This window comes from Dipodomys merriami, unplaced genomic scaffold, assembly GCF_024711535.1.
Source record: "Dipodomys merriami isolate MVZ:Mamm:240054 unplaced genomic scaffold, mDipMer1.0.p SCAF_22, whole genome shotgun sequence".
Lineage (NCBI taxonomy): Eukaryota > Metazoa > Chordata > Mammalia > Rodentia > Heteromyidae > Dipodomys > Dipodomys merriami.
The window spans coordinates 27,811,143-27,883,231 of record NW_027203604.1 but is presented as its reverse complement, the minus strand read 5'-3'; positions in this window follow the sequence as shown (position 1 = coordinate 27,883,231).

The window sequence follows — 72,089 nt, the reverse complement described above, 5'->3', positions numbered from 1 at the left end:
TTAACCCTCACCCTCAGCCTAAACCTAACCCGAACCCTAACACTAAACCTAACTCTAACCCTCAACCTCACCCTCAAAATTACCCTAAGGCTAACCCTAAGCCTCACACTCACACTGACACTAAACCTAACCCTCACCCAAGCCCTAAACTTCACCTGGAACCTAAGCCTAATCCTCACTCTCACACTAACCCTAACCCTCACCCTAACCCTAACCCTACCCCTTACCCTAACCCTCACCCTAACCCTAACACTAAACCTCAAACTAAAACTAACCCTTACCCTCACCCTAACCTTCACACCAATCCTAACCCTCACCCTAACCCTAACCTACACCTCAACCTAACCCTCACCCTAACGCAAAACCTAACACTAACCCTCACACTAACCATAACCCTCACCCTAACTCTAACACTACCCCTCACCCTCACGCTACCACTAGCCCTAACCTTCACCCTAACCCTAACCCTAACGCTAACCCTCACCCTAACCCTAAAAATACCACTCACCCTAACGCTCACCTTAACTCTAACGCTAACCGTAAACCTCACCCTCACCCTAACCCTCAACCTAACCCTATACCTCACCCTAACCCTATCCCTAACTCTGACAGTAAACCTAACCCTAACCCTACCCCTAAACCTAACTCTAACCCTAAACCTTACCCTAGCCCTAACCGTCACCCTCACCCTCACCCTAACCCTAACGCTATACCTAAACCTCACCCTCAGCCTAACCCTAACCCCAACCCTAACCCTAATCCTACCCCTCACCCTCATCCTGCCCCTAACCCTAAACATAAAACTATCCCTCAAACTAACCCTAACACTCACACTAACCCTAAAAATACTCCTCACCCTAACCCTCTCCCTAACCCTAACCCTAACCCTAACCCTCAGAAGAACCCTAATCCTCACCCTAACCCTAGCCCTACACCTCATGCAAACCCTCACCCTAACACTCACCCTAAACCTAACCCTCAACCTCACCTTATACCTCACCCTAACCCTAACCCTAACCCTCACCCTAACCATCACTCTCACCCTAAAAATCACCGTAACCCTAATCCTCACTCTAAACCTAACCCTCACCCTCACCCTCACCCTAACCCTAAACCTAACCCTAAACATCTCCCTCAGACTAACCCTAAACCTAATCCTACCCATAACCCTAACCCTAACCCTAACCCTCACACTCACATTCACCCTAACCCTAAACCTAACCCTCACCCAAGTCCTAACCCTCACCTGGAACCTAATCCTCACACTCACCCTCATCCTAACCCTACCACTCATCCTAACACTAAACCTCACACTAAACCTAACCCTCACCCTAATCCTAACCCTAGCCCTCATCCTAACCCTCACTCTAACACTCATCCTCACGCTAAACATCACCCTAACCCTAACTCTCACCCTAAGCCTAACCCTAACACTCACCCTTACCCTAACCCTCATCCTAACCTTAACCCTTACCCTAAACCTAACCCACACCCTAACCCTCACCCTATCCCTAAGCCTAACCCTAACACCCACACTTAACATAACCCTTACCCTTAACCTAACCCTAGCCCTAACCCTCACACCAACCCTAACCCTCACTCTAACCCTAACCCTACCCCTCACACTAAAACTCATCCTAACCCTAACACTAACCCTAACCCTCACATTAACCTTAACACTGACCCTAAACCTAACCTTACCCCTCAAGCTCACCCTAACACTAACCCTAACCCTAACACTCACCCTAAACCTAACCCTCACCAGATAACTCACCCTCACCCTAAACCTCACCCTACCCTACCCCTCCACCTAATCCTCACCCTAACGCTAACCGTAACCCTCACCCACACCCGAACCCTAACACTCATCCTCACCCTCACCCTCACCCTAAAGCGCCCCCTCACCCGAACTCTCACCCTCAGCCTAGTCAACCTAATTCTAACGCTAACCCTAACCCTCACCCTAACCCTACCCTAACCGTAACCCTCACATTAACCCTAAACCTTAACCCTCAGCCAAACCCTAACCCTAACCCTAACCAATGCCCTAACCCTAAACCTAACCCTCACCATCACCCTAACCCTTAAACTCACCCTACCCATAACAATACCCCTCACCCTACCCCTCACCCTCACCCTAACCCTAACCCTCACAATAATCCTAACCCTCATCCTAAATCTAACACTACCCCTCACCCTAACCTTCAACCTAACCCTCACCCTAACCCTAACGCTAACCCTAACCCTCACCCTCCCTCTCACCCTAACCCTCAACCGAACCCTTTACCTCACCCTAAGCCTAACCCTACCCCTAACCCTCACATTAACCCTAACCCTCACGCTAAACCTAAGCCTACCTCTCACCCTAACCTTCAACTTAACCGTCACCCTAACCCTAACTCTAACCCTAACCCTCACCCTAACCCTCACTCTCATCCTAACCTTCACTATAACCCTAATTCTCACCCTAGCCTAACCTTCAACCTCACCCTCACCCTAACCCTAACCCTAACACTCACCGTCCTCCTAAGCCTAACCCTAAACCTAACCCTAATCTTAAACCTAACCCTCACCCTCACACTAACTCTCACCCTCACCCTAACCCTCACGCTAACCCTAAACTTAACCCTCCCCCCTTAACCTCAGCCTAAACCTAACCCTAACTCTAATCCTAACCCTAACCCTCATCCTCACGCTAACACTTACCCTCACCCTAGCCCTCACACTAACCCTAAACCTAACCCTACCCCTCACCTTCACCCTCACCCTCAGCCTAACCCTAAACCTAGCATTGATCCTAAGCCTAACCCTCACCCTCATGCTAACCCTAACCTTATACCTCACCCTAACCCTAACCCTCACCCTCACCATAACCCTAAACTTAACCTTAACCCTAACCCTCAACCAAACTCTAACCCTAACACTAACCCTAATCCTCACACTAACCCTAACCCTAACCCTTGCCCAAACCCAAGCCTTCACCCTCTCCCGAACCCTCACCCTCACCCTAACCCTCACCCTCTCGCAAAACATCGCCCTAACCCTAACCCTCACTCTAACACTTACCTTGACCCTAACCTTTACAATAACCCTAACCCTAACCCTCACACAAACCCCAAACCTCAGAGTAACCCTAACCCTAAAGCTAACCCTCACCCTAAACCTCACCCTAACCCTAAACCTCACACTAAACCTAACAATTACACTAACCCTAACCTTCACACCAACCCTAACCCTCATCCTAACCCTAACCTACCACTCAACCTAACACTCACCCTAACGCAAAATCTAACCCTAACCCTCACACTAACCATAACCCTCACCCTAACCCTCACCCTACCCCACACCCTCTCACTACCACTAGCCCTAACCTTCACCCTATCCTTAACCCTAACCCTAAAAATACACCTCACCCTAACCCTCACCTTAACCCTAACGCTAACCCTAACCCTCACCCTCACCCTAACCCTCAAACTAACCCTATACCTCACCCTAACCCTAACCCTAACCCTGACAGTAAACCTAACACTGACCCTACCCCTAAACCTAACTCTAAGAATCAACCTTACCTTAGCCCTAAACCTCACCCTCACTCTCACCCTAACCCTAACGCTATACCTAAACCTCACCCTCAGCCTAACCCTAACCATTACCCTAACCCTAATCCTACCCCTCACCCTCATCCTACCCCTAACCCTAAACCTAACCCTATCCCTCACAATAACCCTAACCCTCACACTAACCCTAAAAAGACCCCTCACCCTAACCCTCTCCCTAACCCTCTCCCTAACCCTAACGCTCACAATACCTAATCCTCACCCTAACCCTAACCCTACACCTCATGCAAAACCTCACCCTAACCATCACCCTAACCCTAACACTAACCCTAACACTCACCCAATCCCTAACCCTCAACCTAACCTAATACCTCAACCTAACCCTAACCCTAACCCTCACTCTCACCCTAAACATCACCATAACCCTAATACTCACCCTAAACCTAACTCTCACCCTCACCCTCACCCTAACCCTAACCCTAACCCTAAACCTAACCCTAACCCTCACACTCACACTCACCCTAACCCGAAACCTAACCCTCACCCAAAACCTAACCCTCACCTGGAACCTAACCCTAACGATCACCCTCATCCGAACCCTAACCCTCATCCTAACCCTAACCCTAACACTCACCCTAACCCTCTCCCAAACCTAACACTAAACCTCACACTAAACCTAACCCTCACACTAACCCTAACCCTAGCACTCACCGTAACCCTCACCCTAACACTCATCCTCACGCTAAACATCACCCTAACCCTAAACCTCACCCTAAGCCTAACCCTAACACTCACACTTACCATAACCCTTACCCTTACCCTAAACCTAACACTAACCCTCACACCAAGCCTAACCCTCACCCTAACCCTAAACCTACCCCTCACACTAAACCTCACCCTAACCCTAACACTAACCCTAACACTCACATTAACCCTAACACTCACCCTAAACCTAACCTTAACCCTCACCCTCACCCTAACCCTAACCCTAACCCTAACGCTCACCCTAAACCTAACCCTCACCAGATATCTCACCCTCACCCTAAACCTCACCCTACCCTACCCCTCAACATAACCCTCACCCTAACGCTAACCGTAACCCTCACACACACCCGAACCCTAACACTCACCCGAACCTCACCCTCACCCTAAAGCTCACCCTCAACCGAACTCTCACCCTCAACCGAACTCTCACCCTCAGACTAGCCCTCAACCTAACCCTAACGCTGACCCTAAACCTAACGCTAACCCTAACCCTAACAGTAACCCCACACTAACCCTAAACCTAACCCTCAGCCAAACCTTAACCCTAACCCTAAAAATTACACTAACCCTTAAACCTAACCCTCACCATCACCCTAAACCTTACTCTCAGCCTAACCATAACAATACCCCTCACCCTCACCCTAACCCTAACCCTCACAATAACCCTAACCCTCACCCTAAACCTAACACTACCCCTCACCCTAACCTTCAACCTATCCCTCAACCTAACCCTAACGCTAACCCTCACCCTCACCCTCATCCTAACCCTCAACGTAACCCTTTACCTCACCCTAACCTTAACCCTACCCCTAGCCCTCACAGTAACCCTAACCCTCACCCTAAACCTAACCCTACCCCTCACCCTAACCTTCAAATTAACCCTCACCCTAACCCTAATTCTAACCCTTACCCTCACCCTAGCCCTCACTCTAACCCTATTCCTAACCCTAAACCTCACACTAACACTCACTCTGACCCTAAACATCACTGTAACCCTAATCCTCATCCTAACCCTAACCCTCACCCTCACCCTACTCCTAACCCTAACCCTCACCCTCCTCCTAAGCCTAACCCTAAACCTCACCCTAATCCTAAACCTAACCCTCACCCTCACACTAACTCTCACCCTCACCCTAGCCCTCACCATAACCCTAAACATAACCCTCTCCACTTCCCCCTCAGCCTAACCCTAATCCTAACCCTAATCCTAACCCTAACCCTCACCCTCACACTAACTCTTACCCTCACCCTAGCCCTCACCCTAACCTTAAACCTAACCCTAACCCTCACCCTCAGCCTAACCCTAAACCTAGCATTGATCCTAAGCCTAACCCTCACCCTCATACTAACCCTAACCTTATACCTCACCCTAACCCTAACCCTCACCCTCACCCTAACCCTAAACTTAACCTTAACCCTAACCCTAACCCTAACACTAACCCTAATCCTCACACTAACCCTCAGCCTAACCCTTACCCACACCCAAACCTTCACCCTCTCCCTAACACTCAGCCTCACCCTAACCCTCACCCTCAAGCGAAACATCACCCTAACCCTAACCCTCACCCTAACCCTTACCCTCACCCAAACCTTAACAATAACCCTAACCCTAACCCTCACAAAAACCCCAAACCTCAGAGTAACCCTAACCCTATACCGAACCCTCACCCTAACACTCAACCTAAACCTAAACCTCAACCTAACCCTAACGCTAAACCTAACCCTAACCCTCACACTAACCCTAACCCTAACCGTAACCCTAAAAATACCCGACACCCTAACCCTCATCCTAACCCTCAACCTAACCCTAACCCTCACAATAACCCTAACCCTCACCCTAACCCTAACCCTAACCCTCACCCTAACCCTAACACTAACCCTCACCCTAGCCCTCACCCTAATCCTTACCCTAACCCTCACCCTCATCCTCAACCTCAGCCTAACCATAACCCTAACACTAATCCTAACCCTACCCCTCACATTCACCCTACTCCTAACCCTCACCCTAGCACTCACCCTAAGCCTCACTGTAAAACTAACCCTCACCCTCATCCTCACCCTCAGCCTAACCCTCACCCTAACACTAATCCTTACCCTAACCCTCAACCTCACCCTCATCCTAACCCTAACCCTAACCCCAACCCTCACCCTCGCCCTCACCCTTACCCTCACCCTAACCCTAACCCTCACCATCGACCTAACCCTAACCCTCACCCTAAACATCACCCTAAACCTAACAATAACCCTAACCCTCACCCTCACCCTAAACCTAGCCCTCACCCTAACAGTCATCCTCACGCTAAACATCACCCTAACCCTAACTCTCACCCTAAGCCTAACCCTAACACTAACCCTTACCCTAACTTTCACCCTAAGCTTAAACCTAACCCTCACACTAACCCTCACCCTAGCCCTAACCCTAACCCTAAACCTCACTCACATCCTAACCCTTACTCTTACCCTAACCCTAACCCTCACACCAAACCTAAACCTCACCCTAACCCTAACTCTACCCCTTACACTAAACCTCACCCTAACCATGCACTAACCCTAACCCAAATGCTCACCCTAAACCTAACCCTCAACAGATCCCTCAACCTCACCCTAACCCTTACCCTACCCTACCCCTCAACCTAACCCTCACTCTAAAGCTAACTGTAACCCATACCCACACCCGAACCCTAACACTCACCCGAAACCTCACCCTCACCCTAAAGCTCAACCTCACCCGAACTCTCACCCTCAGCCTAGCCCTCAACCTAACCCTAATGCTAACCCTAACCCTAACGCTAACCCTAACCATAAATGTAACCCTTCACTAAACCTAAACCTAACCCTCAGCCAAACCCTAACCCTAAACCTAACCATTGCCCTAACCCTAACCCTAACCCTCACCATCACCCTAAACCTTACTCTCACCCTAACCATAACAATACCCCTCACCCTACCCCTCACCCTCACCCTAACCCTAACCCTCACAATAACCCTAACCCTCACCCTAAACCTAACACTAACCTTCACCCTAACCTTCAACCTAACCCTCACCCTAACCGTAACACTAACCCTAACCCTCACCCTTAACGTAACCCTACCCCTCACCCTAACCTTCAAATTAACCCTCACCCTAACCCTAACTCTAACCCTTACCCTCACCCTAGCCCTCACCCTAACCCTATTCCTAACCCTAACCCTCACCCTAACACTCACTCTCACCCGAAACATCACTGTAACTCTAATCCTCACCCTAACACTAACCCTCACCCTCACCCTACCCCAAACCCTAACACTCACCGTCCTCCTAAGCCTAACACTAAACCTAACCCTAATACTAAACCTAACCCTCACCCTCACACTAACTCTCACTCTCACCCTAGCCCTCACCCTAACCCTAAACATAACCCTCTCCCCTTCCCCCTCAGCCTAACCCTAACCCTAACCCTAATCCTAACCCTAACCCTCACACTCACATTAACTCTTATCCTCACCCTAGCCCTCACCCTAACCCTAAACCTAACCCTAACCCTCACCCTCCCCCTCACCCTCAGCCTAACCCTAAACTTAGGATTGATCCTAAGCCTAACCCTCACCCTCATGCTAACTCTAACCTTATACCTCACCCTAACCCTAACCCTCACCCTCACCCTAACCCTAAACTTAACCTTAACCCTAACACTCATCCTAACCGTAACCCTAACACTAACCCTAATCCTCACACTAACCCTCACCCTAACCCTTACCCACACCCAAACCTTCACTCTCTCCCGAACCCTCAACTTCACCCTAAACCTCATCCTCACGCGAAACATCACCCTAACTCTAACCTTCACCCTAACCCTTACCCTCACCCTAACCCTAACAGTAACCCTAACCCTAACCCAAACACAAACCCCAAACCTCACACTAACCCTAGCCCTAAACCTTACCCTCACCCTAACCCTAACCCTAAACCTAACCTTCACACCAACACTAACCTTCGCCCTAACCCTACCCTACCCCTCACCCTAACCCTCACCCTAACGCTAAACCTAACACTAACCCTCACGCTAACCCCAACCCTCACCCTAACCCGAACCCTACCCCTCAAACTAACCCTCACCCTAACCCTCACACTAAACCTCACACTAATCCTAACCCTCACCCTAACCCTAAAAATACCCCTCACCCTAATCCTCACCCTATCTCTAAACCTAACCCTAACCCTCACAATAAACCTAACCCTGAACCTAACCCTAACCTTACCCCTCACCCTAACCCTCACCTTAACCCTAACATTAACCCAAACCATCACGCTCACCCTAACCCTCAACCTAAACCTATACCTCACCCTAACCCTAAACATAACACTGACAGTAACCCTAATCCTAACCCTACCACTAAACCTAAATCTAATCCTCAACCTTACACTAGCCCTAAACTTAACTCTCACCCTAACCTTCACGCTCACCTTAACCCTAACCCGAACCTAACCATCAACCTAAACCTCACCCTAACACTCACCTTCACCCTCACCCTCACCCTAAACCTAACCCTCACCCTCAGCCTAACCCTAACCGTAACCCTACCCCTCACCCTCACCTTAACCGTAACCCTAAACCTAACCCTAACCCTCACAATAAGCCGAAACCATACCCTAACCCTAAAAATACCCCTCACACTCAACCTCACCCTAAACCTAAACCTAATCCTAACCTTCACAATAACCCTAATCCTCACCCTAAACCTACCCCTAAACCTAACCCTGACCCTAACCAGCACCCTAACCCTAACGCTATCCCTAACCCTCACCCTAACCCTAACCCACAACCTAAGCCTAGCCCTCACCCTAATCTTATCCCTAACCCTCACGCTAACCCTCATTCTCACCCTAAATATCACCGTCAACCTAATCCTCAACCTAACCCTAACCCTCAGCCTCACCCTCACCCTAACCATAACCCTCACCCTCAGCCTAACCCTAACCCTAACCATAACGCTAAACATAATCCTAACCCTCAACCTCACCCTCACACTAACCCTAATGCTAACCCTAAACCTCACACTTACCCTAAACCTAACCCTCACTCAAGCCCTAACCCTCACCTGGAACCTAACCCTAAACCTCACCCTCATTTGAACCCTAACACTCATCCTAACCCTAACCCTACCGCTCACGCTAAACCTCACCCTAACCCTAACACTAAACCTCACACTAATCCTAACCCTCACCCTAACCCTAACCCTGGCCCTCACACTAAACCTCACCCTAACAATCACACTCATCCTCAACTTCAGCCTAACCATAACCCTAAAACTAATCCTAAACCTACCCCTCACCCTCACCTTACCCCTCACACTCACCCTACAACTCACCCTAAGCCTCACCCTAAAACTAACACTTACCCTCATCCTCACCCTCAGCCTAACCCTTACCCTATCCCTAACCCTAACCCTCACCCTCATCCTAACCCTAACCCTAACCCTAACCCTCACCTTCACCCAAACCGTAACCCTAAACCTAACCTTAACCCTCACAATAAGCCTAAACCTCACCCTAACCCTAAAAATACACCTCACCCTAACCCTAAACCAAACCCTAACCTTCACCATAACCCTAATCCTCACCGTAAACTTAACCCTACCCCTAAACCTAACCATGACACTAACCTTCACCCTAACCCTAACGCTAACCCTAACACTCACCCTAACCGTAACCCTCAACCTAACCCTAGCCCTCACCCTAACCTTATCCTTAAACCTCACGCTAAACCTCACTCTCACCCTAAACATCACCGTAAACCTAATCCTCAACCTAACCCTAACCCTCACCCTCACCCTACCCCTACCCCTAACCCTAACCCTAACCCTCACCCTCAGCCTAACCCTAACCCTAACCCTAACCCTCAACCTCACCCTCACACTAACCGTAACGCTAACCCTAATCCTCACACTCACACTCACCTTAAACCTAACCCTCACCCAAGCCCTAACCCTCACCTGGAACCTAACCCTAACCCTCACCCTCTTCCTAACCCTAACCCTCATCCTATCCCTAACCCTACCCCTCTCCCTAACCCTCACCCTAACTCTAACACTAAAACTCACACTAAACCTAACCCTCACCCTAACCCTAACCCTGGCCCTCACCCTAACCTCACCCTAACACTTACCCTCACCCTCAACATCAGCCTAACCATAACCCTAAAACTAATCCTAACCCTACCCCTCACCCTCACCCTACCCCTCACCCTCACCCTACAACTCGCCCTAAGCCTCACCCTAAAACTAATCCTCAACATCATCCTCAACCTCAGCCTAACCCTCACCCTCACCCTAACCCTAACCCTAACCCTCAACCTAACCCTCATCCTATTACTAGCCCTAACCCCAACCCTCACCCTCGCCCTCACCTACACCATCACCCTAACCCTAAACCTCACCCTCGACCTAAACCTAAACCTCACCCAAAACATCACCATAACCCTAACCCTAATCCTAAACGTAACCCTCACCCTAACCCTAACCCTAAACCTCACACTAACCCTAACCTTCACCCTAAACCTCACCCTCACCCAAAACATCACCCTAACACTAACCCTCACCCTAACCCTAACATTCACCCTAACACTAACCCTCATGCGCACCCTCAACCTAACACCCTCACCCTAGCACTCACCCTAACTCTAAGCCTACCCCTCACCCTAACCCTCACCCTCACCCTAACCCTAACCCTCATCTCACCAACACCCTAATCCTCAGCCTAACCCTAACCCTAACATTAACCCTAACCCTAACACAAGACCTACACCTCTACCTATCCCTCAACCTCACCCTAACCCTAAACCTTTACCTCACCCTAACGTTAACCCTAACCATCACCCTCACCCTGACCCTCACCTCACCCTAAATTTCACCGTCACCCTAATCCTGACCAACACCCTATACCTCTGCTTCTCCCTCACCCTCATCCTCACCCTCAGCCTAACCCTAACCCTAACCCTAATCCTAACCCTAACCATCATCCCCACACTCACCCTAATCCTAAACCTAACCCTATGCCTCACCCCAAACTTCACCCTAACCCTAACCCTAACCCTAACCCTCACCCTTACCCTAAACCTAACCCTAACACTCAAACTCACCCTAAACCTCACCCTAAACCTAACACTCACCCTCACCCTAAGCATCACCTCAACCTTACACTCACCCTCACCCTAAGCATCACCCAAACACTAACCCTCACCCTAACCCTCACCCTAACACTAACCCTAACCCTCACAATAACACTAACCCTCACCCTAAACCTACCGCTACCCCTCATCCTAAACCTCACCCTCACCCTCAGCCTAACCCTCAACCTAACCATATACCTCAACCTAACCCTAACCCTAATCATGACAGTAAGCATAACCTTAACCTTACCCCTAAACCTAACTCTAACTCTCACACTTACCCTAGCCCTAACCTTCACCCTCACCCTTACACTCACCCTAACCCTAACCCTAACCCTAACACTAACCCTAACCCTCACCCTAAACCTAAAAATACCCCTCACCCTAACCCTAAACCTAACACTAACTCTAACAATAACCCTAACCCTCACCCTCATCCTAACCCTAACCCTCATCCTAACCCTACCCTACCCCTCAACCTAAACCTCAACCTAACGCTAACACTAATCCTCACACTAAACCTAACCCTCACCCTAACCCTAACCCTAACTCTAGCCCTCACCCTAACGCTCACCCTCACCCTCAACCTCAGCCTAACGATAACCCTAACACTAATCCTAACCCTATCCCTCACCCTAACCCTACCCCACACGCTCACCCTAGCCCTCACCCTAAGCCTCACCCTAAAACTAACACTCACCCTCATCCTGACCCTCAGCCTAACCCTCACAATAAACCTAATACTAACCCTAACCCTAACCCTGACAGTAACCCTACCCCTAACCCTACCCCTAAACCTAACTCTAACCCTCACCCTTACCCTAGCCCTAACCCTCACCCTCACCTTCACCCTCACCCTATCCCTAACCCTCACCCTCGACCTAACCCTAACTCTCACCCTAAACCTCACCCTAATCCTAACCCTAACCCTAATGCTAACCCTCACCCTAACCCTACCCCTAAACCTCACACTAACCCAACCCTCACCCTAACCCTGACCCTAGCCCTCACCCTAACCTGAAATATCACTCTAACACTAACCCTCACCCTAACTCTAACCCTAACCCTCACCCTAACCCTAACCCTAAACCTCACACTAACCCTAACCCTAGTCCTCACCCTAAACCTCACCATAACCTCACCCTCACCCTAAACATCACCCATACACTAACCCTCACCCTCATACTAACCCTAACCTCCACTAACACTCAGCCTAACCCTAACCCTAACCCTAACCATTGCCCTAAACCTAACCCTAACCCTCAACCTCACCTTCACCCTAACCCTAACCCTCACCCTAAACCTAACAATACTCCTCACCCTCAACCTAACCCTAACCCTCACAATAACCCTAACCCTCACCCTAATCATAACCCTATTCCTCACCCTAACCTTCAACCTAAGCCTCACCCTAACCCTAACGCTAACCCTAACTCTCAGCCTCACCCTCACCCTCAACCTAACCCTTTACATCACCCTAACCCTAACCCTAACCGTAACCCTCACAGTGACCCTAACCGTAACCCTACCCCTAACCCTAACTCTAACCCTTTCCCTCACCATAAACCTAACAATAACCGTAACCCAAACCCTAACACAAACCCCAAACCTCAAACTAACCCTAACCCTAAACCTCACCCTCACCCTAACCCTGACCCTAACCATAACCTTCACACCAACCCTAACCCTCACCCTAACCCTACCCTACCCCTCAACCTAATCCTCACCCTAATGCTAAACCTAACCCTACCCCTCACAGTTACCCTCACCCTCACCCTAACCCTAACCCTACCCCTCACCCTCACCCTACCACTAGCCCTAAACCTCACTCTAACCTAACCCTAACCCTAACACTCACCCTAATCTTAAAAATACCCCTCACCCTAACCCTCACCCTAACCCTAACCTAACCCTAACCGTCACAATAACCCTAAGCCTCACCATTACCCTAACCCTACCACTCACCCGACGCCTCACTCTAACCCTCACCCTAACCCTAACACTAACCCTAACCCGAACCCGAACCCGAACCCTCAACCTAACCCTATACCTCACCCTAACCCTAACCCTAAACCTGACAGTAACCCTAAACCTAACCCTACCCCTAAACCTAACTCTCACCCGTACCCTTATCCTAGACATAATCCTCAACCTCAACCTCATCCTAAGCCTAACCCTAACCCTAACCCTCACCCTCAGCCTAACCCTAACCCTAAACCTAACCCTAACCCTATGCCTTACCCTCACCGTACCCCTAACAGTAAACCTAACCCTAACCCTCACAATAACCCTATCCCTCACCCTAATGCTAAAAATACCCCTCACCATAAGCCTCACCCTAACACTAAACCTAACCCTAACACTAACACTCAACCTAACCCTCACACTAACCCTCAACCTAACCCTAAAACTCAAACTAACCCTAGTCCTCACCCTAATCCTAACCCTAACCCTAACCCTCACCCTAACCCTCACTCTCACCCGAAACATCACCATAAACCCAATCCTCACCCTAACCCTAACCCTCACCCTCACCCTTACCCTAACCCTAACCCTAACCCTAACTCTCAACCTCAGCCTAACCCTAACCCTAACACTAAGCTTAAACCTAACCCTAACCCTCAACCTCACCCTCACACTAACCCTAACGCTAACCCTAAACCTGACACTCACACTCACCCTAACCCTAAACCTAACCTTTACCCAAGCCCTAATCCTCACCTGGAACCTAACCCTAACACTCACCCTCACCCTAACCCTAACCCTCATCCTAATTCTAACCCTACCCCTCACCCTGATCCTCACCATAACCCGAACACTAAACCTCACACAAAAACTAACCCTCACCCTAACCCTAAACCTAACCCTAAAAATACCCGTCACCCTAACCCTCACCCTAATCCTCAACCTAACCCTTACCCTCACAATAACCCAAACCCTCACCCTAACCCTAACCCTACCCCTCACCCTAACCCTAACACTAACCCTCACCCTAGCCCTCACCCTAATCCTTACCCTAACCCTCACCCTCACCCTCAACCTCAGCCTAACCATAACACTAACACTAATCCTAACCCTACACCTCATATTCAGCTACTCCTCACCCTCACCCTAGCACTCACCCTAAGCCTCACCCTAAAACTAACCCTCACCCTCATCCTCAACCTCAGCCTAACCCCCACCCTAACTCTAATCCTAACCCTAACCCTCAACCTCACCCTCATCCTAACCCTAACCCTAACCCCAACACTCACCCTCGCCCTCACCCTTACCCTCACCCTAACCCTAACACTCACCATCGACATAACTCTAACCCTCACCCCAAATATCACCCTAAACCTAACACTAACCCTAATCCTCACCCTAACCCTAAACCTAGCCCTCACCCTAACCCTCAACCTAACACTCATCCTCACGCTAAACATAACCCTAACCCTAACTCTCACCCTAAGCCTAACCCTAACACTCACCCTTACCCTAACTCTCATCCTAAACTTAACCCTAACCCTAAACCTAACCTTCACACTAACCCTCACCCTAACCCTAACCCTAACCCTAAACCTCGCCCTCATCCTAACCCTTACCCTTACCCTAATCCTAACTCTAACCCTCAGACCACCCCTAACCCTCACCCTAACCCTAACCCTACCCCTCACACTAAACCTCACCCTAACCATACATTAACCCTAACCCTAACACTCAACCTAAACCTAACCTTACCGCTCACCCTCACCCTAACCCTAACCCTAATGCTCACCCTAAACCTAACCATCACCAGATCCCTCACCCTCACCCTAACCCTCAACCTACGCTACCCCTCAACCTAAGCCTCACCCTAACGCTAACTGTAACCTTAACCCACACCCGAACCCTAACACTAACCCGAACCCTCACCCTCACCCTAAAGCTCACCCTCACCCGAATTCTCACCCTCAGCCTAGCCCTCAACGTAACCATAACGCTAAACCTAACCCTCACCCTAACCCTAACTCTAACCGTAACCTTCACTCTAACCCTAAACCTAACCCTCAGCCAAACCTTAACCCTAACGCTAACCATTGCCCTAACCCTAACACTAACCCTCACCATCGCCCTAACCCTTACTCTCAACTTAACCATAACAATACCCCTCACCCTACCCCTCACCCTCACCCTAACCCTAACCCTCACAATAACCCTAACCCTCACCCTAAACCTAACACTACCCCTCACCCTAAGCTTCAACATATCCCTCACCCTAACCCTAAGGCTAAAACTAACCCTCACCCTCAACCTCACCCTAAACCTCAACCCAACCCTTTACCTCACCCTTGCCCTAACCCTACCCCTAACGCTCACAGTAACCCTAACCCTCACCCTAAACCTAACCCTACCCCTCACCCTAACCTTCAACCTAACCCTCACCCTAATCCTAACTCTAAACCTTACCCTCACCCTAGCCCTCACCCTAACCCTAATCCTAACCCTAACCCTCACCCTAACCCTCACTCTCAACCTAACCATCAATGTAACCCTAATCCTCACCCTAACCCTAACCCTCACCCTTACCCTCACCCTACCCCTAACCCTATTCCAAAACCTAACCCTCACCCTCACACTAACTCTCACCCTCACCCTAGCCCTCACCCTAACCCTAAACCTCATATTAACCCTCACCCTTACACTCACAATCAGCCTAACCCTAACCCTTACATTGATCCTAAGCCTAACCATCACCCTCACGCTAACCATAACCCTATCCCTCACTCAAACAATAACCCTCACCCTCACCCTAACCCTAACAATAACCCTAACCATAACCCTCACCCTAACCCTAACACTAACACTAACCCTAACCCTCACCCTAACCCTCACCCTCAACCTAACCCTAAACCTAACCTTCACACCAACACTAACCTTCACCCTAACCCTACCCTACCCCTCAAACTAATCCTCACCCTAATGCTAAACCTAACACTAACCCTCACACTAACCCTAACCCTCACCCTAACCCTAACACTACCCCTCACCCTAACCCTCACCCTAACGCTAACACTACCCCTCACCCTAACCTTCAGCCTAACGCTAACGCTAAACCTCACACTAATCCTAACCCTCACCCTAACCCTAAAAATACCCCTCAACCTAATCCTCACCCTATCCCTAAACCTAACCCTAACCCTCACAATAAACCAACCCTGAAACTAACCCTAACCCTACCCCTCACCCTAACCCTCACCTTAACCCTAAAACTAACACAAACCATCACCCTCACCCTAACCCTCAACCTAAACCTATACCTCACCCTAACCCTAACCCTAACCCTGACAGTAACCCTAATCCTAACCCTACCCCTAAAACTAAATCTAACCCTCAACCTTACACTAGCCCTAACCTTAACTCTCACCCTAACCTTCACGCTCACCTTAACCCTAACCCTGAACCTAACCATCAACCCAAACCTCACCCTAACACTCACCCTCACCCTCACCCTCACCCTCACCCTAACCCTCACCCTCAGCCTAACCCTAACCGTAACCCTACCCCTCACCCTCACCTTAACCGTAACCCTAAACTTAACCCTAACCCTCACAATAAGCCTAAACCTCACCCTAACCCTAAAATTACCCCTCACCCTAACCCTAAACCTAACCTAACCTTCACAATAACCCTAATCCTCACCCTAACGTTACCCCTAAAACTAACCCTGACCCTAACCCTCACCCTAACCCTAACAGTAACCCTCACCCTAACCCTAACCCTCAACCTAACCCTAGCCCTCACCCTAACCTTACCACTAACCCTCACGCTAACCCTCATTCTGACCCTAAACAACACTGTAACCCTAATCCTCAACCTAACCCTAACCCTCAGCCTCACCCTCACCCTAACCCTAACCCTCACCCTCAGCCTAACCCTAACCCTAACCCTAGCCCTAAACCTAATCCTAACCCTCAACCTCACCCTAACAATAACCCTAATGCTAACCCTAAGCCTCACACTCACACTCACCCTAAACCTAACCCTCACCCAAGCCCTAACCCTCACCTGGAACCCAACCCTAACCCTCACCCTCATTATAACCCTAAACCTCATCCTAACCCTTACCCTACCCCTCACCCTAACCCTCACCCTAACCCTAACACTAAATTTCACACTAATCCTAACCCTCACCTTAACCCTAACCCTGGCCCTCACACTAAACCTCACCCTAACAATCAGACTCACCCTCAACCTCAGCCTAACCATAACCCTAAAACTAATCCTAACCCTACCCCTCACCCTCACCCTACCCCTCACCCTCACCCTAAGCCTCACCCAAAAACTAACCCTCACCCTCATTCTCACCCTCAGCCTAACCCTTACCCTAACCCTAACCCTAACCCTCACCCTCAGCCTAACCCTAACCCTAACCCTACCCCTCACCCTCACCCTAATCGTAAACCTAAACCTAACCTTAACCCTCACAATAAGCCTAAACATAACCCTAACCCTAACCCTAAATTAACCCTAACCCTAAACTTCAACCTAACCCTAACCCTAACACTAACCTAAGGCTCACACTATCCCTAACCCTCACCCTCACCCTCCCCCACCACTCACCCTCAACCTACCATTAGCCCTAACCCTCAACCTAACCCTAACCCTAACCCTAACCCTCAACCTACCCTAAAAATAACCCTCACCCTAACCCTCACCCTAACCCTCACCCTAACCCTGATGGAAACCCTAATGCTCACCCTCACCCTTACCCGCAACCTAACCCTATACCTCACCCTAACCATAACCCTAATCCTGACAGTAACCCTAAATATAGCAGTACCCCTAAACCTAACTCTAACCCTCACCCTTACCCTACCCCTAACCCTCACCCTCAACCTCACCCTAACCCTAACCCTCACCCTCATCCTAACCCTAACCCTAAAGCTAACCCTACACCTCACCCTCACCCTACCCCTAACCCTAAACCTAACCCTAATCCTCACAATAACCCTAAACCTCACCCTAACTCTAAAAATACCCATCACCTTAAACCTCACCCTAACCCTAAACCTAAACCTAAAGCTCACAATAACCCTAATCCTCACCCTAACCATAACCCTACCCCTCCCCTCATCCTCACCCTAACCCTCACCCTAACCCTAACGCTAACCCAACCCACACGCTAACCCTAACCCTCAACCTAACCCTACCCCTCACCCTCAACTTACCACTAACCCTCACCCTAACACTCAATCTCACCCTAAACCTCACTGTAACCCTAATCCTCACACTCACCCTAATCCTTGCCCTCACCCTAACCCTAACCCTAACCCTAAATCTGCCCCTTACCCTCAACCTCACCCTCACACTAAACCTAACGCTAAACCTAACCTTCACACTCACACTCACCCTAACCCTAAACCTAACCCTCACCCAAGCCAAAACCCTCACCTGGAACCTAAACCGAACCCTCACCGTCATCCTAACCCTAACCCTCATCCTAACCTTAACCCTACCCCTCACCATAACCCTCACACTAACCCTAACACTAAACCTCAACCTCGACCTAACCCTAACCCTCACCCTAAACACCACCGTAAACCTAACCATAACCCTCACCATAACCCTAAACCTAAACCTCACAATAACCCTAACCCTCACCCTAACCCTAAAACCTAACCCTAGCCCTCACCCTAACCCTGACCCTAACCCTCACCCTCACCCGAAACATCACCCTAACACTAACCCTCACCCTAACCCTAAACCTAACCCACACCCTAACACTAAACATCACACGCACCCTCAACCTAACACTCACCCTCACCCTGGCACTCACCCTAACTCTAAGCCTAAACCTCAACCTAAACCTAGCCCTCACCCTAACTTTAACCATCATCTCTCCATCACCCCAATCCTCAGCCTAAACCTAACCCTAACACTAACCATAACCCTCACCCTAACCCTAACACAAGCCCTACTCCTGTCCCTAACCCTCACCCTCACCCTCACCCTAACCCTCATCTCAACCTAACCCTCACCCTCACCCAAACCCTTATACACACCCTAAACCTCCCCCTCACCCTAACCATCACCCACACCCTAAACCTCTCACTCACCCTCATCCTCACCCTAACCCTCATCCCCACCCTCACCCTAACCCTAAACCTAACCCTATGCCTCACCCTAACGCTCACCCTAACCCTATCCCTAAGCCTAATACTCAACCTCACCCTAAACCTTACCCTAACCCTAACCCTCACACACACACTAACCCTCACCCTTACCCGAAACCTCAACCTCACCCTAACACTCACCCTCACCCTAAACATCACAGAAACACTAACCCTCACCCTAAACCTCACCCTAACACTAACCTTCACGCTCACGCTCACCCTCAGCCTAACCCTAACCCTAACCGTAATCCTAACCTTAACCCTCAAACTCACCCTCACCCTAAACTTAAACCAAACCCTAACCCTAACCTTCAACCTCACCCTCACCCTCAACCTAACCCTAAACCTCACCATAAACCTTACCCTCACCCTAACCCTAACAATAACCCTAAACCTAACACTCACACAAACCCCAAACCTCACACTAACCCTAACCCTAAACCTAACACTCACTCTAACGCTAAAACTAACACTAACATTCACACCAACCCAAACCCTCATCCTAACCCTACCCTACCCCTCAAACTAACCCTCACCCTAACGCTAAACCTAACCCTAACCCTCACACTAACCCTAACGCTCACCCTAACCTTAAACCTACCCCTCACCCTCACCCTACCACTAGCCCTAACCCTCACCCTAAACCTAACCCTAACTCTAACCCTCACCCTAACCCTAAAAATACCACTCACCCTAACCCTCACCCTAACGTTAAACCTATCCCTATCCCTCACAATAACCCTAACCCTCACTCTAACCCTAACCCTACCCCTAACCCTAACCCTGACCCTCACCCTAACCCTCAACCTAACCCTATACCTCACCCTAAACCTAACACTTACTCTAACCCTTAGAGTAACCCTAACGCTAACCCTACCCCTAAACCTAACTCTAACCCTCACCCTTACACTAGCCCTAACCCTTACCCTCACCCTCACCCTAACCCTAAAACTAAACTTCACCCTCAGCCTAACCCTACCCCTAACCCTAACCCTACCCCTCACCCTCACCCTACCCCTAACCCTAAACCTAACCCTAACCACCACAACAACCCTAACCCTCACCCTAACCCTAACGCTAACCCTAACCCACACCCTAACCCTAACCCTCAACCTAACCCTAGCCTTCACCTTAACCCTAACCCTAACACTACGCCTCCCTAACCTTCACACTCACCCTAAACATCACCAGAACCCTAATCCTTACCCTAACCATAAACCTCACCCTCAGCCTAACCCGAACACTAACCCTAACCCTAAACCTAACACGAATCCTCAACCTAACCTTCACACTAACCCTAGAGCTAACTCTAACCCTCACACTCACCCTAACCCTAAACCTAACCCTGACCCAAGCACTAACACTCACTTGGAAGCTAACCCTAACACTCACACTAACGCTAACCCTACCCCTCACCCTAACCCTCACTGTAACCCTCACCCTCACCTCAAACTCAGCCTAACCATTACCCTAACATTAATCATAACCCTAACCCTCACATTTAGCCTAGCCCTCACCCTCACCCTAGCACTCACCCTAAGCCTCACCCTAAAACTAACCCTCACCCTCATCCTCACCCTCACCCTAACCCTCACCCTAACCCTAATCGTAACCCTAACCCTCAACCTCACTCTCATCCTAACCCTAACCCTAACCCCAACCCTCACCCTTACCCTCACCCTCACCCTAACCCTAACATTAACCCTCACACTCAACCTAACACCAACCCTCACCCTTACCCTAAACCTAATCCTAACCCTAGCCCTCACTCTAATCCTGACCCTAACCCTCAACCTCACCCGAAACATCACCCTAATACTAACCCTCACCCTAACCCTAAACCTAACCCTCACCCTAACACTAAACCTCACGCGCACCCTCAACCTAACCCTCACCCTCACCCTGGCACTTACCCTAACTCTAAGCCTAACCCTTACCCTAAGCCTAACCCTCACCCTAACTTTAACCCTCAACTCATCATCACCCCAATCCTCAGCCTAACCATAATGCTAACACTAACCGTAACCCTCACCCAAACCCTAAAACAAGCCTAACCCTCACCCTAACCCTAACCCTAACCCTCACCCTCACCCTAACATTCACCTCACTCTAACCCTCACACTCACCCTAACCCTCACCCACACCCTAAACCTCTCCCTCACCCTGCTCCTCACCCTCAGTCTAACCCTAACCCTAACCCTAATCCTAACCCTAACCCTAATCCCCACCCTCACCTTAACCCAACCCTCACCCTAACCCTCACCCTAACCCTATCCCTAAGCCTAATACTCAACCTCACCCTAATCCTTATCCTAACCCTAACCCTCACACGCACCCTAACCCTCACCCTCACACTAACCCTCAACCTCACCCTCACACTCACCCTCACCATAAACATCACGCAAACACTAACCCTCACCCTAAGCCTCACCCTAACAGTAACCCTCATCCTCACCCTCACCCTCAGCCTAACCCTACCCCTAAACGTAATCCAAACCTTAACCCTCAAACTCACCCTCACCCTAAAATTAAACCTAACCCTAACCCTAACCTTCAACCTCATCCTCACCCTCACCCTAACCCTAACCCTAACCCAAACTCTAACCCTAACCCTCACCCTAAACCTAACCCTCACCATCACACTAACCCTCACCCTAACCCTAACCCTAACCCTCACCCTCACCCTAACCCTAACCCTAACCCTCACCTTCACCTCACCCTAACCCTAAACCTAACACTAACCGTAAACCTCACCCTAACCCAAACCCTAATTCTCACCCTCACCCTCACCCTAACCCTAACCCTAACCCTTACCCTCACCCTAAACATAATTCTAAACCTAACCCTCACACTAATCCTAACCCTCACCCTAAACCTAACCCTCACCCTCACCTTAACCCTAACACTAACCCTACCACTCTCCCTAACCTTCTCCATAACCCTAACACTAACCCTCACCCTCACCCCTACTCTGACCGTCACCCTAACCCTTACTGTCACACTAACCCTCACCCACACCCTAACCCTCACCCTCTCCTGAACCCTCACCCTCACCCTAACCCTAAAAATACCCCTCATCCTAACACTCACCCGAAACCTAAACCTAACCCTAACCCTCACAATAACCCTAACCCTCACCCTAACCTTAACCCTACCCCTCACCCTAACGCTCACCCTAACCCTAGCCGTCACCCTAACCCTAACCCTAACCCTCACTCTCACCCTATCCCTTGCTCTCACCCTAAACATCACCGAAACCCTAATCCTCACACTAACCCTCACCCTCATCCTCACCCTAACCCAAACCCTAACCCTAAACCTAACCCTAACCCTCAACCTCATCCTAACACTAACCTTGATGCTAAAACTAACCCTCACACTCACACGCACCCTAACCCTATACCTAACCGTCACCCAAGCCCTAACCCTCACCTGGAACCTAAACCTAACCCTCACGCTCATCCTAACCCTAACCCTCATCCTAACCCTAACCCTACCCCTCACCCAAACCCTCACTCTAAACCTAATCCTAACCCTAACTCTCACAATAACCCTAACCCTCACCCTAAACCTAACCCTCACCCTCACCCTAACCCTAACACTAACCCTACCCCTCTCCCTAACAGTCTCTGTAACCCGAACCGCAACGATAACCCTCACACTAAACTTACCCCTAATCCTCACCATCACCCCTAGCCTCATCCACACATTAACACTTAAAGTCACACTAACCCTAACCCACACCCTAATCCTCACCCTCTCCTGAACCCTCACGCTCACCCTAAAACTCACCCTCACGCGAAACATCACCCTATCCCTAACTCTCACCCTAACCCTAAACCTAACACTCACCCTTACCCTAACCCTCATCCTAACCTTAACCCTAACCCTAAAAAACCCTCAACCTAACCCTAACTCTAACCCTAAACCTCACCCTAACCCTAATCTTTACCCTTACCCTAACCCTAAACCTAACCCTCACACCAACCCTAACCCTAACCCTAACCCTAACCCTACCCCTCACCCTAAACCTCACCCTAACCCTAACCCTAACCCTCACACTAACCCTAACACTCACCCTAAGCCTAAGCTTACAACTCACCCTCACCTAAACCCTAACCCTAAACCTAAACCTAACCCTCACCCTAATTCTCACCCTCACCTAACCCTTACCCTACCCTATCCCTCAAACTAATCCTCACCCTAAGCATAACCATTACCCTCACCCACAAACTAACCCTAACCATCACCCAAATCCTCACCCTCACCCTAAAGCTCACCCTCATCCTAACTCTCACCCTCACCCTAGCCCTCAAACTAAACCTAACGCTAACCCTAACCCTCACCCTAAACCTTACCCTAACCGTAACCCTCACACTAACCCTAACCCTAACCCTCAACCTAATCCTAACCCTTACCCTCACCCTAACCCTCACAATAACCCTACCCCTCACCCTAACCCTAACCTAACCCTCACCCTAACCTTCAACCTAACCCACTCCCTAACCCTAATGCTAACCCTAACACTTCCCCTCACCCTAACCCTCAACCTAACCCATTACCTCACCCTAACCCTAACCCTAACGGTAACCCTCACAGTAACCCTAAACCTAACCTTACACCTAAACCTAACTCTAACCCTTACCCTCATCCTAGCCCTCACCCTAAACCTAACCCTCACCCTAACCCTCACTCTCACCCTAAACATAACTGTAAATCTAATCCTCACCCTAACCCTAACCCTCACCCTCACACTACCCCTAATCCTAACCCTCACCCTCACCCTCATCCTAACCCTAAAGCTAACCCAAATCCTAAACCTAACCTTCATCATCACCCTCACACTATCTCTCACCCTCACCCTAGCCCTCACCCTAACCCTAAACATAACCTTGCCCCCCTCCACTTCACCCTAACCCTAACTCTAACGCTAAACCGAACCCTAACCATCACCCTCACACTAACACTTACCCTCACCCTAGCCCTCACCCTAACCCTAAACCTAACCCTAACCCTCACCCTCAGGCTAACCCTAACCCTATCGCTCACCCTAACCCTAACCCTCACAGTAACCCTACCATACCCCACAACCTAACCCTCACCCTAACGCTAAACCTAACCCTAACCCTCACACTAACCGTAACCCTCACCCTAACCCTAAACCTAACCCTCACCCTCACCCTACAACTAGCCCTAACCCTCACCCTAAACCTCACCCTAAACCTAAACCTAACCGTAACCTTCAAAATAACCCTAACACTTACCCTAACCCTAACCCTACCCCTCACCCTACCCCTCACCCTAACCCTCACCCTAACCCTAACGCTAACCCTAACCCTCACCCTCACCCTAACCCTCAACCTAAACCTATACCTCACCCTAAACCTAACCCTAAACCTAACCCTGACAGTAACCCTAACCCTAACACTACCCCTAATCCTAATTCTAACCCTCACCCTTACCGTAGCCCTAACCCTCACCCTCACCCTCATCCTCACCCTAACCCTACCCCTCACCTCACCCTACCCCTAACCCTAAACATAAGACTAACCATCACAATAACCCTAAACCTCACCGTAACCCTAAATATACCAATCACCCTAACCCTCATCCTAACCCTAAACCTAACCCTAACCCTCAAAATAACCCTAATCCTCACCCTAACCTTAACCCTACCCCTCACCCTACCCCTCACCCTAACCCTAACCCTAATCCTAACCCTCACCCAAACCCTAACACTCAACCTAACCCTAGCCTCATACTAACCCTAAACCTAACCCTAACCCTCAGCCTCACCCTAACCCTCACTCTCACCTTAAACATGACCGTAGCCCTAATCCTCACCCTAACCCTAACCCTCACCCTCATCCTCACCCTAAACCTTACCGTAACCCTAACCCTCACCCTCAGCCTAACCCTAACCCTAACCCGAAACCTAACCCTAACCCTCAACCTCACCCTAACACTAACCCTAACCAGCACACTCACACTCACCCTAACCCTAAACCTAACCCTCACCCAAGCCCTAACCCTCACCTGGAACCTAACCCTAACCCTCACCCTCATCCTAATCCTCACCCTCATCCTAAACCTAACCCTACCCCTCACCCTAAACCTCACCCTAACCCTAACACTAAACCTCACACTAAACCGAACCCTCAACTTAACCATAACCCTAGCCCTCACCATAACACTCACCCTAATCCTCACCCTCACCCTCAGCCTAACCATAACGCTAACACTAGTCCTAACCCTACCCCTCACATTCAGCCTACCGCTCAACCTCACCCTAGCACTCACCCTAAGCCTCAGCCTAAAACTAACCCTCACCCTCATCCTCACCCTCAGCCTAATCCTCACCCTAACCCTAATACTAACCCTAACTCTCAACCTCTCCCTCATCCTAACCATCACCCTCACCCTCACCCGAAACATCACCCTAACACTAACCCTCACCCTAACCCTAAACCGAACCCTCACCCTAACACTAACCCTCACACGCACCCTCAACCTAACACTCACCCTCACCATAGCACTCACCCTAACACAAGCCCTACCACTGTCCCTAAACCTCACCCTCACCCTAACCCTAACTCTCACTCTCATCCTAACCGTCAACTCACCCTAACCCTCACCATCACCCTAACCCTCACCCACAACCTAAACCTGTCCCTCACCCTTCCTAACCCTAACCCTAACCCTAATCATAAACCTAACCCTCATCCCCACCCTCACCCTAAACCTAAACCTAACCCTACGCGTCACCCTAACCCTCACTCTAACCCTATCCCTAATCCTAATACTCAACCTCACCCTAACCCTTACCCTAACCCTAACCCTCACACGCACTCTAACCCGAACCCGAACCCGAACCCTCAACCTCACCCTAACCCTCAACCTAAACATCACCCAAACACTAACCCTCACCCTAAAATTCACCCTAACACTAACCCTCATCCTCACCCTCACCCTCAGCCTAACCCTTCCCCTAACCCTAATCCTAATCTTAACCTTCAAACTCACCCTCACTCTAAAATTAAACCTAACCCTACCCCTAACCTTCAACCTCATCCTAACACTCACCCTAACCCTAACCCTAACCCAAATTCTAACTCTAACCCTCACCCTAACCCTAACCGTCACCCTAACTCTAACCCTCACCCTCACCCTAACCCTAACCCTAACCCTCACCCTCACCTCACCCTAACCCTAAACCTAACACTAACCTTAAACCTCACCCTAACCCAAACCCAAATACTCACCCTCACCCTAACCCTCACCCTAACCCTTACCCTCTCCCTAAACCTTATCCTAAACCTAACCCTCACACTAATCCTAACCCTCACCCTAAACCTAACCTTCACCCTCACCCTAAACCTAACACTAACCCTACCACTCTCCCTAACCTTCTCCATAACCCTAACCCTAACACTAACCCTCACCATAACCTTATCGCTAACCCTCACCCTCACCCCTACCCTGACCGTCACCCTAACCCTTACTGTCACACTAACCCTCACCCACACCATAACCCTCACCCTCTCCTGAACCCTCACCCTCACCCTAACACTCATCCTCACGCTAAGCATCATCCTAACCCTACCTCTCACCATAAGCCTAACCCTAACCCTCATACCAACCATAACCCTCACCCTAACCCTAACTCTACCCCTCACACTAAACCTCACCCTAACCCTAACCCTAAACCTAACCTTCACATTAAACCTAACACTCACCCTAAACCTAACCTTACCCCTCAGCCTCACTCTAACCCTAACCCTAACCCTAATGCTCACTCTGAACCTAACCATCACCAGATCCCTCACCCTCACGCTAACCTTACCCTACCCTACCCCTCAACCTAAGACTCATCCTAACGCTAACCGTAACCCTCACCCACACCCGAACCCTAACACTCACCCTCACCCTCACCCTCAACCTCACCCTAAAGCTCACCCTCACCCTAACTCTCTACCTCACACTAACCCTCACCCTAAACCTGAACCTAACATTAAGCCTCACACTCACCCTCACACTCAGCCTAACCCTAACCCTAACATTGATCCTAAGCTTAACCCTCACCCTCACGCTAACCATAATCCTACCTCTCACCCTAACAATAACCCTCACCCTCACCCTAACCCTCAAACTAACCGTTAACCACATCCTAACCTTCACCCTCTCTCGAACCCTCACCCTCACCCTAACCCTCACCCTCACGCGAAACTTCACCCTAACTCTAACCTTCACCCTAACCCTTACTGTCACCCTAAACCTAACAGTAACCCTAACCCTTACCCAAACACAAACCCCAAACCTCACACTAACCCTAACCCTAAACCTTACCCTCACCCTAACCCTAACCCTAAACCTAACCTTCACACCAACATTAACCCTAACCCTAAACCTTACCCTCACCCTAACCCTAAACCTAAACCTAACCCTAACACTCACAATAATCCTAATCCTCACCCTAACCCTCAGCCTAACCCTCACACTAACCATCACCCTAACCCTAAGGTTAAACCTAACACTAACCCTAACCCTAAACATCAACCTAAACCTCGTCCTCATCCTAAACCTAACCTAATCCTAACCCTCAGTCTCACCCTAAACATCACCGTAACCGTAATACTCACCCTAACCCTCACCCTCTCCCTAAACCTAACCCTATACCTCACCCTCAGCCTCACCTCCCCCTAACCCTTAACCTAACACAAACTCTAAACCTCAGCGTAACCCTCACCTTAACCCAAACCCTAAATCTCACCCTCACACTCACTCTAAGCCTCACCCTAACCCTTACCCTCACCATAAACCTAATCCTAACCCTAACCCTCACATTAACCCTAACCCTCACCCTAAACCTAACCCTCACCCTCACCCTCACCCTAACACTAAGCCTAACACTCTCCCTAACTGTCTCCGTAACCCTAACCCTAACACTAAACCTTACCCTAACCTTAAACCTAACCCTCACACTCACCCCTACTCTCACTCTCACCCTAACCCTTACCGTCACACTAATCCTCACACACACCCTAACCCTCACACTCTCCTGAACCATCACCCACACCCTAACACTCACCCTCATGCTAAATATCACTCTAAGCCTAACTCTAAACCTAACCCTAACCTTAACACTCACCCTTACCCTAACCCTCATCCCAACCTTAACCCTATGCCTAAACCTAACCCTCACGCTAACCCTCACCCTATACCCAACCCTAAACCTCACCCTCACCCTCACCCTAACCCTTACCCTTACCCTAACCCTACCGTAAGTCTAACCCTCACACCAACCCTAAACCTCACCCTAACCCTAACCCTACCCCTCACCCTAAACCTCACCCTAAATCTAACCCTAACCCTAACCCTCACACTAACCCTAACACTCACCCTAAACCTAATCTTACCCCTCACCCTCACCCTAACCCTAACTCTAACCCTAACCCTCACCCTAAACCTAACCCTCACGCAAATCCTCACCCTCACCCACGCCCTCACCCTAACCGTCACCCTAACAGTAACCCTCAGCCTGACACTAAACCTAACACTCACCCTAACACTAAACCTCACGGGCACCCTCAACCTAACACTCACTCTCACCCTAGCACTCAGCCTGATTCTAAGCCTAACCCTCAACCTAACCCTAACCCTCACACTAATCCTAACCCTGTTCTCACCATCACCCTAATCCTCCTTCCAAACCTAACCCTAATAATAACCCTAACCCTCACCCTAACCCTAACACAAGCCCTAACCCTGTCCCTAACTCTTACCCTCACCCTAACCCTAACCCTTAATGCAACCCTAAACTTAACCCTAACCCTCACCCTCACCCTAACCTCACCTGACACTAACCCTCAATGTCACCCTAACCCTCACCCACACAATAAACCTCTCCCTCACATTCATCCTCACCGTCACCCTAACACTAAACCTAACCCTACGCCTGACCCAAAGCCTCACCCGAACCCTCACCCTAACCCAAACCCTCACCTTTACCCTAAACCTAACCCTAACACTCAACCTCACCCTAACCCTCACCCTAACCCTAACCCTCACCCGAACCCTCAACCTCACCCTAACCCTCACCCTCATCCTAAACATCACCCAAACACTAACCCTCACCCTAACCCTCACCCTAAAACTAGCCCTCACCCTCACCCTCAGCCTAAACCTAACGATAACCCTAACCCTAATCCTAACCCTAACCCTCAAACTCACCCTCACCATAAACTTCAACCTAACCCTAACCCTATCCTTTAATCTCACCCTCACCCTCACCCTAACCCTAATCCTAACCCTCACCCTAACCCTCACCCTCACCCTAACCTAACCCTCACCCTCACCTCACTCTATCACTAAACCTAACACTAACCGTAAACCTCACCCTAACCCTCCCCCTAATCCAAACCCCAAATTTCACCCTCACACTCACCCTAAACCTCACCCTAACCCTTACCCTCACCCTAAACATATCCTAACCATAAACCTCACACTAACCCTAACCCTCACCCTAAATCTAACCCTCACCCTCACACTAACCCTTACCGTAACACCAAGCCTCATCCACAACCTAACACTCACCCTCTCCTGAACCCTCATGCTCACCCTAAAACTCACTCTCACGTAAACATCACCGTAACCCTAACTCTCACCCTAACCCTAAACCTAACACTCACCCTTACCCTAACCCACATCCTAACTTTAACCCTATCCCTAAACCTAACCCTTACCCTAACCCTCACCCTAACCCTAACCCTAAATCTAAACCTCACCCTCACCCTAACCCTTACTCTTACCCTCACCCTAATTCTAACCCTCACTGCAGCCCTAACCCTCACACTAACCCTAACCCTACCCCTCACTCTAAACCTCACCCTAACCCTAACTCTAACCCTAACCCTCACACTAACCCTAACACTCAACCTAAACCTAACCTTACAACTCACCATCACCCTAACCATAACCCTAAACCTAAACCTAACCCTCACCCTAATTCTCACTATCATCCTAACCCTCACCCACACCCTAATCCTAACCTTCACCCAAATCCTCACCCTCACCCTAAAGCTCACCCTCATCCTAATTCTCATCCTCAACCTAGCACTCAAACTAACCCTAACGCTAACCCTAACCCTATCTCTCACCCTAACCCTAACCCTCACCCTCACCCTAATCCTAAACTTAATCCTAACCCTAACCCTAACCCTAATACTAACCCTAAACTTCACCCTAACCCTCACCCTAACACTTATCCACACCCTAACCTTCACCCTCTCCCGAACCCTCAACCTCACCCTAATCCTCACCCTCACGCGAAACATCACCCTAACACTAACCCTCAACCTAACCCTTACCCGCACCCTAACCCTAAAAATAACCCTAACCCTAACCCTCACACAAACCCCAAACCTCACACTAAACCTAACCCAAACATTACCCTCACCCTAAACCGAACCCTAACCCTAAATCTCACATTAAACCTAACCCTCACCCTAACCCTAACCCTAACCCTCACCCTAACCCTATCCCTCAAAATAACACTAACGCTCACCCTAACCCTAACCCTACCCCTCACCCTAATCCTCATCCTAACTCTAACGCTAACCCTAACCCTCACCCTCACCCTAACCCTCAACCTAACGCTATACCTCAACCTAACCCTAAACCTCACCCTAACCCTGACAGTAAACCTAACCCTAACACTACCCCTAAACCTAACTCTAATCCTCAGCCTTACCCTAGCCCTCACCCTCACCCTAACCCTAACCATACCCTAAACCTCACCCTCACCCTAAGCCTAACCCTAACCCTAATCCTAACTCTACCCCTCAACCTTATCCTAGCCCTAACCCTAAACCTAAACCTAACCCACACAATAACCCTAACCCTCACACTATCCCTAAAAATACCTCTCACCCTAACCCTCACCCAAACCCTAAACCTAACCCTAACCCTCACAATAACCCTAATCCTCACCCTAACCCTGACACTACTCCTCACGCAAACCCTCACCCTAAAACTCACACTAACCCTAACGCTAACCCTAACCCTCAACCTAACCCTAACCCTCAACCTAACCCTATCCCTCAACCTAACCCTAACCCTAACCCTCAACCTAACCCTCACTCTCACCTTAAACATCACCATAACCATAATCCTCACCCTAACACCAACCCTCACCCTCACCCTCACCCTAACCCTAACCCAAACCCTAAATTTCACCCTCAGCCTAACCCTAACCCTAACCCTAACTCTAAACCTAAACCTAACCCTAACCTTAAACCTCACCCTCACACTAAACCTAATGCTAAGCCTAACCCTCTCACTCACACTCATCCTAACCCTAAACCTAACCCTCACCCAAGTCCTAACCCTCACCTGGAATCTAACCCTAACCCTCACCCTCATCCTAAACCTAACCCTCATCCTAACCCTAAACCAACCCCTCACCATAATCCTCACGCTAACCCTAACACTAAACCTCACACAAAACCTAACCCTCACCCTAACCCTAAACCTAGCCCTCACCCTAATTCTCACCCTAACCCTCACACTCACCCTCAACCTCAACCTCAGCTTAACCATAACCCTAACACTAATCCTAACCCTAACCCTCACCCTAACCCTCACTCTCACCCTAAACATCACCGTAACCCTAATCCTCACCCTAACCCTAACCCTCACCCTCACCCTCACCCTAAACCTAACCCAAATCCTAAACTTCACCCTCAGCCAAACCCTAACGCTAAGCCTAACCCTAACCCTCAACCTCACCCTCACACTAACCCTAATGCTAACCTTAAACCTCTCCCTCACACTCACCCTAACCCTAAACCTAACCCTCACCCAAGTCCTAACCCTCACCTGGAACCTAACCCTAACCCTAATCCTCACCCTAAAACTAACCCCAACCATCATCCTCACCCTCAGCCTACACCTCACCCTATCCCTAATCCTAACCCTAACCCTCAACCTCACCCTCATCCTAACCCTAATCCTCACCCCAATCCTCACCCTCGCCCTCACCCTCATCCTCACCCTAACCCTAACCCTCACCCTAAACATCACCCTATTCCTAACCCTAACCCTAAGCCTAACCCTCACCCTCACCCTAAACCTAAACCTCACACTAACCCTAACCCTCACCCAAAGCCTAAACCTAGCCCTCAACCTAACCCTCACCCTAAACTTCACCCTCACCCGAAACATCACCCTAACACTAATCCTCACCCTAACACTAAACCTAACCCTCACCCTAACCCTAACCCTAAAACTCACACTAACCCTAACCCTCACCCAAACCATAACCCAAGCCCTCACCCTAACACTCACCCTAACCATCACCCTCACCCGAAACATCTCCCAAACACTAATCTCACCCTAACCCTCACCCTAACACTAACCCTCACCCTCACCCTCAACCTCAGCCTAACCCTAACCCTATCCCTCATCCTAACCCTAACCCTCAACGTCACCCTCACCCTAAACGTAAACCTAACCCTAACCCTAAACTTCAACCTCACCCTCACCCTCAACCTAACCCTAAACCTAACCCAAACTCTAAGCCTAACCCTCAACCTAACCCTAACCCTCACCATCACACTAACCCTCACCCTAACCCTAACCCTCACCCTAATCCTATCCCTCACCCTCACCCTAACCCTAACACTAACACTCACCCTCACCTCACCTTAACCCTAAATCTAACACTAACGCTCAACCTCACCCTAACCCTCACACTAACCCTTATTCTCACCATAAACCTAATCCTAACCCTAACCCTCACAGTAATCCTAACCCTCACCCTAAACCTAACCCTCACCCTCACACTAACCCTAACAATAACTCTACCCCTCTTCCTAACCGTCTCCGTAACCCTAACACTAACACTGACCCTCACCCTAACCTTGCCCCTAATACTCTCCGTCACCCCTACCCTCACCCTCACCCTAACCCTTACCGTCAAACTAATCCTCACCCACACCCTAACCCTCACCCTCTTCTGAACCCTCACCCTCACCCTAACACTCACCCTCACGCTAAACATCACCCTAACCCTAACTCTCACCCTTAACCTAACTCTCCTTCTAACCTTAACCCTAACTCTAAAGCTAACCCTCACCCTAACCCTCACCGTAACCCTAAACCTAAACCTAAACCTCAGCCTTACCCTAACCCTTACCCTTACACTAACCCTAACCCTAACCCTAAACCTCACACCAACCCTAACCCTAACCCTACCCCTCACCCTAAACCTCACTCAAACCCTAAACCTAACCCTAACCCTCACACTAACCCTAACACTCAACCTAAACCTAACCTTAGCTCTCACCCTCACCCTCACCCCAACCCTAACCCTAATCCTAAACCTAACCCTCACCCTCACCCTAACCCTAACCCTCAAAATGACCCTAATAATACCCCTCAACCTAACCCTCACCCTCACCCTAACCCTAACACTCACAATAACCCTAACCCTCAACCTAACCCTAAACCTACCCCTCAGCCTAAACTTCAACCTAACCCTCACCCTAACCCTAACGCTAACCCTAACCCTCACCCTCACCCTAAACTTCAACCTCACCCTTTAACTCACCCTAACCGTAACCCTAACCCTCACATTAAAGCTATCCCTAACCCTACCCCTTAATCTAACTCTAACCTTACCCTCACCCTAGTGCTCAGCCTAAAGCTAACCCTAACCCTCACCCTAACCCTCACTCTCACCCTAAACATCACTGTAACCCTAATCCTCACCCTAACCCTAACCCTCACCCTGACCCTCCCTCTACCCCTAAACCTAACCCTCACCCTCACCCTCAGCCTAATCCTAAACCTAACCCTAATCCTAAGCCTAACCCTCACCCTCACCCTTACACTAACACTCACCGTCACCCTAGACCTCACCCTAACCCTAAACCTAACCCTAACCCTCACCCTCACCCTCAACCTCAGCCTAACCCTAAACCTAACATTGATCCTAAGCCTAACCCTGACCTTCACGCTAACCCTAACCTTATCCCTCACCCTAACTCTAACCGTCAACCTCACTCTAACCCTAAACTTAACCATAACCCTAACCCTCACCCTACCCCACCCCTAACAGTAACCTTAACACTCAACCTAAACCTTAACCACACCCTAACCTTCACCCTCTCCCTAACCCTCACCCTCACACGAAACATCACCATAAACCTAACCCTCACCCTAACCCTCACCCTCAACCTAACCCTAACAATAACCCTAATACTAACCCTCACACAAACCCCAAAACTCACACTAACCCTAACCCTAAAACTTACCCTCACCCTAACCCTAAACTTCACACCAACACTAACCCTCAACCTAACCCTACCCTACCCCTCAACCTAACCCTCACCCTAATGCTAAACCTAAACCTAACCCTCACACTAACGGTAACCCTCACCCTAACCATAACTCTACCCCTCACAATCACCCTACCACTAGCCCTCACCCTCACCCTCACCCTAAACCTAAGCCTAACCCTCAAACTAACCCTAAAAATACCCCTCACCCTAACCCTAACCCTAACCCTCAACCTAACACTCACCCTAACGCTAAACCTAACCCTAACCCTCACACTAAACGTAACCCTCACCCTAACCCTAACCCTACCGCTCACCCTCTCCCTACCACTACCCCTAACCCTCACCCTAACCCTAACCCTCACCCTCACCCTCACACTAATCCTAACACTAACCTTCACCTACAACCTAACCCGAAACCAACCCTAACCCTAAACATACACCTAACCCTCACCTGGAACCAAACCCTAACCCTCACCCTCCTCCTAACCCTAACCCTACCCCCCACCCAAACCCTAACACTAAACCACCACTAAACCTAACCCTCACCCTATCCCTAATCCTAGCCCTCACCCAAAACTTCACCCTAACCCTCACCTTCAGCCTCAACCTCAGCCTTACCATAAACCTAACACTAATCCTAACCCTACCCCTCACCCTCACCCTAGTCCTCACCCTGACGCTAGCATTCACCCTAAGCCTCACCCTAAAACTAAGCCTCATCCTCATCCTCACCCTCAGCCTAACCCTCACCCTCACACTAATCCTAACCCTATCCTTCAAACTCACCCTAACCCTCACCCTCACCCTCACCCTAAACCTCACCCTACCCTAACCCTCAACCTAACCCTTACCCTAAAGCTAACCTTAACCCTCACCCACACCCTAACCCAAACCCTAACCCGAAACCTAAACCTCACCCTAAAGCTCACCCTAACCCTAACTCTCACCCTCACCCTAGCCCCCAAACTAACCATTAAGGTAACCCTAAACCTCACCCTAACCCTAACCCTTACGCTAACCCTCACACGAACCCTAACCCCACCCTCTCCCTATCCCTCAGCCTAACCCTAACCCAAACCCTAACCATTGCCCTAACCCTAACCCTAAACCTCAAACTCACCCTAACCCGAACCCTCACCCTAACCCTAACAATACCTCTCACCCTACCCCTCAGCCTCAACCTAACCCTAACCCTCACAATAACCCTATCCCTCACCCTAACCCTAACCCTACCCCTCACCCTAACCTTCCAACTAACCCTCACCCTAACCCTAACGCTAACCCTAAGCCTCACCCTCACCCTAACCCTCAACCTAACCCTTTACCTCACCCTAACCCTAACCCTAAACCTCACAGTAACCCTAATACTAACCCTACCCCTAAACCTAACACTAACCCTTCCCCTCACCCTAGCCCTCACCCTCACCCTAACCCTAAATCTAACCCTCACCCTAATTCTCACACTCACCCTAAACACCACTGTAACCCTAATCCTCACCCTAACCCTAACCCTTACCCTCACCCTTCCCCTAACCCTAAACCTCACCCTCACCCTCAGCCCAACCCTAAACCTCACACTATTCCTAAAACTAACCCTCACCCTCAACCTCACACTAACTCTCACCCTCACCCTATCACTCACCCTAACCCTTAACATAAGCCTCCCCCCCGCCTCCTCAGCCTAACCCAAACCCTAACCCTAATCCTAACCCTAACACTCACCCTCACACTAACTCTTACTCTCACCATATCCCTCACTCTAACACTAAACCTAACCCTAACCCTCACCTTCAGCCTAATCCTAACCCTAACATTGATCCTAAGTCGAACCCTCACCCTCACGCTAACCCTAACCCTATCCTTCACGCTAACCCTCACCCTCACCCTCACCCTAACCCTAAACTTAACCCTAACCCTAACCCTCAGCCTAACCCTAACCCTTACCCACACCCTAACCTTCACCCTCTCCCTAACCCTAACCCTAACCCTCTCCCTCACCCTCACGGGAAACATCACCCTAACCCTAACCCTCACCTTAACCCTTACCCCCAACCTAACCCTAACAATAACCCTAAACCTAACACTCACACAAACCCCAAACCTCACACTAACCCTAATCAGAAACCTGACCCTCACCCTAACCCTAGCGCTAACCTTCACATCAACCCTAGCCCTCACCCTAACCCTAGCCTACCCATCAACCTAACCCTCACCATAATGCTACACCTCACCCTAACCCTCAGAGTAACCCTAACCCTCAACCTAACCCTAACCCTACCCCTCAGCCTCACCCTACCACTAGCCCTAAACCTCATCCTAACCCTAACCCTAAGCCTAACCCTCACCCTAAACCTAAAAATACCCCACACCCTAACCCTCACCCTAACCCAAAACCTAAACTTAACCCTCACAATAACCCCTAACCCTCACCCTAACCCTAACCCAACCTCTAACCCTAACCCTCACCATAACCCTCACCCTAACCCTAACGCTTACGCTAACCCTCACCCTCACCCTCACCCTATACCTCACCCTAACACTAACCCTAACACTAACTCTGACAGTAAGCCTAACCCTAACCCTCCCCCTACACGTAACTCAAACCCTCACCCTTACCCTAGCCCTAAACCTCACCATCACCCTCACCCTAACCCTAACCCTAAACCTAACACTCACCCTCAGCCTAACCGTAAACCTAACCCTAACCCTACCCCTCACCCTCACCATGCCCCTAACCCTAAACCTAAACTTAACCCTCACAATAACCCTAACCCTCATCCTAACCCTAAAAATACCCCTCAACCTAACCCTCACCCTAACCCTAAACCTAACTCTAACCCTCACAATAACCCTAATCCTCAACCTAAACCTAACCCTAACCCTCACCCAAACCCTCACCCTAACCCTAACGCTAACCCTAAACGTAACCCTCAACCTAACTCTAGCCGTCACCCTAAACCTAACCCTAATCCTTACCTTAACCCTATCCCTAACCCTCTCCCTCACCCTAACCCTAACCCTAACCCTCACCCTCAGCCTAACCCTAACCCTAACCCTAACCCTAAATCTACCCATAAACCTCAACCTCACCCTCACACTAACCCTAAAGTTAACCCTAACCTTCATACTCACACTCACCCTAAACCTAAACCTAACCCTCACCCAAGCCCTAACCCTCACCTGGAACCTAACCCTAACCCTCACCCTCATCCTATCCCTAACCCTAAACCTCACCCTAACCCTAACACTAAACCTAACACTAAACCTAAACCTTACCCTAACCGTAACTCGAGCCATCACTGTAACCCTCACCCTAACCCTCACCCTCACACTCAACCTCAGCCTAACCATAACCCTAACACTAATCCTAACCATACCCCTCACCCTCACTCTACCCCTGACCTTCATCCTAGCACTCACCCTAAGCCTTACCCTAAAACTAACCCTCACCCTCATCCTCACCCTGAGCCTAACCCTCAATCTAACCCTAATCCTAACCCTAACCCTCAAACTCACCCTCATCCTAACCCTAACACTAACCCCAACCCTCACTCTCGCCCTCACCCTCACCCTCACCCTAACCCCAACACTCACCCTCGACCTCACCATAACCCTCACCCTGAACATCACCCTAAACCTAACCCTATCCCTAACCATTACCCTCCCCCTAACCCTAAACCTAAACCTCACACTAACCCTAACCCTCTCCCTAACCCTAACCTTGGCCCTCACCCTCACCAGAAACATCACCCTAACACTAACCCTCAACCTAACCCTAAACCTAACCCTCACCCTAACACTAACCCTCATGCGCACCCTCAACCTAACACTAACCCTCACCCTAGCACTCACCCTAACTCTAAGCCTAACCCTCAACCTAACCCTAACCCTCACCCTAACCCTAACACTCATCTCACCATAACCCTAATCCTCAGCCTAACCTTAACCCTAACACTAATCATAACCCTCACCCTAAACCTAACACAAGCCCTACCCCTTTCCCTAACCCTCACTCACACTCTAAACCTAACCCTCACCTGAACCCTCACCCTCACACTAAACCTCACCCTCACCCTCTCACCCTCACCCTAGCCCTCAACCTAACCCTAACGCTAACCATAAACCTCACCCTAACCCTCACACTAACACTAACCCTAACCCTACCCTCTCCCTAACCGTCAGCCTAACCCTAACCATTGCCCTAACTCTAACCTTAGCCCTAACCCTCACCCTAACCCTAACCCTCACTCTAACCCTATCCTTACCCCTCACCCGAAACTTCAACCTAACCCTCACCCTAGCCCTCAACCTAACCCTAACCCTCACACTCACCCTAACCCTCAACCTAAACCTTTACCTCACCCTAACCCTAACCCTCACAGTAACCCTAGCCCTAACCCTAACCCTAAAGCTAACTCTAACCCTTACCCCCACCCTAGCCCTCACCCTAACCCTAACCCTAACCTTCACCCTCACCCAACCCCTAACCCTAACTCTCACCCTTACCCTCAGCCTAACCCTAAACCTAACCCTAATCTTAAACTTAACCCTCACCCTCACCCTCACACTAACTCTCACCCTCACCCTAGCCCTCACCCTAATGCTAAACATAATCCTCCCCCTTTTCCCTCAGCCTAACCCTAACCCTTACCCTGATCCTAACACTAACCCTCACCCTCACACTAACTCTTACCCTCTCCGTAGCCCTCACCTAACCCTAAAACTAACCCTAACCCTCACCCTCACCCTCACCCTCAGCCTAACCCTAACCCTAACATTGATCCTAAGCCTAACCCTCACCTTCACGCTAACCCTAACCCTATCCCTCACACTAATCCTAACCCTCACCCTGACTCTAACCCTAAACTTAACCCTAACCATAAACCTCACCCTAACCCTACCACTAACCCTAACCCTTACCCTAACCCTTACCCACACCCTAAACTTCACCCTCTCCCGAACCCTCACCCTCACCCTAATCCTCTACCTCACGCGAAACATCATCCTAACCCTAACACTCACCCTAACCCTTACCCTCACCCTAACCCTAGCAATAACCCTAACTTAACCCTCACACAAACCCCAAAACTCACACTAACCCTAACCCTAAACCTTACCCTCATCCTAACCATAAACCCAACCCTAACCTTCACACCAACCCTAACCCTCACCCTAAACCTACTCTACCCTCAACCAAACCCCCACCCTAATGCTAAACCTAAACCTAACCCTCACACTAACCCTAACCCTCACCCTAACCCTAACCCTACCCCTCACCCTCACCCTACCACTAGTCCTAACCATCACTCTAACCCTAACCCTAACCCTAAACCTCACCCTAACCCTAAAAATACCCCTCACCCTAACCCTCACCCTAACCCTAACCCTCACAATAAACTTAACCCTCACCTTAACCCTAAAAATACCCCTCACCCTAACCCTCACCCTAACCCTAAACCTAACCATAACCATCACAATAACCCTAACCCTCACCCTAACCCTAACCCTCAAGCTAACCCTAGCACTCACCCTAACCCTAACCCTAAACCTAACCCTCACCCTAACCCTCAATCTCACCCGAAACATCACTATAACCCTAATCCTTACCCTAACCCTAACCCTCACCCTCACCTTAACCATAACCCTAACCCTAACCCTCACCCTCATCCTAACCCTAACCCTAATCCTAAACCTTAACCTAACCCTAACCCTCAAACTCACCATCACTATAACCCTAACACTAACCCTAACCCTTATACTCACACTCACCCTAACCCTAAACCTAACCCTCACCTGGAACCTAAACCTAACACTCATCCTCATCCTAACTCTAACCCTACCCTTCACCCGAACCATTACTGTCACACTAGCCCTCACCCACACCCTAAATCTCACCCTCTCCTTATCCCTCACCCTCACACTAACCCTAACACTAACCCTCACCCTAAATCCCACCGTAATCCTATCCCTAAACCTAACACTCATCCTAAACCTAACCTTACCCCCAACCTCACCCTAACCCTAACTCAAACCCTAACACTCACACTAAACCTAACCCTCACCCTAATCCTCACCCTCACCATAACCCTCACCCACACCTTAACACTCACCCCCAATCGAACCCTCACCCTCACCCTAACCCTCACCCTACCCTACCCATCAACCTAACCTTCACCCTCACCCTCACCATAAAGCTCAACCTAAACCTAAGTCTCACGCTCACCCTAGCCCTCAACCTAACCGTAACGCTAACCCTAACCCTCACCCTCACCCTAACCCTAACCCTCACCCTCACCCTAAACCTAACAATACCCCTCACCCTACCCCTCACCCTCACCCTAACCCTAACCCTCAAAATACTCCTAAGCCTCACTCTAATCTTATCCCTACCCCTCACCCTAACATTCAACCTAACCCTAACCCTAACCCTAATGCTAACCCTAACCCTCACAGTAACACTATCCCTAACCCTACCCCTAAAGCTAATTCTCACCCTTACCCTCACCCTAGCCCTCACCCTAACCCTTACCGTCACCCTAACACTCACTCTCACCCTAAACATCACTGTAATCCTAATCTTCACCCTCACCCTAACCCTCACCCTCACCCTCACCCAACCGCTAACCCTAACCCTCAGACTCACCCACAGCCTAACCCTAAATCTAACCCTAAACCTGAACCTAAGCCACACCCTCACCCTCACCCTAGCCCTCACCCTAACCCTAAACATAACCCTCCCCCCTTCCCCTCAGCCTAACACTAACACTTACCCTAATCCTAATCCTGACCCTCACCCTCACCCCCTCACCCTCAGCCTAACCCTAAACTTAACATTGATCCTAAGATAACCCTCACCCTCACCCTCATCCTCATCCTCATCCTAACCATAACCCTAACATTGGTCCTAACCCTAACCCTATCCCTCACACTAATCCTAACCCTAACCCTGACTCTAACCCTAAACTTAACCCTAACCCTAACCCTAACACTAACCCTAACCCTCACCCTAACCCTTACCCAAACCCTAACCTTCACCCTCTCCCGAACCTTCACCCTCATCCCAGTCCTCACCCTCACGCGAAACATCACCCTAAACTTAACCTCACCCTAACCCTTATCCTCACCCTAACCCTAACAAAAACCCTAACCCTAACCCTCCTAAAAAACCCAAACCTCACACTAATCCTTACCCTAAACTTTACCCTCAGCCTAACCCTAACCCTAACCCTAACCTTCACACCAAACCTAACCCTCACGCTAACCCTACTCTACCCCTCAACCTAACCCTCAACTTAACGCGAAACCTAACCCTAACCCTCACACTAACCCTATCCCTCACCCTAACCCTAACCGTACCCCTCACCCTCACCCAACCACTAGACCTAACCCTCACCCTAACCCTAACCCTAACCCTAACACTCACCCTAAACCTAAAAATAACCCTCACCCTAACCATCACCTTAACCCTAAACCAAACCCTAACCCTCACAATAAACCTAATCCTCACCCTAACCCTAACCCTAACCCTCACCCTAACCCTAACTCTCAAGCTAACCCTACCCCTCACCCTAACCCTAACCCTAACCCTAACCCTCACTCTAACACTCAATCTCACCCTAAACATCACTATAACCTTAATCCTTACCCTAACCCTAACCCTCACCCTCACCCTCACCCTAACCCTAAGCCTAAACCTAACCCTAACCCACACCCTAACCCTCAACCTAAACCTTCACCTTACCCTAACCCCAACTCTAACCGTAACCCTGACAGTAACAATAACCCTAACCCTACCCCTAAACGTAACTCTAAGTCTCCCCCTTACCCTAGCCCTAAACCTCACCCTCACCCTCACCCTATCCATAAGCCTAAACATAACCCTCACTCTCAGCCTAACTCTAACCCTAAACCTAACCCTAACCCTACCCCTCACCCTCACCCTACCGCTAACCTTAAACCTAACCCTAACCCTCACAATAAACCTAACCCTCACCCTAACCCTAAAAATATTCCTCACCCTATCCCTCACACTAACACTAAACCTAACCCTAACCCTCACAATAACCCTAATCCTCACCTTAACCCTAACCCTAACCCTCACCCTAACCCTAACGCTAACCCTACCCTTCACCCTAACCCTAACCCTTAACCTAACCCTAAGCCTCACCCTAACCCTAACCCGAACCCTACCCCTCACCTTAACCCTCACTCTCACCCTAAACATCACCCTAACCCTAATCCTTACCCTAGCCCTCACTCTCACCCTCACCCTCACCTTAACCTTAACCCTAACCCTAACCCTCACTGTCGGCCTAACCCTAACCGTAACCCTAACCCTAAATCTAACCCTAACCCTCAACCTCACCCTCACACTAACCCTAATGCTAAACTTAACTCTCATACTCACACTCACCCTAACCCTAAACCTAACCCTCACCCAAGCCCTAACCCTCACCTGGAACCTAACCCTAACCCTCACCCTCATTCTAACCCTATCCCTATCCCTCACACTACTCCTCACCATAACCCTAAAACTAAACCTCACACTAAACCTGACCCTCACCCTAACCCGAGCCCTCACCCTAACCCTCACCCTAACCGTCACCCACACCCTCAACCTCACCTAACCATAACCCTAACACTAATCCAAACCCTACCCCTCACCCTCACCCTACCCCTCACCCTCACCCTAGCACACTCTCCCTAAGCCTCACAATAAAACTAACCCTCACCATCATCCTCACCCTCAGCCTAACCCTCACTCTAACCCTCATCCTAACCCTAAACCTCAACCTCACCCTCATCCTAACCCTTACCCTAACCCCAACCCTCACCCTCGCCCTCACCCTCACCCTAATCCTAACCCTAACCCTCACCTTCGACCTAACCCTAACCCTCACCCTAAACATCACCCTAACCCTAAACCTATCCCTCACCCTAACCCTCCCCCTAACCCTAACCCTAAACCTCACACTAGCCCTAACCCTCACCCTAACCCTAACCCTAGCCCTCACCCTCACCCTAAACATCATCCTAACACTAACCCTCAACCTAACCCTAAACCTAACCCTCACCCTAACACTAACCCTCACGTGCACCCTCAACCTAACACTAAACCTCACCCTAGCACTCACCTTAACTCTAAGCCTAACCCTCACCCTAACCCTAACCCTAACCCTCACCCTAACCCTAAAAATACCCCTCACCCTAACCCTCACCCTAACCCTAACCCTCACAATTACCCTAACCCTCACCCTAACCCTAAAAATACCCTTCACCTTAACCCTCACACTAACCATAACCCTCACAATTACCCTAACCGTCACCCTAACCCTAACCCTATCCCTCACCCTAACCCTCAACCTAACCTTCACCCTTACCCAAACGTTAACGCTAATCCTCACCCTCACCCTAACCCTCAACCTAACCCTACACCTCACCCTCACCCTAACCCTAACCGTAACCCTGACATTAACACTAACCCTATCCGTACCCCTAAACTGTAGAGAGCTGCGAGAGGCTGCACCTGGAAGATGGCGCCGGCTTCCGCCCTCCGCATTCCCGATGGCGAGTGCACTCTGTGGTAAACAGCTCCTTATATGGCTAAGGCAGAGAATCTGGCTTGCTTCTGCGTACCTGAACCTATTGTTGGTTCCCATGTGGATTATCAGGGTTGGCTACCCAGCGGGTACTTAAGGCTGTGGGGAATTCTCCCTGGGGTTGGGGTCAGAAGATTACTCAAAGGTCCTGAATAAACTGCAGAGAGAAGAGTTCGGTGTCGCATCTTCCTTGGTGGTCGAGGCGGTAGTGACACGTGGTGGCCTGTATGGGGACTCAGCCATAACCCCAATGAGGACTCAGAACTCTCTGCAGTGAGGGTGGTGCACTGGTAAGTCCCCAGGTAAAAGGGGAATCCACAACAAGAGCGGGGGATAAGTTTCCAGGTAAAAGGGGAATCTGCGACAAGAGCAGGGGATAAGTTCCCAGGTAAAAGGGGAATCCGCGACAAGAGCAGGGGATAAGTTCCCAGGTAAAAGGGGAATCCGCGTCAAGAGCGGGGAGGATTTTTGCTCTTCTCTGTAGATAAAGAGAGAGCGAGAACCCGGGGCTAGTCAATAGAGTAGCTAAAAGTAAAAGTTTGTTTACCAGCTTTAAATGTTTAAAACATGGGCGCTTCTTCTTCGCACCCAATTTTTTGGGCTCTCAATGAGCTACTGCACTCAAAAAAGTTAAAAATAAAAAAGAGTACTTTAGAGAGATTTTTGGATGAAAGTGACATCATTGCCCCGTGGTTCGCTGTCTCTGGAAGCCTCACGGTGGCCTCTTGGGAGAAACCAGGGAGGGACCTAGATTTTGCCTCTGAACAAGGAACGCTTAAGAGCGGGGTGAGACCAATATGGAAACTGATAAGAGGCTGTCTCGAGGACCAGCGTTGCAGTGAGGTGGTAGAGAATGGTCAGGCCGCCCTAGAAGTGCTGCAGGAAGAAAGATTGGAAAGGGCAGACAGCGAAAAGGAGGAGAGCGGGGGGGGGGGAGTTATACCCCGATTTTGCCGAACTAGAGACCTCTGAGTCTACAGACTTACAGGAACTACAATCACTCATAGAACGAATAGAAAAAACAAAGATAAGAAAGAGGAGGAAAGGGAAGGAGAGAGAGGACCCAGATAAAGATGAATGCATGCCCTCCCTGCACCGCGCCACACCTTCGGCCCCTCCGCTCTCTGCGGAGGACCCCGGAAGTGGCAGCCCTGGCTGTTCTTTCAGCCCAGATGTGTGGAAAACGGTCAGAAGCGAGTTACATCTAGCCTGTCCAATATTTCAGGATCCACAGGGACAGCAGTATCATGAACCCTTAGATTTTAAGGTTATAAAATCTTTAGCTGAGTCTGTGCGGACATACGGAATCACAGCCTCCTTTACTGTAGCCCAGGTGGAAGCCCTAAACAGACACTGCATGACACCCGGTGATTGGAATGGGCTCGCACGAGCTTGTTTGAGCCCAGGTCAGTATTTAGATTGGAAGGCCTTTTTGATTGAATTTGCTAGTGAAGAGGCTGCAGCCAATCAGGCTGCGGGAAACCCAGCTTGGGACAGAGATATGCTGCTTGGACAGGGGAGATTCGCCAATCAGCAGATAGGCTACCCGGTTCAAGTTTATGAACAAATCAATAAAACTGGCATAAAGGCATGGAAGGCCTTACCAAATAAAGGCGAGGTGAGTGGCAATCTCACCAAAATCCTGCAGGGCTCTAAGGAGCCGTTTTCGGACTTTGTTGCCCGTATGGTCGAGGCCACTGGCAGAATTTTTGGTGACCCAGATGCAGCCATGCCATTAATTAAACAGCTTGTTTACAAGCAGTGCACTAAGGAATGCAGAGCCGCCATAACCCCATATAAGAATAGAGGACTAGAAGCATGGATGAAAGTTTGCAGAGAGCTGGGCGGACCACTAATGCTGGATTAGCTGCTGCTGTGGTGCAATTAACCCAGAAGAAAGGGGGAGGCTCAGGTGCGTGCTTTAGATGCGGCAAGATGGGACACATAAAGCGTAGTTTCCCTGAAAGAGGAAGTGTGATAGAAACAGGAAAGGGACAACAGCCTAAGCAGCCTGGGCTATGCCCTAGATGTAAAAGGGGGAAGCACTGGGCAGTTGAATGACGATCTGTGAAAGACATCAACAGTCGAACCTTAACGCAGGCCCAGGAGGAAAGAACCCATTCAAAAAACGGGCAGCGGTGCCCCCGCCCTCAGGGCCCGCAAATACATGGGGCAGTCGAGAACCAGGACAGGAGCTACTACCCAGAACAGTGGCCGACCCTCTGGCACCCCAAGGACCGTGGAGAGCCACTGCGGGCTCAGCAGGACTGGACCTCCGTGCCACCACCAGATTCATATTAACTCCCTGAATGGGGGTCCAGTTAGTTGACACAGACTTCCAAGGACCCCTTGAGCCTGGCACGGTGGGATTGTTGATAGGGAGGTCATCCACAATTCTGCGGGGCCTTAAGGTGCATCCTAGTGTGATTGACCCAGACTATACTGGAATTGTAAAGATTATGGTTGAATCTCCTAAAGGAATTTTAGCCATCTCCCCAGGAGATAGAATTGCTCAGGTTTTGATTTTACCCAGTTTACATGACCATTTTGTGGCTCAGCCCAAGCTAAGAGGAAAGGGGGGTTTTGGATCCACAGGAACAGACTTAACATTCCTGTCTCTTGATTTGGACCAAAGACCAGTTCTTGAACTCAATGTTGATAATAAGAAAATTTTGGGCCTTTTGGGTACTGGGGCAGACAGGAGCATTATTGCCAGAAAAGATTGGCCATCGGGATGGCCTGTACAAGCGTCCTCCCAAATCTTACAAGGTCTGGGATATGCTAAGGCCCCTGACATGAGTGCGAGACAGCTACACTGGAGTGATGAAGAAGGATATCCCGGTATAATACAGCCTTATGTGTTAGAACTCCCGGTTTCCTTATAGGGCAGAGACCTTATGAAAGAAATGGGATTTAAATTAAGTAATGACTATTCCCCTGCATCACAGGACATGATGGTGCGTATGGGTTATCACCCCAGTTTTGGACTAGGTAAATTTCTACGAGGGGACAAGGAGCCTATTAAAGTGTACCAGAGAAACCACAGGCAGGGCTTGGGTTTTTCCTAGGGGCCACTGGGGGAGGGATTCCCATATCCTGGAAAACGGAGGAGCGGGTGTGGGTGCCTCAGTGGCCACTTTCCTCTGAAAAATTAACTGCCGCCAGGACATTAGTACAAGAACAGTTAACCCAAGGACACATTAAACCATCAGTATCCCCGTGGAATACACCTATTTTTGTTATTAAAAAGAAGTCTGGAAAATGGCATTTGTTACACGATTTACGAGCCATCAATAACCAGATGCAAATTATGGGCCCTGTACAACGAGGCCTACCTTTGCTTTCTTCCCTGCCGGCCTTTTGGCCCATTATTGTGATTGATATAAAGGATTGTTTTTTTTCCATTCCCCTACATGATCAAGACAGTGTGAGGTTTGCTTTTACTATTCCCTCCTGCAATCATGAGGAGCCAGATAAAAGATATGAGTGGGTAGTTTTGCCTCAGGGGATGGCCAATAGTCCTACTATGTGCCAACTTTATGTGGACGAAACTCTTGCCCCTCTTAGACAAAAATATCCCAAATTAAGGTGCATTCATTATATGGATGATATTTTACTAACAGCAAAGAGTAAACATATGCTGGAAAAGGCATATGTGGATTTGATTGAGATGCTAAAGCACAGAGGACTGTTTATAGCTCCTGAAAAGGTACAGCAGGACCAGGTTATTGATTACTTAGGAGCAAAAATATGTAAAAATTGCGTTACTCCACAAAAGGTAGAGTTGAGAAAAGATAATCTAAAAACCTTAAATGATTTTCAAAAATTGTTAGGAGATATTAATTGGGTTAGAAGCTATTTAAAGCTACCAAATTATGAGTTGAGACCCCTTTATGCTATGTTACAAGGAGACTCCGCTTTGGATTCTCCTAGACAGTTAACCAAAGAGGCAAGAGAGACTTTACATAAGGCAGAAGAGAGATTACAAAATGCCTGCTTACAGAGAATACAGGAAGACAAGAGTATTACCCTGTGTATACTCCCTACCTTTTCTCAACCTACTGGGTTGTTGTGGCAAGAAGGCCCATTGTTTTGGATTCACCTGAAAATATCACCGGCCAAGTCCATTGAATATTACCCTACTGCTGTGGCTGGTGTTGCACTATCTGGAATTCAACAATGCTTACAGTATTTTGGAATTGCCCCGTCTACCATTATAGTTCCTTACACCAGCCATCAAGTTCAAACCTTGTGTGCTACTATAGATGATTGGGCTATTTTACAGTGTAGCTTTACTGGACAAATAGACAACCACTTTCCAAAACATCTCCTTTTGGGTTTTTTTAAGGAACACCCAATTATCTTTCCTAAGGTAACGACTTCTCAACCTATTGTAAGTGCCCCTAATGTATTTACTGATGGCTCAAAAACGGGATGTGGTTTATACATGGTTGAGGCACAAAGACCGGTACAACACCAGTTTCAGCCCGGTGCTCCTCAGATGGTAGAGTTAAAAATTGTTATAAAAGTTTTTGAAGCATGCCTGTTTCCTTTTAATTTAATATCTGATTCTGCTTATGTTATTAATGCCCTCAAGGTTTTAGAGGTTGCCGGACCTATTAAGAGTTCCAGTCCGGTTGGTCCATTATTTCAACAATTACAACAGTTGATTTGGCAGAGAAAATCCTGCTTTTATCCCTTGCATATTCGGGCTCATACTGGCCTGCCAGGACCCCTGGGCAAAGGAAATGATGTAGTGGATCAATGGACCCGACAAGAATGGGTATTTATTAGCTCTGTCTTAGACAGAGCCAAAACCTTTCATAAAAAATTTCATGTTAATGCAAAAGCACTACAACAAAAATTTCAAATTTCTTGAGCCGATGTGAGACAGGTGATATTAGACTGTCCTCGATGTGTAATTTATCAGCATCCACCTAGTGTTGGGGTTAATCCCCGGGGTTTGCTCCAGCTAAAAGTTTGGCAGATGGATGTGACTCACATCTCTGAGTTTGGACACCAAAAATATGTACATGTGTCTGTGGACACCTGCTCAGGTGTTATACATGCCACGCCCTCAGCTGGAGAAAAGGCACGCAATGTTATTGCCCATTGTTTGGAGGCCTGGGCAGCCTGGGGAAAACCTTATCAACTTAAGACTGACAATGGACCTGCGTACACAGGACAACAGTTTCCCTCCTTTTGTCATCAAATGGAGGTGCAACTTATACATGGTTTGCCCTACAATCCCCAAATCCAAGGCATTGTGGAACGTGCTCACTGCACAATAAAAGAGTGCCTACAAAAACAAAAGGGGGGAATTGGCCATGGCCGTACCCCAAAGGAAAGACTTTCTCTTGCTTTATTTACTATTAATTTTTTAAATTTGGATGCTCAGAGTCAATCCGCAGCAGATAGACATAATGAACCTTATGGCCCAGCAAAAGGGATGGTAAAATGGAAGGATGTCTTGACAGGGCTCTGGCGTGGGCCCGATCCCGTGCTGACATGGGCACAAGGCTCTGTTTGTGTTTTTCCTCAGGACCAACAAGATCCAGTGTGGGTGCCTGAACACTAGAAAAGCCCAGTGTGAAGAGGCACGAGATGTGGGGGGTGATGGTCTTCCTGCTCATCCTTGCAATAGTGCAACCAGGAAGACAGTACCGAGATGGGGGACCCTGTCCGTGTTCCCGAGACCGATGCCCGTACGACATGATGCATAACTGTTTCCTTGATTACAGTCTCTTCGGGTTCTGGTACCGTGACTGGTATTGTGGCAACTGCTACGGGTTGTGTCGGCCAAAGTGTTAAACCTAAATCTTCTGTTACTCACAGGCCTACCTCTGTGTGCATGTATCCCCCATTTTTGTTCATTGTGAGTATGGAAGAACTTACCTCGTGCAGTAATGAAACCTGCTTTTATACCCAATGCTGGAATGCCTCAAAGTTTAAATATGCTTTAGTTACCCGCATGCCTCATTGGGTGCCTGTGCCTGTGGATGCTCCTAATGCTATGACCCAATCATCTTAAGGAGGGGGGCTGGGAAGGTGGCTCAGTGGTAGAGCGCTTGCCTTGCATTCATGAGGCCCTGGGTTCGATTCCTCAGCACCATATAAGCAAAATGAAAAAAGCCGGAAGTGACGCTGTGACTCAAGTGGTAGAGCGCTGGCCTTGAGCTAAAGAGCTGAGGGACAGCGCCCAGGCCCAGAGTTCAGGCCCAGGAAAAAAACCTATTCAAAAAATGCTGCAAATTTGTCTAAACAGTTGTCTAGTTATCTTTTAGGTAATTGAACTGGGGAGTTCGACACCCTGATGGAACAGCTCAGGGGTGCCATCGTCATGGTGAACTCGACCCGAGTGGATGCCAGATTGGCGGAGGGGTTATCTTCATGGATATCCCCTGCTATGAATCATCTTAAGGAATGGGCGGGTTTGGGAGCCCTGACAGGCCTCCTGGTGTTAGCCTCCTTGGTATGTCTGCGGTGCATTTGCCAAATTAGAGGTTCTCAGCGTCACAGTGCAGCCATGATTATCCAAGCCTTTACAGGCATTGGAGCAGGTCAGTCCCCCCAAGCGTGGCTTGCCACCCTAAAACAATGAACACAGATTGCAAAGCCAAAGTACTGCAGTCGAGAGGCATGCGTTTTGCCCTCGAGGAGAGCATGTTTGATTGCACACGGGTTCGATTCGCCTTTTCCCGTCCTTGTGAAAAACGAATCAATGGACAGGCTGAGTCATCCCTAGAGAAGGCGCCCTCTGGGAGAAGGCTTGTATGCAGTCCTTGCATTGCACAACAGGGATCAGACCTCTGTTCTCATCTGTGTTCTTTAAACAAAAAAGGGGGAACTGTAGAGAGCTGCGAGAGGCCGCACCTGGAAGATGGCGCCGGCTTCTGCCCTCCGCCTTCCCGATGGCGAGTGCTCTCTGTGGTACACAACTCCTTATATGGCTAAGGCAAAGAATCTGGCTTGCTTCCGCATACCTGGACCTATTGGTGGTTCCCACGTGGCGTATCAGGGTTGGCTACCCAGCGGGTACTTAATGCTGTGGGGAATTCTCCCTGAGGTTGGGGTCAGAAGATTACTCAAAGGTCCTGAATAAACTGCAAAGAGAAGAGTTCGGTGTCGCATCTTCCTTGGTGGTCCAGGCGGTAGCGACACTAAACGTAACTCTAATCCTCCCCCTTACCCTAGAACTAAACCTCACCCTCACCCTCACCCTAACCCTAAGGCTAAACCTAACCCTCACCCTCAGCCTAACCCTAACCCTAAGCCTAATCCTAACCCTACCCCTCACTCTCACCCTACCACAAACCCTAAACCTAACCCTAACCCTCACAATAAACCTAACCCTCATCCTAACCCTAAAAATATTCCTCACTCTATCCCTCAAGCTAACACTAAACTTAACCCTCACAATAACCCTAATCCTCACCTTAAACCTAAGCCTAACCCTCACCCTAACCCTAAGGCTAACCCTAAACTTCACCCTAACCCTAACCCTCAACCTAACCCTAGGCCTCACCCTAACCCTAACCCTCACCTTAACCCTCACTCTCACCCTAAACATCACCATAACCCTAATCCTTATCCTAACCCTAACGCTCACCCTCACCCTCACCCTAACTCTAACCGTAACCCTAACCCTAACCCTCACCATCAGCCTAACCCTAACCCTAACCCTAAACCTAACCCTAACCCTCAACTTCAACCTAACACTAACCCTAACTCTCATATTCACACTCACCCTAACCCTAAACCTAAACCTCACCCAAGCCTAAACCCTCACCCTCATCCTAACCCTAACCCTACCCTTCACCCTAACCCTCATTCTAACCTAACACTAAACCAAATCCTCACCCTAACCCAAACCCGAGCCCTCACCCTAACCCTCACCCTAACCCTCACCCTCACCCTCACCCTCAACCTCACCTAACCATAACCCTAACACTAATCTTAACCCTACCCCTCACCCTCACCCTACCCCTCACCCTCAACCTAGCACTCACCCTAAGCCTCACCCTAAAACTAACCCTCACACTCATCCTAACCCTCAGCCTAACCCTCACCCTAACCGTAAACCTAACCCCAACCCTCAGCCTCACCCTCACCCTCACCCTCACCCTAATCCTAACCCTCACCCTCGACCAAACCCTAACCCTCACCCTAAACATCACCCTAACCTTAACCCTATCCCTAACCCTAACCCTCCCCCTAACCCTAACGCTTAACCTCACACTAACCCTAAACCTCACCCTAACGCTAACCCTAGCCCTCACCCTAAACCTCACCCTAACCCTCACCCTCAGCCGGAAACATCACCCTGACACTAACCCTCAAACTAACCCTAACCTTAACCCTCACCCTAACACCCTCAAGCTCACCCTCAACCTAAAACTAACCCTCACACTAGTACTCACCCTAACTCTAAACCTAACCCTTACCCTAACCCTAACCCTCACCCTCACCCTAACCCTCATCTAACCATCACCCTAATCCTCAGCCTAACCCTAACCCTAACACCAACCCTAACCCTCACCCTAACCCTAACACAACCACTAACCCTGTCCCTAACCCTCACCCTAACCCGAATCCTTAACCTCACCGTAACGTAAAACCTAACCCTCAACCTCACCCTAATCCTCACCTCACCTTAACACTCACCGTCACCCTAACCCTCACCCACACCCTAAACCTCTCCCTCACCCTCATCCTCACCCTCAGCCTAACCCTAACCCTAACCCTAATCCTAAACCAACCCTCATCCCCACCCTCACCCTAACCCTTACCATTACCCTAACCCTAACCCTAACCCTCACACCAACCCTAACACTTACCCTAACCCTAACCCTACGCCTCAACCTAAACCTCAACCTAAACCTAACCCTAACCCTCACACTAATCCTAACATTCACCCTAAACCTAACCTTACCCCTCACCCACACCCACACCCACACCCTAACCCTAACCCTCACACTAAACCTAAACCTCACCCTAATCCTCACCCTCACGCTAACCCTCACCTACACCTTAACACTCACCCTCACCTGAACCCTCACCCTCACCCTAACCCTCACCCTACCCGACCCCTCAACCTAAACCTAATCCTAACGCTAACCATAACCCTCACCAACACCCTAACCGTAACCCTCACCCGAAACCTCACCCTAAAGCTCACCCTCACTGTAACTCTCACCCTCTCCCTAACCCTCAGCCTAACCCTAACCCTAACCATTATCCTAACCCTAACCCTAACCCTCAACCTCACCCTAAGCCTAACTCTCACCCTGACCCTAACAATGCCCCTCACCCTACACCTCACCCTCACCCTAACCCTAACCCTCACAATAAACCTAACATTCACACTAAGCCTAACCCTAACCCTCACACGAACCCTAAAGCTAACCTAACCCTCACCCTCACCCTAACAGTCAAGCTAATACTTTACCTCATGCTAACCCTAACCCTAACCCTAACCCTCACAGTAACCCTAACACTAACCCTACCCCTAAAACAAACTTTAAACCTTACCCTCACCATAGCTCTCACGCTAACACTAACCCTAACCATAACCCTCACCCTAACACTCACTCTCACCCTAAACATCACTGTAACCCTAATCCACAACTTAACCCTAACCATCACCCTCAACCTCACCCTAACCCTAACCCTAACCCTCACCCTCACACTCAGCCTAACCCTAAACATAACCCTAATCCTAAACATAACCCTCAACCTCACACTCACACTAACTCTCACACTCACCTTAGCCCTCACCATAACCCTAAACAAAACCCTTCCCCCTCCCCCTCAGCCTAACCCTAACCCTAACCCTAATCCTAACCCTCACCCTCACACTAACTCTTACTCTCACCATAGCCCTCACCTTAACCCTAAACCTAAGCCTAACCCTCACCCTCACCCTCACCCTCAGCCTAACCCTAACCCTAACATTGATCCTAAGCCTAACCCTCACCCTCACGCTAACCCTAACCTTATCCCTCACCCCAACCCTAACTCTCACCCTCACCATAACCGTAAACTTAACCCTAAACCTAACCATCACCCTAACCCAAACCCTAACACTAACCCTAAACCTCACCCTAACCCTCACCCAAACCCTTACCCACACCCTAAACCTCACCCTTTCCCGAACCCTCACTCTCACCTAACCCTCACCCTAATGCGAAATAGCACCCTAACCCTAACTTTCAACCTAAACCTTACCCTCACACTAACCCTAAAAATATCCCTAACCCTAACCCTCAGACAAACCCCAAACCTCACACTTACCCTAACCCTAAACTTTACCCTCACCCTAATGCTAACCCTAACCTTAAACTTCACACCAACCCTAACTCTCACCCTAACCCTACCCTACCTCTCAACCTAACCCTCACCCTAATGCTAAACCTAACCCTAACGCTCACACTAACACTAACCCTCACCCTAACCCTAAACCTACCCCTCACCCTCACCCTACCACTAGCCCTAAACCTCACCCGAACCCTAACCCTAAACCTAACCCTCACCCGAACCCTAAAAATACCCCTCACCCTAACCCTCACCCTAACCCTAAACCTAAACCTAACCCTCACAATAAACCTAACCCTAACCCTTACCCCTCACCCTAACTGTAATGCTAACCCTAAACCTCACCCTCACTCTAAACCTAAACCTAAACCTATACCTCACCCTAACCCTAACACTTACCCTAAACCTGACAGTAACACTAACGCTAAACCTACACCTAAAGCTAACTCTAACCCTCACCCTTACCCTAACCCTAACCCTCACCCTCAGCTTAACCCTAACACTAACCCTAACCTTACCCCTCACCCTCACCCTACACCTAACCCTAAACGTAACCCTAACCCTCACAGTAACCCTAACCCTCACCCTAACGCTCTAAATACCCCTCACTCTAACCCTCACCATAACCCTAAACTTAAACCTAACCCTCACAATAACCCTAATCCTCACCCTAAACGTAACCCTCAACCTAACCCTATCCCTCACCCTAACCCAAACCCTAACCCTATCCGTTACCCTAACACTCCCTCTCACCCTAAACATCACCGTAACCCTAATCCTCATCCTAACCCTAACCGTCACCCTCACCGTCACCATCACCCTAACCCTAACCCTAACCCTCACCCTCAGCCTAACCCTAACCTTAACCAGAAACCTAACCCTAACCTTCAACCTTACCCTCACACTAACTGTAACGCTAACCCTATCCCTCACACTCACACTCACACTAACCCAAAACCTAACCCTCACCCAAGCCCTAACCCACACCTGGAACCTAACCCTAACCCTCACCCTCATCCTAGCCCTAACCCTCATCCTAACCCCAACCTTACCCCTCACCCTAACCCTAACACTAAACCTCACACTAAACCTAACCGTCACTCTAACTCTAACCTGAGCCCTCACCATAAACCTCACCCTAACACTCACCCTCACCCTCAACCTGAGGCTAACCATAACCCTAAAACTAATACTAACCCTAACCCTCACCCTCACCCTACCCATCACCCTCACCCTAGCACTCACCCTAAGCCTCACCCTAAAACTAACCCTCACCCTCATCCTCACCCTCACCCTAACCCTCACCCTAACCCTAATCCTCAACCTAAACCTCACCCTAAACCTAATCCTAAACCTAACCCTCAAACTCACCCTAACCTTAACCCTAACCCTAACCCCATACCTCACTTTCACCATCACCCTCACCCTAACCCTAACCCTAACCCTCACCCTCAACCTAACCCTAACCCTCACCCTTAACATCACACTTACCCTAACCCTAACCCTAACCCTCACCCTAGCCCTAACCCTAAACCTCACACTAACCCAAACCCACACCCTAACACTAACCCTAGCCCTCACCCTAAACTTCACCCTAAACCTAACCCTCACCCGAAACATCACCCTAACACTAACCCTCACCATAACCCTAAACCTAACCCTCACCCTAACACTAACCCTCAAGCACACCCTCAACCTAACACTCATCCTAGCACTCACCCTAATTATAAGCCTAACCCTCACCCTAACCCTAACCCTCACCCGAACCCTAACCTTCATCTCACCATCACCCTAAACCTCAGCCTAACCCTAACCCTAACACTAACCCTAACACTCAACTTAACCCTAACACAAGACCTACCCCTGTCCCGAAACCTCACCCGCAACCTCAGCCTAACCCTAAACATCACCCAAACACTAACCCTCAGCCTAAACCTCAACCTAACACTAACCCTCACCCTCACCCTCAAACTTAGCCTAACCCTAACCCTCAACCTAAACCTAACCCTAAACCTCAACCTCACCCTCACCCTAAACTTAAACCTAATCCTAACCCTAACCCTAACCTTCAACCTCACCCTAACCCTAACCCTAACCCTAACCCTAATCCTAACCCTAATCTTCAACCTCACCCTCCTCCTCACCCGAACCCCAACCCTAATCCAAAATCTAACCCTAACCCTCACACCAACCCTAACCCTCACCCCAATCCTAAACTTACCCCTCACCCTAAGCCTCACCTAACCCTAACCCTAACAATAACCCTCACACTAACCCTCACACTCACCCTAAACCTAACCTTACCCCTCACCCTCATCCAAAACCTAACCCTAACCCTCACCCGAAACCTCACCCTCACCCTAAAGCTCACAATCAACCGAACTCTCACCCTCACCCTAGCCCTCAACCTACCCCTAACGCTAAACCTAAACCTCACCCTAACCCTAAACCTCACACTAACCCTAACCCTAACTCTACCCTCTCCCTAACCCTCAGCCTAACCCTAACACTAACCCTAAACATTGCCCTAACCCTAAACCTAACCCTCACCCTCACCTTAACCCTAACACTCACCCTAACCCTAACAATACACCTCACCTTACCCCTCACCCTAATGCTAAGCCTAACACTCACAATAACCCTATCCCTCACACTAACCCTAACAATACCCCTCACCCTAACCTTCAACCTAACCCTCACCCTAACTCTAAAGCTATCCCTAACCCTCACAATCACCCTAAATCTGAACCTAAACCTTTACCCCACCCTAACCCTAACCCTAACCCTAAACCTCACAGTAACCCTAACCCTAACCCTACCCCTAAACCTAACTCTAACCCTTACCGTCACCCTAGCCCTCACCCTAACCCTAACCCTAACCCTACCCCTCACCCAAACGCTCAACCTAACCCTAACACTAAACCTCACACCAAAATTAACCCTCAACCTAACCCTAACCCGAGCCGTTAGGGTGAGCCTAAACCTCACCCTCACCCTCAACCTCAGCCTAACCATAACCATAACACTAATGCTAACCCTACCACTCACCCTCACCCTAGCACTCACCCTAAGCCTCACCCTAAAACTAACACTCACCCTGAGCCTAACCCTAAACCTAACCCTAATCCTAACCCTAACCCTCAACCACAGCCTCATCCTAACCCTAACCCTAACCCCAACACTCATCCTCACCCTCACCCTCAACCTCACCCTAACCCTAACCCTCACACTCAACTTAACCCTAACACTCACCCTCACCCTACCACTAGCCCTATCCCTCATACTAACACTAAACCTAACCCTAAACATACCCCTCACCCTAAACCTAACCCTCACAATAACCTTAACCCTTACCCTAACCCTCATCCTAAACCTAAACCTAACCCTAACCCTCACAATAACCCTAATCGTCAGCCTAACTCTTACCGCACCCCTCACCCTAAATCTAATCCTAACCCTCAACTTCACCCTCACACTAACCCTAACGCTAAACCTAACTATCATACTGACACTCACCCTAACCCTAAACCTAACCCTAACCCTGACAGTAACCCTAACCCTAACCCTACCCCTAAACGTAACTCTAAACCTCCCCCTTACCTTAGCCCTAAACCTCACCCTCACCCTCACCCTAACCCTAAGCCTAAACCTAAACATCACCCTCAGCCTAAACCTAACCCTAACCCTAACCCTAAACCTACCCCTCACCCTCACCCTACTGCTAACCCTAAACCTAACCCTAACCCTCACAATAAACCAAACCCTCACCCTAATGCTAAAAATATTCCTCACCCTATCCCTCACGATAACACTCAACCTAATCCTAACCCTCACAATAACCCTAATCCTCACCTTAACCCTAACCCTAACCCTCACCCTAACCCTAAGGCTAACGCTAACCTTTACCCTAACCCTAACCCTCAACCTAAACCTAGGCCTCACCCTAACCATCACCTTAACCCTCACTCTCACCCTAAACCTCACTGTAACTCTAATCCTTACCCTAACCCTCACCCTCACCCTCACCCTCACCCTCACCCTAACCCTAACCCTAACCCTCAACGTCAGCCTAGCCCTAACCTTAACCCTAAACCTATACCTAACCATAACCCTCAACTTCACCCTCACATTAACCCTAACGCTAAACCTAACTCTCATAATCAGAATCACCCTAACCCTAAAACTAACCCTCACCTAAGCCCTAACCCTCACCTGGAACCTAACCCTAAACCTTACCCTCATTCTAACCCTATCCCTACCCCTCACACTACCCCTCACCATAACCCTAACAATAAACCTCACACTAAACCTAACCCTCACCCTAACCCTAACCCGAGCCCTCACCCTAACCCTCACCCACAACCTCAACCTCACCTAACCATAACCCTAACACTAATCCTAACCCTACCCCTCACCCTCACCCTACCCCTCACCCTCACCCTAGCACTCACCCTAAGCCTCACAATAAAACTAACCCTAACCCTCATCCTCACCCTCAACCTAACCCTCACCCTAACCCTAATCCTAAACCTAAACCTCAACCTCGCCCTCATCCTAACCCTTACCCTAACCCCAACTCTCACACTCGCCCTCCAACTCACCCTCACCCTAACCCTAAACCTCACCCTCGACCTAACCCTAACCCTCACCCTAAACATCACCCTAACCCTAACCATATCATTTACCCTAAACCTCCCCCTCCCCATAACCCTAACACTAAACCTCACACTAGCCCTAACCCTCACCCTAACCCTAACCCTATAGCTCACCCTAACCCTTACCCTCACCCTAAACATCACCTTAACACTAACCCTCAAGCTAACCCTAAACCTAACACTCACCCTAACACTAACCCTCACACGCACCCTCAACCTCACACTAAACCTCACCCTAGCACTAACCCTAACTCTAAGCCTAACCTTTACCCTAACCCTAACCCTAAGCCCAACCCTCAGGCTCGCCCTCACCCTCACCCTCAACCTAACCCTAACCCTCACCCTCGACCTAACCCTAACCCTCACCCTAAACATCACACTAACCTTAACCCTATCCCTAACCCTAACCCTCCCCCTAACCCTAACCCTTAACCTCACACTAACCCTAACCCTCAGCTAACCCTAACCCTATCCCTCACCCTAACCCTCACCCTCAGCCGGAAACATCACCGTAACACTAACCCTCAACCTAACCCTAAACCTATCCCTCACCATAACACCCTCAAATGCACCCTCAACCTAAAACTAACTCTCACCCTAGCACTCACCCTAATTCTAAGCCTAACCCTTACCCTAACCCTAACCCTCACCCTAACCCTAACCCTCATTTAACATCACCCTAATCCTCAGCCTAACCCTAACTCTAACACTAACCCTAAACCTCACCCTAACCCTAACACAACCACTACCCCTGTCCCTAAACCTCACCCTAACCCTAACACAAAGACTACCCCTGTCCCTAACACTCACCCTAACCCTAACCCTTAACCTCACGCTAACCATAAACCTAACCCTCAACATCACCTTAACCCTCAACTCACCCTAACACTCACTGTCACCCAAACCCTCAGCCACACCCTAAACCTCACCCTCACCCGCATCCTCACCCTCAGCCTAACCCTAACCCTAATCCTAATCCTAACCCTAACCCTCATCCCCACACTCACCCTAACCCTAACCCTCACCCTCAGCCTAACTCTAACCCTCACCCTAACCCTAACCCTAACACTCACCCTCACCTCACACAAACCCTAAACCTAATACTAACCCTAAAACTCACCCTAAACCTCAGCCTAACCCAAACCCTAAATCTCCCCCTCACCCTCACCCTAAACCTCACCCTAACCCTTACCCTCACCCTAAACATAATCCTAACCTTAACCCTCACACTAACCCTAACCCTCACCCTAAACCTAACCCTCACCCTCACACTAACTCTTACCCTCAGCCTAGCTTTCACCCTAACCCTAAACCTAACATTAACCCTCACCCTCAGCCTAACCCTAACACTAACATTGATCCTAAGCCTAACCCTCACCTTCAAGCTAACTCTAACCTTATCCCTCACCCCAACCCTAACCCTTACCCTCACCCTAACCGTAAACTTAACCCTAACCCTAACACTAACCCTAACACTAACCGTAAACCTTACCCACACCCTAACTTCACCCCCTCCCGAACACTCACCTTCACCCTAATCCTCACCCTAACCCTAAGCCTCACCCTAACCCTAAAAATACCCCTCACCCTAACCCTCACCCTAACCCTAACCCTCACAATAACCCTAACCCTCACCCTAACCTTCACCCTAACCCTCACCCTAACTCTAACGCTAACACTCTCACCCTCACCTTAACCCTCAACCTAACCCTATACCTCACCCTAACCCTACCACTAACCCTAACCTGACAGTAACCCTAACCCTACCCCTAAACCCAACTCAAACCCTCACCCTTACCCTAGCCCTAACCTTCAACCTTAACCTCACACTAAACCTAACCCTAACACTCATCCTCACCCTAACCTTCACCCTAACCCTAACCCTCACCCACACTCTAACCCTCACCTGAACCCGAACCCTCAACTTCACCCCAACCCTCACCCTCACCCTAAACATCACCCAAACACTAACCCTCACCCTAACCCTAATCCTTAACCTCACCCTAATCTTTAACCTAACCCTCAACCTCATCCTGACCCTCACCTCACGCTAACACTCACCGTCACCCTAACCCTCACCCACACCCTAAACCTCTCCCTCACCCTCAACCTCACCCTCAGCCTAACCCTAACCCTAACCCTAATCTTAACCCAACCCTCATCCCCACCCTCACCCTAACCCTTACCATTACCCTAACCCTAACCCTAACCCTCACACCAACCCTAACACTTACCCTAACCCTAACCCTAACCCTCACCCTAAACCTCACCCTAAACCTAACCCTAACCCTCACACTAATCCTAACACTCACCCTAAACCTAACATTACCCCTCACCCACACCCACACCCACACCCTAACTCTCACCTTCACCATAAACCTAACCCACACCGTAATCCACACCCTCACCCTAATCCTCACCCACACCTTAACACTCGCCCTCACCCGAACCCTCAACCTCACCCTAACCCTCACCCTACCCGACCCCTCAACCTAACCCTAACCCAAACGCTAACCATAACCCTCACCCACACCCTAACCGTAACCCTCACCCGAACCCTCACACTAAAGCTCACCCTCACCTTAACTCTCAACCTCTCCCTAACCCTCAGTCTAACCCTAACCCTAACCCAAACCATTACCCTAACCCTAAACCTAACCCTCACCCTCTCCCTAACCCTAACTCTCACCCTAACCCTAACAATGCCCCTCACTCTACACCTCACCCTCACCCTAACCTTAACCCTCACAATAACCCTAACCTTCACACTAACCCTAACACTACCCATGACCCTAACATTCAAGCTAACCCTCACCCTAACCCTAAAGCTAACCTAACCCTCATGCTCACACTCACCCTCAAGCTAATCCTTTACCTCACCCTAACCCTAACACTAACCCTAACCCTCACAGTAACCCTAACCCTAACCCTACCCCTAAACATAACTCTAACCCTTTCCCTCACTCTAGCTCTCACTAGCTAACACTAACCCTAACCATAACCCTCACCCTAACCCTCACTCTCACCCTAAACATCACTGAAACCATAATCCACAACCTAACCCTAAACCTCACCCTCACCCTCACCCAAAACCTAAGCCTAACCCTCACCCTCAGCCTAACCCTAAACCTAACCCTAATCCTAAACCTAACCCTCAACCTCACACTCACACTAACTCTCACACTCACACTAGCTCTCACCCTAACCCTAAACATAACGCTCCCCCTTCCCCTTAGCTTAACCCTAACCCTAACCCTAATCCTAACACTAAACCTCACCCGCACACTAACTCTTACCCTCACCCTAACCCTAAACCTAAGCCTAACCCTCAGCCTAACCCTCACCCTGAGCCTAACCCTAACGCTAACATTGATCCTAAGCCTAACTCTCACCCTCACGCTAACCCTAAACTTATCCCTCACCCCAAACCTAACCCTCACCCTCACCATAACCGTAAACATAACCCTAACCCTAACCCTCACCCTAACCCTAACCCTAACACTAACCCTAAACCTCACCCAAACCCTTACCCACACCCTAAACTTCACCGTCTCTTGAACCCTCACCCTCACCCTAATGTGAAACTTCATCTTAACCCTAGCTCTCACCCTAACTCTTACCCTCATCCGAACCCTAAAAATAACCCTAACCCTAAACCTCACACAATCCCCAAACCTCACACTAACCCTAACCCTAAACTACACCCTCACCCTAACGCTAACCCTAACCCTAAACTTCACACCAACCCTAACCCTCACCCTAACCATACTCTACCCCTCAACCTAACCCTCACCCTAACGCTAAACCTAACCCTAAAGCTCACACTAACACTAACCCTCACCCTAACCCTAACCTACCCCTCACCCTCACCCTACCACTAGCCCTAACCCTCACCCTCACCCTAACCCTAACCCTCACCCTAAACCTAAAAATACCCCTCACCCTAACCCTCACCCTAACCCTAACCCTAACCCTAACCCTCACAATAACCCTAACCCTAACCCTACCCCACACCCTCACCCTCACCCTAACCCTCACTCTAACCCTAACACTAACCCTAAACCTGAGAGTAACACTAACCCTAAACCTATACCTAAACCTAACTCTAACCCTCACCCTTACCCTAAGCCTCACCCTCATCCTCACACTCAGCCTAACCCTAATCCTAAAACTAACACTCAGACTCACCCTCATCCTAACCCCAACCCTAACCCCAAACCTCACCCTCGCCCTCACCCTCACCCTAACCCTAACCCTAACCCTCACCCTGGACCTAACCCAAACCCTCACCCTAAATATCACCCTTACCCTAACCATAACCCTCACACTAGTCCTAACCCTAAACCTAGCACTAACCCAAACCCTCACCCTAACCCTAAACCTAGCCCTCACCCTAACCCTCACCCTAAACCTAACCCTCACCCTAAACATCACCCTAACACTAACCCTCACCCTAACCCTAAACCGAACCCTCACTCTAACACTAACCCTCACACGCACACTCAACCTAACATTCACCCTAGCACTCACCCTAACTCTAAGCCTAACCCTCACCCTAACCCTAACCCTCACCCTAACCCTAATCCTCATCTCACCATCACCCAAATCCTCAGCCTAACCCATACCCTAACCCTCACCTTAACCCTAACACAAGCCCTACCTCTGTCCCTAACCCTCACCCTCACTCTAACTCTTAACCTCACCCTAAACTTAACCCTAACACACACCCTCACCCTAACCCTCACATCACCCTAACCCTCACTGTCACCCTAAACCTCACCAACACCCTAAACCTCTCCCTCACCCTCATCCTCACCCTCACCCTAACCCTAACCCTAAACCTAATCCTAACCCTAACCCTCATCCCCACCCTCACCGTAACCCTAAACCTAATGCTACGCCTCACACTAACCCTTACCCTCACCCTGACCCTAACCCTCACACTAACCCTAAACCTAACCCAAACACTCAACCTCACCCGAACCCTCACCCGAACCCTAACCCTCACCCACACCCTAACCCTCACCCTGACCCTCATCCTCAACCTCAGCCTAACCCTAACCCTCAACCTAACCCTAAGCCTAATCCTCAACCTCACCCTTGTAGGGAGCCGAGGCGAGACTCCGCCCACTCCCTTGCAGCTTTGAGGTAACCACCCCAGACGGTGCTTGGCGGGACGCCTGGGCTGTGCGCGTGCACGAGCCAGGTAGAGCCCCCAGCCAATCCCATGACACCTGGTGACGGTGAAAGGCAGGCGACCAACAATAGAAAGACCCGTGTTCCGATTCTCCTATATAAGCGGCTGTGTTTCGGATGCACGCTCTCTCGCGCCCAAGCTCTCCTACAACTAAAAGGCTCTCCAATAAAGCGTGATCTGAGAAGACTCCTGGTGTGGTGGTCGTTTTTCCTCTCTGGTCGAGTAGACGGTCACTACAACTGGTGCCGAAACCCGGGAACGAACCTGGGACGGGACCCGCGCGAGGGGCCGAATTGGAGCCAGAACTCAACACGCGGAGAGGAGACATCGGTAAATATCCCCCGGTATGCTGTTCACTGTAGATTTAGATATTTATTGGTTGCTTGCATTGCTTCTTCCCTTGTGGCTTGTCTTTTTGATGATGCTCACTTGCCTCGAGGAGGGAGGGTTTGATTTAATCCAGGAAGGACGCAAAGTACTAACGCAGCATCAGGATAGTCTATCAGAGTCAGCATACAGTAAGGGGGAGGAAAATAGGCCTAAAAGAAAAAGGGAAAAAGAGAAAAGGATCCTAAAGAATTAAAGCAAGAGGGGCTGCAGCCCTCACAAAAGGAGAAGGGTTTCAGAGAGGAGGGGGTCTCAAGGAGACCCCCGTGCCCTTCTTTAAAAGCAAACCGGTTCTCAGCCCTACATGTGGAAGGGCGGGACCAAGAATATAGTAATCTTGTGAGTGACTCAGAGGAAGAAATGTTAGAGGAGGAGGGAGAGCAGCTCGATCCAGCTGATAGTGAAGAGTTAGAAGAGGCTGCGGCGGAGCACGTGGCAGACAGATATGGAGGGTGGCGCCCCCTAGGGGTGGGAGTACCGCAGCAGCCAGGAAGAGGAAATGGAGCTGCCCCTCACCCGTCGGCCCCCCCACCGTGCCCGCCAGCAGGGAAGAGTCACTTTATAAAAGAAAAAACCTGGTCGCGATTAGCAGCCGCTTTCCCAGTCTTTGAGAATCCCATTACTGCTGAAAGAAATTTTGAGCCGGTTTCCTACTCCCAGTTAAAAGATTTAGTTGAGGCAGTCAGGACTTATGGAGTGACGGCCAATTATACCACTGCCTTGCTTCAAAGGCTAACTATTAATGCTATCATTCTGTGGGAGCAAAAACTGTTCAATATTTTCCTAAATTAGTGGCTAAACAGGCAATTTTGATCTGAAAAAAATAAAAATAAAAATAAAAAATAAAAATAAAAAAATAAAAAAAAGAGGCAATTTTGGGTATGAAGTATTGTTTGATGCACTTTGCAAAAATTCCAGATAAATTAATTATTCCATACACCCGTGAGCAAGTTGAAATTTTAGCAGCCACAGTGGATATGTGGGCAATTCTTGTTTGCTCATTTCCAAATGTAATTGATAATCATTATCCTAAGCATCCTCTGCTTGCCATAGTTAACAAAAATTTAGTGTATTTTCCTGTTGTCACTTCAAAGGAGCCCTTGGTTGATGCTCTGACCATCTTTACGGATGGATCAAAATCTGGACAAGGTGCCTTTTTTGTTCAAGGACACAAACAGCCGGTGGTTTTTAATTTTCGGCCAAATGTCCCACAGGCTGTTGAATGTTTAATTGTGCTTGAAGTTTTTAAAAGATTTGATCAACCTTTTAATTTATTTTCTGATTCATTATATGTTGTAAATGCCGTTGCTTCTCTTGAAGTTGCTGCTTCAGTTAAGCAGGCCAGTACAATTTCTAATGTTTTGTTACAGATTCAATCCCTTATCTTAAACAGAAAACATCCTTTTTATATTGGACATATTCGTGCCCACTCTATGTTGCCGGGCCCGATGGCAAAGTGTAATGATTTGGTGGACCAGGCAACTCGGGCTATGGCTCTGGTTGCTGCTGATCCTGTAGAATTGGCAAAAGACTTTCATAGATTGTATCATGTACCTGCTAATACCCTTAGGAAAAGATATAATTTGTCCAGGCATGTGGCAAGAAATATTGTTAAAGCCTGTAAATCTTGTGTTACCTTTCTTCATCCTCCCCATGTGGGGGTAAACCCCAGGGGGTTGAGACCAAAGGCCCTATGGCAAATGGATGTTACTCATCTGACGGAATTTGGTAAGTTGAAATATTTACATGTGTCTGTGGACACCTTTTCTGGTGTCATTCATGCCACACCTCTGGCAGGAGAAAAGGTGTCTCACGTCAGAATACACTGCTTAGAAGCTTGGGCAGCTTGGGGAAAGCCCCTTAGACTTAAGACGGATAATGGCCCTGCTTATACTTCCCATGGTTTTCGCACCTTTTGCGCACAAATGCAGGTTGCCCACACCACCGGATTGCCCTACAATCCTCAAGGACAAGGTATAGTGGAAAGAGCTAATAGAAGCATAAAAGAAATGCTTCAAAAACAAAAAGGGGGAGTTGCTGAGTCCGCGTCCCCCAGGGAAAGACTTTCTCTTGCGCTCTTTACCCTTAATTTTTTAATTCTAAATGACAACGATCAGTCTGCCGCAGATCGGCATATGACAAGAGACTCCATGGATACTAAAGACATGGTTATGTGGAAGGATGTTATTAATAATAAATGGTATGGACCAGATCCGGTAATAACGAGATCCAGGGGAGCTGTTTGTGTTTTTCCACAGAGTCAAGAAGTACCTCACTGGGTGCCAACGAGACTGACCAGGCCGGTGGAGACTGCAGAAAAACCCCCTCTTGAAGATGCCATCCACTCAGCTGATGTTCCTGCTGTTAGCAACAGTGCTAATAGCAATCCCTGTGATAGCTAAACCGATGATGCTGTGGGCTGCTACAATTTACTGACTGGATTGCCTCTGCGGTGTCCTTTTCCAAAGAGCGGGTGGGAGTCAGAATGTTTTTAGCCTGCTGCTTGGGAGGATGCGTGGTCTGCCTATGGTTGGTCTGTCGCCTTCGAGCCCAAACCAGAAGGGACAAGGTTGTTATCTCGCAAGCATTAGCCACTTTGGAGAGTGGATCCTCACCCCAGATTTGGCTGTCGGCCCTAAGAGGCAGTTAAGCCTTACCATTCTGCATAGCCTTAGCACCCCGAGGGATCCCATTGCACCGGGACAGGTATGCAATTTGCAATTTGGGACAGGGTGCAAGGCAAGTGCACTGCACTTGAGGAGATGGTTCTCATCTCCTCAAGAAGAGCATGCTGGGTTGCAAGTGGGTTGATGCCCAAGATCCCACCTCTGCAAAAAAGGCATCGGACGGGCCTGGTCATCACTGGGGAAGGCGCCCCTCAGGCGAAGACCAGTGCAAGGTCCTCTCAATAATGTCTTAGACAGAGGCCCAACCTCTACTCTTACCTGTTGCCATAAAACAAAGAAGGGGGAACTGTAGGGAGCTGAGGCGAGACTCCGCCCACTCCCTTGCAGCTTTGAGGTAACCACCCCAGACGGTGCTTGGCGGGACGCCTGGGCTGTGCGCGTGCACGAGCCAGGTAGAGCCCCCAGCCAATCCCATGACACCTGGTGACGGTGAAAGGCAGGCGACCAACAATAGAAAGACCCGCGTTCCGATTCTCCTATATAAGCGGCTGTGTTTCGGATGCACGCTCTCTCGCGCCCAAGCTCTCCTACAACTAAAAGGCTCTCCAATAAAGCGTGATCTGAGAAGACTCCTGGTGTGGTGGTCGTTTTTCCTCTCTGGTCGAGTAGACGGTCACTACACACCCTCACCCTAAAATTAAACCTAACCCTAACACTAACCTTCAACCTCACCCTCACCCTAAACCTAACCCAAACCCTAACCCTAGCCCTAAACCTCAACCTCACCCTCACCCTAAACTTAAACATAACCCTAACCCTAACCCTAACCTTCAACCTCACCCTCACCCTAACCCTAACCCTAATCCTAGCCCTAACCCTCAACCTCACCCTCACCCTAAACTTAAACTTATCCCTAACCCTAACCCTAATCTTCAACCTCACCTTCATCCTCACCCTAACCCTAACCCTAACCCAAACCCTAACCCTAACCCTAACCCTCACCCTAACCCTCACCCTCACCCTAACCCTAACGCTCATCCTCACCCTAGCTCATACCCTAACCCTTACCCTCACCTCACCCTAACCCTAAACGTAACACTAACCCTAAACCAAACCCCAACTCTCACCCTCACCCTCACCCTAACCCTTACCCTCACCCTAAACCTAATCCTAACCATAACCCTCACACTAACCTTAACCCTCACCCTAAACCTAACCCTCACCCTAACCCTAACACTAACCCTACCCCTCTCCCTAACAGTCTCTAACTCTAAACCTAATCCTAATTTAAACTTATCCCTAACCCTCAACCTCACCCCTACCCTAACCCTAATCCTAACTCTCACCCTAACCCTAAACCTCACCCTCACCCTAACCCTAACCATAACCTAAACCTCACCCTCACCCTAATCCTTACCCTTACCCTAACCCTAACTGTAACCCTAACCCTCACCATAAACCTACCTCTCACCCTAATCCTCACCCTCACCCTAACCCTCACTCACACCTTAACACTCACGATCACCCTCACCCTCACCCTCACCCTAACCTTCACCCTACCCTACCCCTGAACCTAACCCTCACCCTAACGCTAACCATAACCCTCACCCAGAACCTAACCATAACCCTCACCCGAACCCTCCACCCGAACCCTTTAGTTCACCCTCACCCTCACTCTCACCCTCAGCCTAGCCCTCAACCTAACCCTAATGCTAAACCTAACCCTCACCCTCACCCTAACTCTAACCCTAACCCTCACTCTAACCCTAACCCTAACCCTACCCTCTCCCTAACCCTCAGCCTAACCCTAACCCTAACCATAACTATTGCCCTAACCCTAACCCTAACCCTCACCCATACCCTCACCTTAACCCTAACCCTAACAATACCCCTAACTCTACCCCTCACCCCAACGCTAACCCTAACACTCACAATAACCCTATCCCTCACACTTACCCTAACCCTACCCCTCACCCTAACCTTCAACCTAACCCTCACCCTAACTCTAACGCTAACCCTAACCCTCACCCTCACCCTAAACCTCTACTTAAACCTTTACCTCACCCTAACCCTAACCCTAACCCTCACAGTAACCCTTACCCTAACCCTACCCCTAAACCTAACTCTATCCCTTACCCTCACCCTAGCCCTCACCCTAACCCTAACCCTAAGCCTACCCCTGACTCTAACCCTCACCCTAACCCTAACACTAAACCTCACACTAAAATTAACCCTCAGCCTAACCCTAACCCGAGTCGTTAGGGAGAGCCTAACCCTCACCCTAACCCTCAACCTCAGCCTAACCATAACACTAACACTAATCCTAACCCTACCCATCACCCTCACCTTACCCCTCAACCTCTCCCTAGCACTCACCCTAAGCCTCACCCTAAAACTAACCCTCACCTTCAGCCTAACCCTCAACCTATCCCTAATCCTCACCCTAACCCTCAACCACACCCTCATCCTAACCCTAACCCTAACCCCAACCCTCATCCTCGCCCTCAACCTGATCCTCACTCTCACACTAACCATAACCCTAACCCTAAACCTAACCCTCACCCTCCAGCCTAACCGTAACACTAACCCTAAACCTAACCCTAACCCTACCCCTCAGCCTCACCCTACTGCTAACCCTAAACCTAACCCTAACCCTCAAAATAACCCTAACCCTCAGCCTAACCCTAAAAATATTTCTCACCCTAACCCTCACGCTAACACTAAACCTAACCGTAACCCTCACAATAACCCTAATCCTCACCTTAACCCTAACCCTAACCCTCACCCTAACCCTCACCCTAACCTTAACCCTAACCCTACCCTTCACCCTAACCCTAACCCTCAACCTAACCCTAGGCCTCACCCTAACCATAATCCTAACCCTAACCCTCACCTTAACCCTCACTCTCACCATAAACATCACCATAACCCTAATCCTTACCCTAACCCTAACCCTCATACTCACCCTCACCCTCACCCTAACCCTAATCCTAACCCTAACCCTCACCGTCAGCCTAATCCTAACACTAACCCTAACCTTAAACCTAACCCTAACCCTCAAACTCACCCTCACACTAACCCTAAAACTAACCCTCACCCTCACCCTACCCCTCACCCTCGCCCTACCACTTACCCTAAGCCTCACCGTAAAACTAACCCTCACCCTCATACTCACCCTCCGCCTATCCCTCACCCTCACCCTAACCCTCACCCTCGACCTAACCTTAACCCTCACCCTAAACATCACCCTAACCTTAACCCTATCCCTAACACTATCCCTCCCCCTAACCCTAACAGTTAACCTCACACTAACCCTAACCCTCACCCTAAACCTAACCCTAGCCCTCACCCTAACCCTCACCCTAACCCACACCCTCAGCCGAAATATCACACTGACACTAACCCTCAACCTAACCCTCACCCTAACACCCTGAAGCGCACCCTCAACCTAACACTAACGCTCACCCTAGCACTCACCCTAACTCTAAGCCTAACCCTTACCCTAACCCTAACCCTCACCCTAACCCAAACCCTCATCTAACCATCACCCTAATCCTCAGCCTAACCCTAACCCTAACAAGAACCCTAACCCTCACTCTTACACAACCACTACTCCTGTCCTTACCTCTCACCCTAACCCTAACCGTTAACCTCACCCTAACCTTAAACCTAACCCTCAACCTCACCCTAACCCTCACCTCACCCTAACACTCACTGAAACCCTAACACTCACCCAAACCCTAAACCTTTCCCTCAACCTCATCCTCACCCTCAGCCTAACCCTAACCCTCACCCTCACCTCACCCTAACCCTAAACCTAACACTAACCCTAAACCTCACCCTAAAACTCACCCTAACCCAAACCCTAAATCTCAGCCTCACCCTCACCCTAACCCTCACCCTAACCCTTACCCTCACCCTAAACCTAATCCTAACCCTAACCCTCACACTAACGCTAACCCTCACCCTAAACCTAACCCTCACCCTCACCCTACCCCTAACAATAACCCTACCCCTCTCCCTAACTGTCTCCGTAACCCTAACCCTAACACTAACCCTCACCCTAACCTTACCCCTAATCCTCACCCTCACCCCTAACCTCACCCTCACACTAACCCTTACCGTCACACTAACCCTCACCTACACCCTAAATCTCACCCTCTGCTGAACCCTCACCCTCAACCTAACACTCACCCTCACGCGAAACATCACCCTATACCTAACTCTCACCCTAACCCTAACCCTAAACCTAACCCTCACCCTAACCCTCACTCTAACCCTAACACTAACCCAAAACCTCACCCTCACCCTAACCCTTACCCTTACCTTAACCCTAACCCTAACCCTAACCCTCACACCAACCC